This window comes from Talpa occidentalis, unplaced genomic scaffold (assembly GCF_014898055.3).
Source record: "Talpa occidentalis isolate TD23 unplaced genomic scaffold, MPIMG_talOcc4v2.1 talOcc4.13, whole genome shotgun sequence".
NCBI classification, from domain to species: Eukaryota; Metazoa; Chordata; class Mammalia; order Eulipotyphla; family Talpidae; genus Talpa; species Talpa occidentalis.
Window position 1 is genome coordinate 45,159,869 of NW_023601322.1, and position 72,089 is coordinate 45,231,957.

General features: G+C 40.3%; 1 protein-coding gene across 1 annotated transcript; it reads right to left on the reverse strand.

Moving 5' to 3' along the window:
- Positions 1-9,118: 9,118 nt before the first annotated feature.
- AKAIN1 (A-kinase anchor inhibitor 1) lies at positions 9,119-48,981 on the reverse strand. The gene is made up of 2 exons (XM_054693962.1): positions 48,906-48,981; positions 9,119-9,328 (listed from the first exon to the last, which is right to left on the reverse strand). Exons 1-2 carry the CDS (start codon positions 48,979-48,981, stop codon positions 9,135-9,137), a joined length of 270 nt encoding a protein of 89 aa, XP_054549937.1. The 3' UTR covers positions 9,119-9,134.
- Positions 48,982-72,089: the final 23,108 nt, after the last annotated feature.

A 72,089-nucleotide genomic window follows, 5' to 3' on the forward strand; every position in this document is an offset into this window, starting at 1 on the left:
CCAATCACAAATAGACTGGTGGAGCTTTAGAATAATCAGGGAAAGAAAGTATATATTCCCTGAGACACAACTTCACTTTGGCTTCCTTGCCCCTCCCAGGCCTGGTTCCCTGGCCTGGGAGTCCCACTTTATTTCTGCTCTTTTTCTTCTCAATAAACTTTTTCTAAACAAACCTGCCCTGCCTCTTCTCGCTTGCTTGCCTGAGCCTCTGCTAAGCGGCTGGGGCTCAGCGCTACCCTGCAGCCTGAAATCCGATCCCGGCTGGGAGACTAGGCCTGACAATTCCGGCATCAAACACAAAACATATGAGACTTTAATGGGAAGGAACTTTAATACAACACAGGAAAGGCAAAGAATACAGTTTCTAAATCAAGCACCCAAAGTGACCCGTCCCCTCGTGGGTAAAACTCCATCCAAATAGGATTGGCCCAGATCAAGGCCCCAAAGCCTGCCACAAGTCTAAAGCATCTTCCAGTGGGGACCCACAGAAAAGGGTCAGAAACAACCAGACAAGCCCGGAAGGAAAAGAGCAAAATCAAAATCAAGATAAAAGCTGACATTGTCACCTCCCCACGGGTCTCACCCACATCTGTGTCACCAGTCCACGACCAAAAGGCAAGCGCAGTTTCTTCACATGTCTCTCCATTCCATGTGTCTCCTCCAAGTCTCCTCCTGGCTCTCCATCCTGCTTTCTTCCTTCCTCAGTGTCCTCTGCAGCTTCTTCTCTCCCTGCTCAGCTCCACCCTCCATTTGGGTGGGACAGGGAACCTGGAACCTCCCCCTTTCCTGGGGACCACCCTGTTACAGCAGGAACAAGTTTTTTTTGTTTTTTGTGGGACTCTCACCGGCGGCCAGGAAACGAACTGGCGCTGCAGAGGCTGTGGGCAGCCTCACAGCCCAACACTCAACCGCTGCGCCACCAGGGGAGGCCCAGGAACAAGTTTTTATTATGAGGCAGCAGGATATACACAGGTAGCAACAGAGGAAGTGACCAGCAGCCCCTGGACTCCAGCCGCAGCAGTGGCCCTGTTATAGGACAGGGAGAGGGGCAGCCCAAACCCCACAAACCTGCCTATTCTACATGGGTTCTGCCATCCGCCGCATCAACACAAAACACAGGAGACTTTAATGGGAAGGAACTTTAATAAAACTAGGAAACAATACAGGTAAGGCAAAGAGTCTAGTTTCTAAATGAAGCATCCAGAGTTACCCATCCCCTCGTGGGTAAAAGTCCATCCAAATGGGATTGGCCCAGAACAAGGCCCCAAAGCCTGCCACAAGTCCAAAGCATCTTCCAGTGGGGACCCACAGAAAAGGGTCACAAACAACCGGACAAGCCCAGAAGGAAAAGAGCAAAATCAACATCAAGATAAAAGCTGCCATTGTCACCTCCCCACGGGTCTCACTGACATCTGTGTCACCTAGTCCACGACCAAAAGACAAGCGCAGTTTCTTCACGTGTCTCTAGGCTCCATGCGCCTCCTCCAGGTCTCCTCCTGGCTCCATCCTGCTTCCTTCCTCAGTCTCTTCTTCTGCTTCTCCTCCTCCTGCCCAGCTCCACCCTCCCCTGGGTGGGGCAGGGAACCTCCCCCTTTCCCGGGGACCACCCTGCCACAGCCCCAGTCCCTTAAGAGGCCTTGAGAAGGCCCCCCACACCCCACCCCAGGAGCCCTATTAGCTTTTATGTGATTTATAGACAAAGGTAGCACAGGGCCAAGTTTAGGCCTAGATACAGAAGTATGTTTTGCTCATGTGAACTATACATCAAGTTACATTATTAGTTACTGTGGGTCTGGTACACTTAAGTGGCTGCTAGACCTAAGCGGCCTGCTCAGCCACCATTATGATTACCTGCAGTTCTGCATTCCTATACAAAGGTCAGAACTTTCCCGTCACAGTCATATGAGCCAACCTTGCAAGGTGCCTTTCATATCAATCAAGAGCAGAAAGCTTGATCACTCTGGGAAGGGTATGCATCAAGAGGTATGACCGGGAATGCCCGGGGGGCTGAGGATGGATGCATAAACTTACTCCTGACTCAGACATCATGAGGTACGACCAGGAACGCTCAGGGGTCCAAGGACCGATGTATAACAAGGGACCCCAGAAGTTGATCAGTGGAATGCCTTGATAAGATTAGGACCATGGCCAGGTGTCTGGGGTCTAGTTTCAATTACAAGGCCGGAAGGAAACTGAAAGAACTCAGGCTAGGGATGAAACTGTATAGGCTCATGGTTGAGGCCATATTTGAGTCAAAACACACCCACAAGGGCTGTACGCACAGGGAAAAAAACAGACTTTTCAGGACTAGAGACAAATATTATACTGCTAGTCCTGCGGAACTAGTGCGCTTATGGTGACCAACGCAAGGAATGTTACTTTGGGCTGGTCAACCGCGGGTGTAACTTGGAAACCACGCTGGGCGCCAAACTGTTGGAGAGCAACCCCGATACAAAACGGGGTGCCTGACTGTGGGTCCTCACCCGCGCGCTTAAAAGGACTTATCAATGCTCTACTGCAGGCACACGTGAAAGGTTAATAAAAGGTTTATTTACAACGGAAAGGGAAATGAGGAAATGTACAGCTCTGGGAGAAAAGTGGGAGACAAAGTTTTAAATGCGTCCTACCCGATCCGCCGATCAGGAATCCCAAAATGGCGCTCTGAGAGCTGGCCGCCAGCCAGGAGCGGTGAAGCCAGGAGGCGAGCGATCGCAAGCCAGAGAGCGAGCAAGGCCCACGTGTTTGGTTTTTATATCCAACCTGGCTGCCCAACTCCACCCTCAGGTCCCAGCCACCCTCCCCTTGGTGGTGATGGGATTTGTCTTTCCCAATGTCCTGATGGCTTTAGTCTGGAGTGGGGGTGGGGTCCACAAAGCCTGTATGAGATTATCTCAGGACATCCTTTCCCCCTAACAAACAGGCTCATGTCCCCCAAGCCCTAGATGACATTCCTGAGTTTCACCCATCCTTGTCTCCTTGTCCTGCTGTTATAGGGCAGCCCCGATATTGAACGGGTTGCCTGGCTGTGGGTCCTCACCCGCGCTTAAAAAGGACTTATTAATACTCCACTACAGGCACACACAAAAGGTTAATAAAAGGTTTATTTACAAGGGAAAAGGAAATAAGGAAAATGTACAACTCAGGGAGAAAATAGGGAAATAAAGTCTTTAATGCGTCCTACCCGATCCGACGATCTGGAAACCCAAAGGCACTCTCAGAGCTGGCCGGACGCTGTGAGCTGGTGGAGAGCCAAAATGGGGGACCCCTCCAAAACCCACGTGTCTGCCTTATATCAACCTGGCTGCTTAACCCCACCCTCAGGTCCCAGCCACCTTCCCTTTGGTGATGGGATTTGGAGTTCCCAGTGTCTTTGGTTTTGGCCTAGGGTGGGGGTGGAGTCCACAAAACCTGTATGGAATTAGCTTTAGGACATCCTTTTCCCCCTAACAATTCCCCCCTTTAGTTCCTTCCCATTAAAGTCTCATATGTTTTGTGTTGATGCAGCCGATGGCAGAACCCATTTAGAGTAGGCAGGTTTGCAGGGTTTGGGCTGCCCCTCTCCCTGCCCTATAACACTCCTAACGCACATAGCTGATGCTCTATGATTATTCTCTCAATAAAAACAGCCAGGATCTTGCTCTCAGCAGCATCCTGCCTTATGCAGCCTGCTCCACGACTCCAGTGTCTTTATCAGCGTGGTGTTGCATGACACAAGTTACTGCTCTCTGCACATGTGCACAACATCTCACGGCTACATATTATCTACTAGGCCTCCTGTGCTGGAAGATCACAGCAAAAACACTGTAAGAAACACTGAGAAAACTCCTATTTTCCCACAGGCCCTACAGAGGATCTCTTCTTTCACTAGAATATGATGAAACGATTTTTAAATTTTTCTTTCTTCCTTCTCTTTTCATTTCTGTAAAATGAAGATGTCACAACTGTCTGGGAAGAATCCTTTCTCCTGTTTTTTTTTTTTGTTTTGTTTTGTTTTAAAGATTTATTTATTTATTTACATAAGCACTGGGTACAGTCGGAAGCATGGGAGGGTGAGAGAATTCACCAGAGTCAGAGCGGGGAGCAGAACAGGCGGAGGACGCTGCTGAGGGGAGCAGCGGGGGTGGCAGGAGAGGTCTGTCGCACCATGTGGGACCTTTGCCGGAGGCCGGGGATCGAACCAGCGCTGCAGAGGTCGCAGCCCAGCGCTCAACCGCTGCGCCACTGGGGAGGCCCATTTCTCCTATTTTTCTCTATTCTCAGCAACCATTTCCACTACGCTATAGCCAGGAGTCAAATGACTCTCCAATATGCTCTCTCCACAGCTGGGTCAAGATTCTGTGGGCTTTTGTCACCATGGATTTTAAGGAATAAAGATAAGTGGACTTCTTGTGTAATTTTTTTGATTTTCTTCCTTCTGGAGTTTCCTGTTTCTTTCTCTACCTACCAGTTTTCCAGGATAATTAAACTTAGCTGGTCATCTGTATTTTCACTGGCTGTAGATATTTTTGTTACATTTCTTAGTCAGAAAGATCTTCTGTAAGGCAGTTTTAATTTTCCATCTTAACATATGAACCACATGGATGTGTATTCTTAAGCTCCCTAGCTAATTCACATCCTCACAAAGTTCCAGATCAATGATCTGTGTGTTCTTATGGCCAGCAGTACTCACATTCACCATCCTCGGATATTTTTAACCTCTCTGAGACTCGTGTGTCTATTTAAAAAGAAGAATAAAAATCTACCCAGCTTGCGTGAGGTAATGAGACAAATGAGTTTTTATGTAGTGCTATATTTCAGAAAATGTTCTCACAGCTGAGAAATAATTACAAGAGTGAGTTGGGGGCAATAAAGCCTGTCACCTAAGAGTGAGGTTCTTGACTACAGTATGGGAAGAATTGGTGCAGGAGTCAGAGTAGGCGACTTAATAGTGAAGCTTGCATTATAAGCAATAGGACACAAGCAAGAGAATACAGGCAGATGAGAATCACACCTTAGGTCTTGAGGCTGCTGATGTATGTATGTTTAATTTGAGAGGGCTTACAGATGGGGTTCTGAACTGGTTGTAACCTGTTTTTTTATTTAGCAAGACTGTTGACCCATAAACTGTCCCCAGAGGGTAACTAAGATAGACAGGTTTTAAACAAGTAGAGTTTAGGTCATCTTGCCCCAGAATTTTGCACAGATGTTTTGTCAGGCACAGGCTGGATGAGGGGGGAGAATTGAAATTTACCACACTCCCCCCCTCAGAGATTTTGACTCCTTCAATACATATTTAACAACTTATTTATCAGCCCAATGAGATCACCAAATTATGTCCTTGAGTCTTGTTTGGGAGGGGCTCGCCCCTTGTTGGTTGCTAATTTTGGATAACTATGCAGAATTTGAAAGGGACTGGAGATTCTACAATGGGCTCAATCTCCATATCTTTACCTTTGGATGAGCCCTGGATACCTACTTGGATGTTATGCTTTGTAACCTAGGTGTCCCCACCTAAGGATACTAGTCTGAGCCTAAGAATACTAGTTTCCACAACTGTGTTGTCGGCCTGTAAGGATCTTAGTTTGCATAACTGTGTCAATGGCTATGCTAATCTCTTCTACCCCCATCTCCTTTTGTGAGCCAGGTTTCTGGTCTTGTGGCCCACCTCCTTTTCAGTTTTTGTTTTTCTATTCTTGTCCTCCATCATTACTCTCCCAGAGAAAGTTTTCATCCTCTTTATTTTAAAAGGGGTAAAGGGACAGAGCCTCATCTTCATGGTTACTTCCTGGTGAACAGGGATGTAGCCACTACCTACAGGTGAGAGCAATGAAATTGTCTTAGCCTGAGAGACAGAGACAAGAGTCATCATTTTTACATGCAGTGGTTGAATGTTTGACACAAAGAGTTTGGACAAACAAGACTCCGCCTTAGATGGATAAGGGTAACTATTAGGCCCCTATGAGTTAGGAGAAACAAGATCATCTTTTTGTAAACCAGTACATGGACTTAACATCCCTTGAATTCTACAACCTTTTGGAGATAAAGGGGACTAATTAGGCAACTTGAAGAACAAGGGCCGGGCCTCTCCTGGTGGCTGCAGGTGGTTGAGCTCAATGCTGTAAAGCTGTCCACAGCCTCTGCAGCATGGGTTTGATACTGGCTGGCCAGCGAGATACCCACATGGTGCAGCAGACCTCTCCTGTCTCGCCCGCTGCTCCCCTCAGAAGTGCATTTCAGTCGATCCGCCTGTTCTGTCCCCTGCTCTGTCTCTGGTGAATCCTCTCATCCCCTGCACCTCCGGCTGGTACCCAGGTTCTTGTGTGCATAAATAAATCAATCTTTAAAAAAAAAAAAGCAAGGGCCAAGATCAAAAGAGGTAAACATATTCCATTAATCTAGCTGAACCAATTGGAAATGGCTTTGCTATAATAGGAGTCCAGGGCCAGGATGCAGTTTTATTCAGGGCACCCACCTCTCTGCTTCTTTCTCTGTTTTCCTTTTCAGCTGGCCTTAGAGCTCAGCCTGAGAGTGTTGCTATTACTGATCTGAAAATACAAGCCTCTTAGATTCCCCCCTCCTTTTGTGTCCTACCTATAAGGTCTGAGCGCAATTTAACTACTTATCCTCCATTACTACATTCCAATTTTTTCATGAACCAAAGAATGGTCTCAAGTATTCAGTCTTTACTGCTGTTGGAATAGGATAGTTGCTAAACTAGTTACCAGATGTTTCAGATATTCCATTTTCTGTCATATTTAGTAGAATAGCAGTTATGGAAGATAAATTTAAAATTTCCACTTTTTGTATGTTTTTTTCTATAGACTTTAAAATCTTGAATATAGCTTATCACTCACTCCTGGGTGGCATAAATGATTATTTTTTAATGGCTTCATTTATTTATAATCTGAGACCCTGCCATAAAGGAAGTTTAAGGAGTTTAAAAAGAGGAAAAAGAGGGCCTCCCTGGTGGCACAAGGGGTTAAGCACAGCACTGTGAAGCTATCAGCAGCCTTTGCAGCCCCTGCAGCCTGCACACCAGGGAGCTACCCACATGACACAGCAGACCTCTCCTCTCTCGCCCTCTGCTTCCCTCAGCAGTGTATTTCAGTAGATCCACTTGTTCTCCTCCCCACTCTGTCACTGGTGAATCTTCTCATCCCCCACCTCTGGCCTACACCCCAGTTCTTATATGCATAAATAAATAAATCTTAAAAAAATAAAATGAGTCAAATAATAGGGCATAGAAAACTTCACTTAAAATGATAATGTATTTCAAAGCTGGATATTTTATTTATAAATAACATTTAGATACAGTGGTTAAACAGATGCTCCCAAAGATCCTCAAAGTATTAGCACAGACACTACAGAGAGGCAATATAGCATGTATGTATGTTTCTGCCATTTGACAGCAAGATTCAAGACTGGTTGTATCCAAACATTTGAGACTCAGTGCCAGATCATTTGCCATACAAGCATTGGATTCATCTTATTTATCGATACTCAGTATAATTTCCCTTAATCCCATCATTCCCATCATCTATGTTATGCAATTATATCACATGAATTTTATAACTTCAGGCTAACTTAAACTCATTCTTCACTGTTATGAGTTCTGCTAAAAAGAATTTATGAAATAAGCCTTATTTAAATTCTAGCCCTCTCTGCTCCCTCCTGCAGTCATTCTCCCTGTGAATTTATTCCATGTGTTTATCATGTGAAATAATCTAACACAGCTGATAAGACATTGTTTTCATTCATTCACTTCATTCATTTTATTAATGTTATCAATAATATTCATTCTGGAAAGTGTAACATATTGGAATTTTAGAAGTACATTTTAATATGTCACACTGGATCTGCTGATACTTTGTTTTTTTAAAAGTTATCAAATACAGACATTGATATTCTGAAGCTAAAAGTTGTTAACAAAGGTCAAATTCTTCCTGTCCTAAATAGCACTAACTCAATGCCTGTTGTGAAGCCCAAGAAATGAGATTCTTAAGAACTCCAGAAAGACATTAATTATCCAGGTAAAAGTGGAGCAGAAGTGATACTGCCCCAATAAAGATGGTTTACACACACACACACACACACACACACACACACACACACACCCTCTGCGACTGAGCTCGCAACACTCATTTCATTGTTTCCACTGTATTTTCATGCATTAGTGTTCCCATTTTATGTGCTAGTATTCCTGATATGGATGATTTTATCATAAAAGCAATTACAATTTGTGAATTCTAATTTGTGTATAGAAAAGTTTCTATTAGTAATATAGTAGTGCAGATGCATAGTCTGATGGCAGTGCAGTATTTGCCTAAGAGCTAGAGCTCCTTCCAAGGATGCTGCACCCCCTAATCAGACCCTACTCTATGCAGGACAGGATCTATAATCCTAGTTGCTCTTCATGGGACTGCTGAAGAACTGAGTCATTGGCAACTCTTAGATATAGATGGACTTGTCCTATTTTAGTCTTGAGATGGGAAAAGAAATCCATAAAATCTCCAAAGAATTTCTGCACATGGAGTAAATACCAAATATCAAACAATTCAGAGACTTGAGATGAAAAGACTGAGTTCTTGAAAAACTAAATTCCTCCTTTAAAAAGTTATATAAATCTAAGCCACAGTAAGATCCCGAGGGACTTGGTTTTAGAATTTGCCTTTGCTTAATTTGATTTTTTCACCTGAACCCACTTTACAAAAGCCTTCAATTCCATATTTGAAGGTGACTGAAACTCCACTCTTTCACCATGCCTTTCAAAAATATTATAAAGACTGTAATAGTGCACTCAGTAGTTCAGCAAAAAATGACTGCTGGTTATATCCACAAAAAGAATGCATAAAAGGCAAAAGTAAATAAACAAGACAGAACCTTCAAAAAAAAACTTTAAAAATAAACTGTGCTACAAAACTACAGTTGCAGTGACAGTGTCTTATTTGGCCCCGCCAGGTTTCAGAGGCACTGCATTAATACAAACAGAATCATCTAATGCACTTTTTCAAAATAGTGCTTCTCAGCCAAGGGTTAGTGCAAATTCATTCTACTGCTAGGTGCCAATGACACTTTGGTTTTCTTTATTGGCAACGCATCCTATACTAAGAGGAAGGCTGGAAACCAAGCAAAGGACAAGAGCCAAATCCACTGTGTTACTTCTTTTCATGCTTCTTGGTTAACTCCCCCACTCCCAACTGGAAGCTGCCCCTGTGGTCTCCTGTTCTGTCTTTCCTCTGTCGACTCTCCTGGGAGACTTGCTGCACGGCTTGCAGGATGGCATTTTGCACAATCTGCTTACTGGCGTTCTGCAGCTTCACCTCTTCAGGCTCATTCTTAGGCTGCTCACCTAGACAAAGGGAGGTGAAATGAACAAAATTAATTTCAGTAACCAGGATAGAAGAGAAAGGCAGGAAAGGGGCGGGGGGGGGGGGGGGAGGTAAGACTATCAGATGCCCTAGAACAGCCAGTGTAGAGCCCTCTATTGCACTGACAACTATTGTCTCATACTTTATCAACAGACTCTCTTGTTTATTTGCCCTAAATTATATTATATTCTAAATTATATTCTCATCATCTCACAATCCTCTCCTGCAATTTCCATTTAAAGAATTGCCACAGAAACTGCAAGCCTCACTGTATTTGCATTCTAATGGAGTAAACTGAGTCACATGGCCACACACAGCCTCAGGGGGTTGGTTAACATAGTAGCAAGCTGGGCACCCATATGTACTACCAAAACTCAGGGAGATTCAAATGCTAATAAAAGAAGTAATTAAGGATATTTAAATTTTGTTCCACACAATTGAAAGTAGGCAGTATTTACTTTCATTAGGTCAAATCTGATGTTCAGGGAGCTCTGTGTCTACCATCATACCGTGTAAGAGTGTGGACAAATAAAAAAATGCTCAAAAGTTCCATGCTTGCTCCTGGAAAGAGCCAAACTGGGTGTGTTAACTCTGAAATGCCCCTGTAAATGCAGCTACTTTTCTGTCTTTGGATGGGAAAAGGAAGAATCTAGAAAATTAATTCTAAGGAGTTAAGCACTAACTCCTCAACAATACAAAGAAAAAAGAAAATCTATTTTAAATTTAGCATGGCCTGACATCTGAGCTAAACTATCATGCCCTCAGCCATCCTTTACAAAGATAAATTGATCACAAATTCAAATAGTATGTGCAAGGCAGTATCTGGGGGAGTCTTTGGTGACTGGAAAGGGTAGTTTAACCCTCACCGTCATTACCACTTTATTCTGGTTCATAAATATGTGCTGTGGAGGCCATGGGGCAGAAACAGTGGTGACTGGCCAGAAGAGAGAAAGAGGAATAGAGTGGGGAAAGCTACCTGGACCATTTCACAGACAATAGAAGCAAAACAAATTTATGCAAACCACAGGTACACACTTGTGTGTTGGGTTCTTTGGCAATCAAAGAAAGAGACTCTCTTCCCTTTAACTTACATGGAGAAGGAAGCAGTTACTATGGGAATACGTGTGTCATAGACAGACATCATGGAAATATTCAGTTGAGCCTCACATTGCAATTCATAAAGTGGAAGGATTCAATATAGTTCCTGAAACTGGATTATCCAGAATATGCTCTGCCATTGGAGAGACTCAACACTCCATCTGCTGCTACCAACTAACAACCCTCCCTTTCTTCCAGAAAGGCACACACTTACTCTTATTTCTGTTTATTTATGACTTAAAATGTTTCGTGATGATTGAACACATTCTCTCCTCTCTGAAAGCATTTCAGCTAAGGTTCTGCTTGCCTGACTCTTGGCATATCATCATTCAAAATTCTTGAGAGGAAACATGAAAGATTTAGCATACACTTGGAAAAAAGAAAGCACTTTCTTGCCAGGCCACCTCTTAGGCCAGTCATTGAGTATTCCTGGCTCATTCTGGACCAAACAACTGTGACCAGAGAAATTGGGTAAAGAGCTGAGAATTCAGGCCTCCCTGGTGGCCTAGGGGTTAAGTCTCAGTGCTATCACCCCTTCCGCCTGAGTTCGGGAACTAGCCCACATAGGGGCAGAAGACCTCTCCTGTCTCCTCCACTGCTCCCCTCAGCAATGTATTTCAGAAATTCTGCCTGTTCTGCTCCCCACTCTGCCTCTGGTGAATCATCTCACGCTCCCCCAATCTCTGGCCTACACCCCAGTTCTTCTATGCAAAAATACATAAATAAAGAGCTGAGAATTCATCTTGTTTGGAGGAAGGAACCACCAGGGCCCCTTGCATTGGTAAGCATGTGGGCAGAGCAGGCATTCACAAGATTAGCTTCATCCAGTTTCATAACCTACTGATGCCCCGACAGCATTCACTTGAAAGGGTATTTGAGAACAACTTAGTGGAGACTCTTAATATAAGCACAGTGTTTACAGTGCATTACAACCCAACAGAAGAAAGAGTCAGTCACAGAAATCCTCAGTGTCACCACTTACTTGTGTATTTTAACTTTATTTGAAATTATGAATCACCTGCGTGTTGTAGGTGGCCAATTGCCTAGTTTTAAATGATGCAAATGTCTCTAGTCTATTTAGCATTTACAAAATCATTCCGGTATTTCACAAATGATGATGAACTGATTTAATTAACTTTAAACTTTAAACTCTAAATGCCCAACATAAATATATTGACATCTAATGTATTTGTCCTCAGTGTCTTTCCTCCTAAAATCATTACCTGCTTTGAAAACACACACACACACACACACACACACACATACACACACTCAGACATCCCCATGCTCATGCTTCCCTGTGGCACACAGTCCATGGCTAGGGTCAGCCCTCCATAGACCACTCTCTGCTCTGCACCCCCTGCCCCATGCCACCTTTACCTGCCCCAGTGGGCTGTGTCTGAGGAACTCAACTGCAATATGGTTATCAATCTTAATTTCTTATTAATAGTCATTAAAAGCATGTTTCTAGTGACCATAGGAACATCCCCCAATAAGCTAAATGTCATTTAGCTCTACTATGTTCCAGAGAGATGGATTTTAGGAAAAATTCCCATTTTGAGGCAGAATCCGATTATTTATTTCCCCTTGATCCAGAGAGGGTGGAAGAGGTTGTATTATAAACTGTGTCTCTCTCTCCCCAGTGGGTCACTATGAATACACACATTATAGAAATCCTGATCAGGACAGGATAGGGCTCCGCCACCACTATCAGCACACACTCTCCAGTGTACAGAGCTGCAGATGGAAACCACAGCATATTTTTTTCTCTTCCTCTCTGAGTACTTGAGACTATAAAGTCTGTTATCATTAATCAATGACTAGCATATGAAACACAGAGAACAAGAACTAATTCTGGGCCCTTTATTAATGGAATGATATACTATTTCATAACTCTGTAACTACAGAAATTTTCCATGAAGGACCAGCTATTAGACTTTGCTCCTTTCTACAACAACTGAAGCTATCCTGACTCCCTTACTTTTCTCTCAAGCAAGTTAAAACTATGTGACTTCCTAGGGATGGAAATGCACAGCTTCTGATTGTCCAGCTCGCTGCTAACCCCACCAAGCTATGGGGTTTCCTGGTACATTACCAAATCAGAAGCAGCATTTTAGGGTTTTCAAACGCAGAAGGCAAGACAGGTATTAGCAGGTGTACGACACTTGTCAGTCATATTTGAGAGATGCCCTTATATTACCACCACCACCACTATAAGATAAAGCACAGGGCATGAAGAATCACCCTTGACTCTTTCTGCAATTGCAATGACTAGGCATGTCAATTTATAATGTGGCAAGTTACTCTCATAAGCTATGTAGAGTTCTTTATCAAAATTCCCAATACAACAAGGTAAGACATATCAGATAGCTACTGAGCACCTATATGAATGGTACCATGGAGAGTACCACAGGCCACTATACCAAAATGTTTCATTCATGTACACATTCCTTCACAAAAGAATTATGGAAACGGGAGCATCTCTGGTGGCACAAGGGGTTAAGACGCAACCTATGAAGCAGTACACAGCCTCTGCAACACGAGTTCGATCCCCAGCCTTGCCAGGGAGCTACCCACATGGTGCAGTACACCTCTCCTGACTAGCCCACTGCTCCCCTCAGCAGTGTATTTCGGTCAATCTGCCTGCTCTGTTCCCCACTCTGTCTCTGGGAAATCCTCTCACCACCCCCACCCAAGCTCTTGTATGCATAAATAAATAAATCTTTTAAAAAAAAAACTACGGAAACTATCTAAATGCTAGGGTAGGTATTAGAATTAAAATGTTGAACAAAACACACGTGGGTGCTGCCTTATTGGAATTTAGAATCTAATGGAAGAGTTAGGTGCTGCTCTAGTAATCAAACAAGTTTATAATTTTGAGCTGTGACATATGCCACTGAAGAGGCCAGGCAGCATATAATAAGGGGAGCTGATCTAGTCTGGGGGTTAGGGAAGGAGGCCTGCACTGGGGACTTACAGGTTAACAAGGCATTTACCAATCATGGGAAGATGAAGAAGCAGGAGGTCAAACTTAGTGGAAGTCCCCGTGTAGGATCAGGGCCCTGCTGGGATCTGAAGGCAGCCGAAGTGGCTGGGTGCCCAAAGTGGGAGGGGCAACCTGGAGATGATGTGCAGAAAGTAGGCCACCCAGATGGTGCAGGTCCTGGGAGGTTGGGAGGCACTTGGGTCTTTTTCTGAGAGTAAAGCTACAGTGTGTCTTCAAATCTGTGCTGCACATGGCAGCTGGAGGTGACTGACAAGAGTTAGTCATTGAGGTGGGAATATGCAGGACTTGGAGCAGACCTTGAAATTTGGAAAGGCCAATGAGAAAAGACAGAATTCTTTCTCTGGCTTCAGAAGGCAGGAGAGACATGTAACTTACTGACTCACAGTGTCAAAACTAGCTTTTACCTTGAAGAACTATTCCATTACTTTAGAAGATATTGATAATTTAACTTACACCATATCCCTAGGTTGCAGTGTGTGTGTGTGTGTGTGTGTGTGTGTGTGTATGTGTGTGTTTTAGGAAAGCCATGGGAAGTATGCCAGTAAAACTTGAAAAGGAAAAGACAATTTTAATCTAAAAATCAAATTTGAGAATTTTGGTCAAGAAAAGCAAAGACAATTTTGGAAAACAAGAACAAAAGGGAGGCCCTAATTTACCAGCTATCACTGCCAGTTATAAATTGCAGTGATTAAGAAAGAATAAGATTGATACAGAGATGGAAAACAATGAACAACAAAATAGAATAGTCCAAAAAGAAAAAATAGAATGAGTGCAGAACAGGCTCTCTACTTATGAGGTCACTTAATTTATGAAAACATGACACTGCAGAGTGGTGGGGGAAAGATTATTTTCAAGCAACTGGGCTGGGCCAACAAGTTCTTCATCCATACAGGAAAATAAGGAAATCTGACTACCTTACACTATACATAAAGTCAGTTCTGCAGAGATTTCACATATTTGTATATTTGAAAAGTACAACATTCTGGAACACACAGCACTTTCAGGACAGTAAAAATATATATGATATGGAGGACACGTTATCCATTTTTCCGAACGAGTAAAGTCTACAACTTTAAAAGTAAACTATAGACTTTGTGTGATCATGATGTGTCAATGTTTGTTCATCAATGTACCACTCTGGTAGGGGGTGTTAGTTATGGTGGAGGCCATGCATGTGTGAGGGCCAGAGATATATGAGAAATCTCTGTACTTTCCCCCCAATTTTGCTGTGAACCTAAAATTTCTCTAAAGAAACTACTCAAGGGCCTCCCCTGGTGGCGCAGCGGTTGAGCTTTGGGCTGCGAAGCTGCCCGCAACCTCTTAAGCGCAGGTTTGATCCCCGGCTGCAGACAAGGGTCCCACATGGTGCGCATTCCTCTCCTGGTGCCCACTGCTACCCTCAGCAGTGTACTTCGTCAGTCTGCCTGCTCTGCTCCCCGCTCTCGCTCTGGTGAATTCTCTCACCCTCCGCGCTTCTGACTGTACCCAGAGCTTGTATAAATAAATAAATAAATCTTAAAAAAAAAAAAAGAAACTATTCAAAAAAAAGGAAAACTATCAAGTTTTTAGAGGAATGCATAGAAGAGCATTTTATTATCTTGAGAGTAGACAAATATTTCTTAAACAGGACACAAAAAACAACATAAAGAGAAAAAATTGATAAATCAAGCACTCTTAAGTGAGTTTTGCCATCAGAAACACACACATGGAAAAGGTTTTTCACTTGAGGACAAAGGTTTTTCACTTGAGTACGTTGAAGTAGGGGGGAAAATATCATCATTAATTTTCTGAACATTTGGGGCCTCCCCGGTGGCGCAGCGGTTGAGCACTGGGTTGCGAAGCTGCCCGCGGCCTCTGCGGCGCCGGTTCGATCCCCGGCTGCTCCTCGGCCACCAGAGGAGGGTCCCACATGGCGAGCAGACCTCTCCTGCCGCCCGCTGCTCCCCTCAGCAGTGTACTTCAGTCCTTCTGCCTGCTCTGCTCCCCACTCTGGCTCTGGTGAATTCTCTCACCCTCCCACGCTTCTGACTGTACCCAGTGCATGTATAAACAAAAACAAACAAACAAACAAATAAAATAAATAAATAAATAAAACATGCCTCTATTAAAAAAAAAAAAAAAATTTTCTGAACATTTGGAAAACAAACAACTCCATCAAGTCTGGGTTATGAAGTCAGAGAGACCTAAGAAGTTGTATTAACCACTACAAAAATTGCTGCATTTATCTGGATTTTCCTCTTTTCACCTCAAAAGACAAATCAAACTTTCCCCAAGTTCCCAGTTTATGTCATCAGTAGTGGGACTTAGGAAAAAGGTTGTCCAGAGAAAAGGGGACACCAAGAATTTGTCTGGAATTTGACACAAGACTGGTAAAATAGCCAATTTCCCTCTCAAAGAACAGGGTGCGGACTGGAGACGGGGTCAAGCCACTCTGTGACAGACATTGCCTAGTTTCTCACCCTCTTTATCAGCTCACTTCTCCAGAGTGACCCGTGGCACCGGTATCCATCCCAGTCCCTTCCCAGAGCCATCAAACAAACTCAGTTGGCCCAAACGCCTGTGTTCCTGTAACAGGGTCGTCCCCAGGAAAGGGGGAGGTTCCAGGTTTCCTGCCCCACCCAAGGGAAGGTAGAGCTGAGCAGGGAGAGAAGAAGCTGCAGAGGACACTGAGGAAGGAAGGAAGCAGGATGGAGCCAGAAGGAGACCTGGAGGAGGCACATGGAGCCGAGAGACGTGTGAAGAAACTGCGCTTACCTTTTGGTCATGGACTGGGTGACACAGATGTGGGTGAGACCCGTGGGGAGGTGACCATGGCAGCTTTTATCTTGATGTTGATTTTGCTCTTTTCCTTCCGGGCTTGTCTGGTTGTTTCTGACCCTTTTCTATGGGTCCCCACTGGAAGATGCTTTAGACTTGTGGCAGGCTTTGGGGCCTTGCTCTGGGCCAATCCTGCTTGGGTGGACTTTTACCCATGAGGGGATGCGTAACTTTGGGTGCTTGATTTAGAATCTAGATTCTTTGCCTTTCCTGTATTGTTTCCCAATTGTATTAAAGTTCCTTCCCATTAAAGTCTCATATATTTTGTGTTGATGCGGTGGATGGCAGAACCCATTTAGAGTAGGCAGGTTTGCGGGGTCTGGTTGAAGAGGGAGGTCGCGGGGTCCCTCTCCCTGTCCTGTAACATTCCTACCCTAGACACATTCCAGGAAGGGAAAGTTCTTGGGGGCACACAGCCCAGACAGCCACTCTGAAAATATGGGAGTCAGGTATTTTTAAAAGTAGGTACCATTTGAGCCTGTATATTAAAAGTGACAATACTAGACCCAAATAGAAAACCTTCATGCAGGGTCAACAGCCACCTCCCAGCTCCAACACTGCCCTCCCGGACTGCAGCCTCTGCTGCCCCTTGGTGGCAGCTTCTAGAGTTGCAGCCACCTGACGGTGGGGGCAGGGGACTGTCCATCCACAAGGATTCAAGGAAATCTTGTGTGTTTATGAGAAAGACAGAGTGACAGAGAGGGAAGGAGGGAGGGAGGGGGAGAGAGAGAGTGTTAGAGGATGTGTGAGTCTGTGTGTGTGTTTGTGTGTGTGTGTGTGTTGGTACACAAAATCCTGGGCTCATGAGCCAAGGGTGTGTTTTATTTTATTTTATTTTAAAGATTTATTTATTTATGCATACAAGAGCTGGGGTACAGGCCAGAGACGTGGGGGGTGGGAGGATCCACCAGAGACAGAGTGGGGAACAGGACAGATTGACCAAAATACACTGCTAAGGGCAGCAGCGGGCGAGTCAGGAGAGGTCTGCTGTGCCATGTGGGTTCTTCTCTATCTGGCCTGGGATCGAACTCATGCTGCAGAGGCTGCAGATTGCTTCAGAGTGCGGTGCTTAACCCCTTGCGCCACCAGGGAGGCCTGTGTTTTATTTTACTAAACACACTTAGGATAATAGCATACTCATGGTGCTTTTCGACAACAAAAACTCTTGCAAGGCCATTTATAAATTCATCCTCCCAAGAGTTATGAAATGGCTGGAAAGAGAGTCCAGAGGTTTCCTGTCCTCATTCAGATGAAATATACTTGACCAAATTGCCACATCTCTTAAATATTTAATGAAAGATTCCAAGTTCCTGGGCAAAGCTACCCACATGCTCTCCCTTCCTATCCATCATGGGAAGGGAGGGAGGGAGGGAGCATGAAGGAGGGAAAATAAGAAGGCAGGCGGGAAGCAGGTAGGAAGGAAGGAAGGAAGGGATGGAGGGAGGAAAGAACTGGTATTAGCTCTATGAGTCATTTTAAAGGAAACCTTAAAAAACAAATAAAATACCTCTCATAATGTTCTTAATAAAATGAACATCACAATCCTCAAAATCCCGATTTCTCTGTTGAAGAAGAAATCAAATCCCTAGCTGTGACAAGTCATCAGAGAGCGCAAGTCTAGAATCTAACTAGATAAACTCTCAACAGTAATGTTTCATCCCAATCTCCGGGGGCTTAATCAGAGGAAGGAGCAGCTTCCAGCCTTTTGAAGACGATTCCTCTGCAATGACAAAATATTTCAAATATCTCTCATGATACAATGTCAAAGAGAGGCCGTGAGTTTAGTAATGCTTTAGATGACTCACCGCAGCTTCCGTATGTGTTTGAAAAGTTGCAGGAGTTATGAGACTATATTCCAACTACAGAAAGTATGTGGTGCAAATACGGCATCGGTTTCCCTTAGGACATAGACAGATGTGAACTAATTCCTAATGACAGAATAGGGGTAGGGGCCAGGGCAGGGTGTAGAATCAGAAGCCTTCCACCATCTATCCTCATATTCAACCCTCCTAAATTACTACTTATGAAACACTTATTAAGTGTCCAAATACGATGTTTGCTCAGACAGGCCAAGTTTTTAACTTCAAAAAGGACGTGATAGGGCCTCCCCGGTGGCGCAGTGGTTGAGTGCTGGGTTGCGAAGCTGCCCGCAGCCTCTGCAGCACCGGTTCGATCCCCAACTGCTCCCTGGCCACTGGAGGAGGGTCCCACATGGCGCGCAGACCTCTCCTGCCGCCCGCTGCGCCCCTCAGCAGTGTACTTCGGTCCTTCTGCCTGCTCTGCTCCCGCTCTGGCTCTGGTGAATTCTCTCACCCTCCCGCACTTCTGGCTGTACCCAGTGCTTGTATAAATAAATAAATAAATCTTTTTAAAAAAGGACGTGATATGTAAGATTTTTCATCGTTTTAAGCACTGTAAAATATTGTAAGACAAAAATTGCAAGAGCTATGAGCTAAAGAAGCAGTTCTCTCAACTTTTTAAAGTGAAAGATGGTCACCCCAAAACTGTGTGGAGTCATTCACTTGCTCTCGGTTGGACTCCTTTCCAGGACCTCTTCCTGCTGATGCCTCATTTTCTCTTTTTTTTTTTTTTTTTTTTTTTTGTGGGACCCTCGCTGGCGGCCGGGAAACTAACCGGTGCTGCAGAGGCTGCGGGCAGCCTCGCAGCCCAGTGCTCAACCACTGCGCCACCAGGGGAGACCCTGATGCTTCATCTGAAAAGCAAGAACTTTGTAATTAGTCATAAAGCCCAAAGACTATTTCCTTTTCTGCACAAAATGGAAAACACAAACATATACTCTCACTTGTTACCTGGATTTTTTCCCATATCAAACATTGCTTACTATAGTGGATCTTCTATTGCCCCTCCCACTGCTCCCCTGACCCAGACAGCAACCAGAATAACCTTCACAATTCATTATGTCGTTTACCTGCTCAAAACCTTCCTTGGCTCCCGCTACAGCTGGAAGGAAAGCTTCACCTCTCATTATCACTTCAGGGCACATAATTCTAGGGGCTGGAATTCCAAGATCAAGGCATAAGCAGACAGGCTTCCCATTGTGTCTTCATGTGACAGAGACTCTAGAGAGTTCTCTGGGGTCTCTTTGATAAGTCACTAACTCAATTCACCAGTATTTCACCCTCAGGAGCTTATCAAGTTTCAAAAGCCCCACCCCAAACATTAGCAGCCTGGGGGGTTAAGATTTAACATAATGAATTTTTGAAGAACAAGAACATTCAGTCCATAACACTATGAAACTTGGGCAAGTCAGTTTCCTCACCTATAAAATGAATAAAAAACAGCACCTCCCTCATAAGGTTAAGAAGATCAAATGAGTTAATATTTGTAAAGTGTTTGGACATGTGACTTAAAGTGAGCTGTACTATGTGTCTGTTTAACAACAAAATTAAAAAGTTTGAATTTTAATGCATTTCGGCCTATCTTTGTCTAAAACTTAAGACCTTGATACTGAGCATTAGACCACTTGCAACAATACATTTAGCATTCTAACGTTAATCCTGAGAAGAAAAAATTTATATCGATATGCAGCTCCTCTTTAAAAATGGGAATGGAGCTGTCAGAGGGAACCTAACACATCCCATCTGCTGATCAAAGTACAGTTCATTGTCCATCTCTCCTCGCTAGAGCACTAGCTCCTGAAGGCCCCTGTCTGCTTAACTCTACTCTGTCCCCAGGACCCAACTCACAGTGAACATTCAGTAATTGGTCAACAAATGATTGTGACCCTGGTTTTCTAGTTTCCGTTTTCCAATCACTTCTTTCTCTACCCACCCCACCCCCTTCCCCTTGCCCTCTCTCTGCTCCCATTAATTTCCTGTTCTTGGCCTCCTGTACCACGTTTTTGCTGCTTTGCTGCAATTAGAGAGTTCAAGCATAGGAGGAAACAGCTGAAGAGACATTCTTTTGGCACCAGCACAAGTCCTTCGCAGAAAGCACACTGGAGTAAGAATATCAGAAAGGGTGCTCCAATTTTCAGGCCACATATAACTAGGTCAATTACCATTTTTGAAATTTTATACCAATATGTCTTACATTTTCTTTCTTCCTGGTTTTCCCCATTCTCTCTTCCCTTTGTGTCCCCATAAGCCTAAGGATTCGCAACTCTATTTGGTTTCAAATTCTTTTCCCAAGGTCATGTAAAAACAAACTCCCTTCAGTTGGGTCCAGTGATACTATCAGGGATTTTGTTCTTATTGGGGAACCTTTTGACAGAAAAACCCTCTGCATGTGTTTAAAATTCCCTGAACCCTGGATAGTTAAGTATACATAGTCATGCACTGCTTAATGGCAGGCTTATATTCTGAGAAATGTGTCGTTCTGGGATTCATCCTAGACTATAGGATGCGAATATCTTAGAATATACTTATGCAAGGCCTCCCTGGTGGTGCAAGTTAAGATACAATCTATGAAACTATCCACAGCCACTGCAGCACAAGTTTGATCCCCAGCCAGGGAGCTACACACATGGTGCGGCAGACCTCTCCTGACTCGCCCATGGCTCCCCTCAGCCGTATATTTCAGTCAGTCTGCTTGTTCTATTTCCACTCTGTCTCTGGTGAATCTTCTTACCCCCTGCACCTCTGGCCTGTACCCCAGTTCTTGTATGCATAAATAAATAAATCTTTAAAAAAAAAAGAATATACTGGGCCTCCCCTGGTGGCGCAGTGGTTGAGCGTTAGGCTGCGAAGCTGCCCACAGCCTCTGCAGCACCGGTTCAATCCCTGGCCGCCAGCAAGGGTCCCACAAGGCGCGACAGACCTCTCCTGCCATGCCCACTGCTCCCCTCAGCAGCAGTGTATTTCGTCAGTCTGCCTGTTCTGTTCCCCGCTCTGGCTCTGGTGAATTCTCTCACCCTCCCGCACTTCTGACTGTACCCAGTGCTTGTATAAATAAATAAAAGTAAATCTTTTTAAAAAAAGAATATATTTATGCAAACCTAGGCGGTTCACTTATTACACACCCAGGTCATGTATAGGGACTGCTGTAGTATATGCAATTCATCTTTGATTAAAATGTTCTCATGTATGATTGTGATCATACATGTAAGCTCTCCACAGCTCCGTGGTCACAGCCAGTGCTGTGAGAAAACTGTCCTGGAAGCACTGAGTGTGAATCCCCTCTCCATGCCATCCTCAGTTCAACTGAACATGCCTCAGCTTTCTCATATTTAAATTACACAATACACATAAAATCATTTAGTTTCTTGAAGCAAAGAAGTAAGAAGACAAGTCACTATTACTTCATCTATAATTGGCCAAAAGATACAAAACTCCTTCAACCATAAATTTCACCTGGGCAAAATTCTAGTATGTGTGGTTTTTCTTTTATTATACCTTTTTACATAATCATGAGAATCTTGGCTCATTTTACTGTGTTGGGGTTAATTAGAAAAAGAGAACAGGTGGCTGGAAATAGAAAAGGAAGTGAAGAACAAGATCAGATGTTTTATGTTTTTTTTTTCCTTAGTGATATTTCAGAAAGAAAAAGAAATGAAGGAAAATAAACTAAGACTTTGAAAACACTGGTTAGATCTGTGAAATATTGTTACAATGGGTTACCTGACTGTGGGTCCTTACCCCCACACCTAAAAGGGGCTTATAATAAGACTCAACTGCAGGTACACACAAAAAGGTTAATAAGGGGTTTATTTACAAAAGAGGGGGAAATGAGGAGTGGAATAACTCAGGGAGAAAAAGAGAGCGAGAGAGAAACTGATGAATGCATCCTACCAGTTCTGCTGAGCTGGAACCTCAGTCCACACTGAAAGCTGGCGCAAAACCAAACACCACCAAGGCCCACACGTCTGGTTATATACCAAACCTGGCTGCTTTACTCTGCCCTCAGTTCCCGGCAATCCTCCCTTTGCGGTGATGACATTATGGGATTTGTAGTCCTTGGTGTCTTGGATCTCTTTGGCCTGGGGTGAGAGTAGGGTTCATAAAACCTATTTGTGGAGTCTGTTCAGGACATCCTTTCCCTACAACCACAGGAGGCTAATTTCATGTATCTTACCCTGTATCTCAGGGAGCTTTAACTGGCAGAATCAAAAACTCTAGTCAGCTCTCCACTGAGCATGCAATTGAATTGAAGAGAGAACCTCTCCTGGGTAACTGAATAGTCACATGTAAAAGGATAAAACGGGGGCCCCCCTGGTGGTGCAAGGGGTTAAGCAAAACACTATGAAGCTATCCGCAGCCACTGCAGCACAAGTGTGATCCCTGGCTGACCAGGGAGCAACCCACATGGAGCAGCAGACCTCTCCTGTCTCGCCCACTGCTCCCGTCGGCAGTGTACTTCAGTCAATCCATTTGTTCTGCTCCCCGCTCTGTCCCTGGTGAATCCTCTCACCCCCCACACATCTGGCCTGTACCCCAGTTCTTGTTTGCATAAATAAATAAATCTTTTTAAAAAATGTATAAAACTGGACCCCTATCTTACATCACTCACAAAAAATTAACTGGAAATGGATTAAAGACTTAAATGCAAGACCAAAAGTATGAAACCCATGGAAGAAAATAGAGGAATAAAGACATACGTCTTGGTAATGAATATTTGAACATGACACATAAATAAAAGCAACAAAATGAAAAACGAACAAGCAGACTACAACAAACTGAAAATCTTCTGCACAAAGAAGGAAACCATCAACAAAGTGAACCTATGTTAATAGGTTAAAAGTATTTTCAAACCATGTTTGCTAAAGCATTAATATCCAAAATGTCAAATATTCAAAATATCCAGATGTCGCATATGCTTGTTAGAATGGCTATCATGGGCCTCCCCGGTGGCGCAGTGGTTGAGCGCTGGGTTGCGAAGCTGCCCGCAGCCTCTGAGGCGCCGGTTCGATCCCCGGCTGCTCCCCGGCCACCAGAGGAGGGTCCCACATGGCGCGCAGACCTCTCCTGCCGCCCGCTGCTCCCCTCAGCAGTGCACTTCGGTCCTTCTACCTGCTCTGCTCCCCGCTCTGGCTCTGGTGAATTCTCTCACCCTCCCGCGCTTCTGACTGTACCCAGTGCGTGTATAAACAAAAACAACAACAACAAAAAAAAGAATAAATAAATAAAAACACATGCCTCTTTATAAAAAAAAAAAAATTAAAAAAAATTAGAATGGCTATCATTAAAAAGGCAAGGGGTACAAATGTCGGCAAGGATATGAAGAAACCCTTGGGCACTGCTGAGGAGACTGTAAACTGTTACAGCCACTATGGATAACAATACAGAGATTCCTCAAGAAATTAAGATTAAAACTACAATATGATTCACCAACTTCACTTCTGGGAATACATCCAGAGGAAATGAAAATACTAACTCAAAAAGATATCTGATTCCATGTCATGGATTGGAAGAATAAGCACGGTTAAATGGCTATCTTACCTAAAGCAATTTTGAATTAGCACAATACCTGTCAACATCCCAGTGATTTTTTTAAGGAAACAAACAATTCTAAAATTTATACAAAACCACGTAAGACCTGGAATTGCCAAAGAATATGAGAAAGAAGAAAAATGGCTATGCTCAAACAACACTACAAAGCAATAGAATTAAAACAATGTGGAACAACGTATTGGAACAAAAACAGATATACAGACCAATGATATAGAATTGGGAGCCTAGATATAAGCCCTCACATATATCACAGTTAATTTATGACAAAGCAGCCAAGACCATCCAGTGGAAAAAGGAAATCCATTTCAACAAATAGTGCTGGGGAAATTGGACAGCTGCATGCAAAGAGAAATGAAATTATATCATTATTTAACACCATACACCAAAATTAACTTAAAATGAATTAAAGACTTAAAATGAATTACTTGAAATGAATTAAAGACCTGAAACAATAAAGTACATATAAGAAAACAGGTTAAGTACTCCCTAACATTGTCTTACAGATTCTTTGGAACTTCACTCCATAGCCAAAGTAAACAAAAGTAAAATAAACAAATGTGACTGCCTCAAATTAAAAAATTTTTGTTAAGCAAAGGAAACCACCACAGAAATAGGCAGCCTAGGGGCCTCCCTGGTGGCACAGGGGTTAAAGTCTCAGCACTATCAAGCTATCACCAGCCACTTCAGCATGAGTTCAATCCCAGATTCTAGCCAGGGTGCTAACCCACATGGCACAGCAGACCTCTACTGCTGCTCCCCTCAGCAGTGTATTTCAGTAGATCTGACTGTTCTACTCCCCACTCTGTCTCTGGTGAATCATCTCCTTTCACCGCCCCCCCACCTCTGGCCTACATCCCATTTATTTATTTATGCATAATAAAATAAAATAAATCTTAAAAAAAAAAAAAGAAACAGGCAGCCTGAGGTATGGGAGAAGATATTTGTACATCAAAAGTCCACAGGGCGGTCTCCTTGGTGGCACTGGGGATAAAGACAGCGTTATCAAGCTCTCTCCAGCCACTGCAACACTAGTTCCATCCTTGGCCAGAGAGCTGACCCGCCCACTGCTCCCCTCAGCAGTGTATTTCAGTAGAGCTGTCTGTTCTGCTCTCCACTCTCTCTGGTGAATCCTCTCACCCACCACACCTCTGGTTTACATCCCAGTTCTTGTATGCATAAATAAATAAATCTTTGAAAAAAAAGTCCACAGTGGGTTAATATCCAAAACATATAAATAACTCATACAACTCAACAGCAACAACAACAACAAAAAAAAAAATTGAGCAGAATATCTGTATAGACATTTTTCTCCAAAGAAGACATACAGAGTCATTAGGTACATGAAAAAAATGTTCAAAATGTTCAACATCGTTCATTACTAGGGAATTGCAAGTCAAAGCATAATGAGATACCACCTCAGATCCATGAGAACGGCCCATATCTAAAAGGCTGCAAACAAATGTGGTCAGGTTATGAAGAAAAAGGAACTTTGCTATACTGCTGGTGATTGTGAAACCTCTGTAGAAAATGGTATGCACATTAAAAAATAGAAATACTAACAATAAAAGTAGAAATATCATCCCTAGGTACTTATCTGAAAAAACATGAAAACACAAATTGGAGAAGATACACGCAAGCCTATATGTATAGCAGCATTATTCACAATAATCCAGACATGGAAACAACTTAAATGTCCATTGAGTGATGACTAGATGGAGAAATTGTGGCTTATATACTCAGTGGGATACCAATCAGCTATTTATTTATTTATTTATTTATTAACCTTTTAATTTAATTTAATTTAATTTTTTTATTTAAATTTTATTTTTATATTCCCCATACAATTACAATCCCCTTATTTTGATCCCAATCCCTCCTTTCCCCATCCCCCAAACCCCATAGAGTGTCTCTGTTTCATAGTTGTTTGTTGATTTTGATACTTTCTTTCTTATAGTTATTCTTTTTCCTGGTCCCTTATTTAAGTTTTCTAGATTCCTGCTATGAGTGAGACCATCCGGTGTTTTTCTTTTTCTTTCTGGTTTATTTCGCTGAGCATGATCCCTTCCAGCGCCATCCATGTTGCTGCAAATTGCATGTGTTTATCTTTGAATGCTGAGTAATATTCCATGGTGTATATGTACCACATCTTCTTGATCCAGTCATCTATTTTTGGGCATTTGGATTGTTTCCAAAGTTTAGCTATTGTAAACAGTGCTGCTATAAACATAGGGGTGCAGGTGCTCTTTGGAATTGATGTTTCTGCGTCCTTTGGGTAAATTCCTAGGAGTGGAATTGCTGGCTCATATGGAAGCTCTATGTTTAGTAGGTCCAGAAATCTCCACACAGCTCTCCATAGTGGTTGGACCAGTTTGCACTCCCACCAACAGTGCAGAAGAGTTCCTTTTGGGAGAACATTTTTGTACACAACACTAATGAAAAAGGACTGATCACAAAAATCTACAAAGAGCTGATGAGACTCAACAACAACAAAGAAAATAATCCAGTCAAAAAATGGGCAGAAGAACTAAAAAGAAACTTCTCTGAAGAGGAAATGCAAATGGCCAACAGGCATATGAAAAAATGTTCAACACCACTCAGCTATTTAAAAAGATGAAACAAAATCTTACCCTTGTGGGCCTCCCCAGTGGCGCAGCGGTTGAGCACTGGGTTTGCGAAGCTGCCCGCAGCCTCTGCAGTGCTGGTTCCATCCCCAGCTGCTGCCCGGCCACCAGAGTAGGGTCCCGCATGGCGCGCAGACCTCTCCTGCCGCCCGCTGCTCCCCTCAGCAGTGTACTTCGGTCCTTCTGCCTGCTCTGCTTCCTGCTCTGGCTCTGGTGAATTCTCTCACCCTCCCGCGCTTCTGACTGTACCCAGTGCTTATATAAATAAGTAAATAAATAAATCTTAAAAATAAATAAATAAATAGATAAATAAGTAAATAAAACATTCTACTTTCCTTTAAAAAAAAAAAAAACCTGGTATTCAAAAAAAAAAAAAAACCCAAATCTTACCCTTGTAATGAAATGGATGGAATGTGAGGTGATTAAGCTAAGCAGAATAAGCCACAAAGTGAAAAACAATTAGTTGATGGTTTCACTCATACATGCAATATAAATAAAGCAAACACCAAAAAATATATCAAAATAACTCTTAGTCTCTGTGAACAATATAGTGTTACCAGAGATGACCGATAAAGTAAGCGGGAGGAATGGGTTGAGGAATCAACTTAACAGTGTGAACAGTACTAGAACTTTGGGGGTGAGTGTGGTGTGGGGTATGCACATTATGAAGGTGTGACACTACATTCCTGAAATTTATACAGTATTGTAAACCAATGGTCAGTCGGTAAAATTTTATTTAAAAAAAATTTAAATTTGTACTTTTATCAATGCATTTCTTCATTACATGGAGAAAAGAGAAAATGAAATCTGTACTCCCATGTTCATTGCAGCACTATATAGAACAGCCAAGATATGGAAATAAGCTAAGGGTCCATCAGTAGATGAATGGATACTGACACTCTGGCACAACAGTGAAACGAGGAAATTCTACCATCTGCAACATGGATGGGTCTTGAAGACATTATGCTAAGTTAAATAAAGCAAGCCATAAATAAGACAAATATAGCATGATCTCACGTGTGGAATCTTAAAAAAAATCTTATAGAAAAAGAAATCAGATTTGTGGTTACAGAGGTGGAGGATAGGGGATGGGGAATTGGAGAAAGGTGGTGAAAAGCTACAAACCTCCAGTTATAAAATAAATATTAAGGGGCCTCCCCTGGTGGCGGAGCGGCTGAGCGCTGGGCTGCGAAGCTGCCCACAGCCTCTGCAGCACCGGTTCCATCCCCCGCCGGCAGGAGAGGGTCCCACATGGCGCGCAGACCTCTCCTGCCACCTGTCTCTGGTGAATTCTCTCACCCTCCCGCACTTCTGACTGTACCCAGTGCTTGTATAAGTAAATAAATAAATAAATAAATAAATAAATAAATAAATAAATGTTTTAAATAAATAAATAAATATTACAGATGCAATGTGCACAAAATGGCTGTAGCTATATAGAGAGTAAAGCTATGTAGAGAGTAAATCCTAAAAATTCTCTTCACAATGAGAAAATTTTCTTACATTCTTCCTTTTTTTCCTTTTGTTTCTATATAAGAAGGTGGATTTTAGCTGAACCTACTGTGGTAATTCTTTCATAACACATGAAATCAAGCCATTATGTTCTAAGTCTTAAGTATATACATGATGTATGTCAGTTATTTTTCAGTAAACTGAAGGGAAAACATCAATAATCTTTCAAGTCAGCATAGCAAGTGCGCTGAGCATTTGGTCCAAAAATCAAATATGGAAAAGAAGTAAGGGAGGGAAAGAGAGATGGAGGCAGGGAAGGGGGAAAATTAGTTAATGAGACAATTAGTTATTCCAAAATAAAATTAAATTATCTGCATCTATAATAATTATAATCATAGATACACCCTAAAAAGTTTCTAGCCGGCAAACTATAGCAAATGGAAATTAATTCTATAAAACACATCATAATTAAAGATGCAAAAGTTTACATTGAGATACACTTTAAAATGCTGTAATTTTTTCCTATATTTTTTGAAAATAATATTTTGCACATTTTTACACAGTATATTTATGGCCTATAATTACATTCATCATTTTTTTAAAAGATTTATTTATTTCTTTATACAAGCACTGGGCACAGTCAGAAGCACAGGAGGGTGAGAGAATTCACCAGAGTCAGAACAGGGAACAGAACAGGCAGACTGAACCTTTATCATTTTTTAATGAAATCTCAAGTTCCTCAGGAACAAATTCTTCAACCACAATTTGTTAGTTTATTTAACCATCACTCCACATAAGTAGACATTGCCAGGGCCTAGTGTTCCCCTCCAATCACACCCTTTCTTCCCTGCCAAAAGTAAACAATCTACTGAATTTGTTCATACTCATTCCTTTACTCATTCTATACTCATGCTTAATTTTTAATAAAACATATATACTTATGGTGTTGCCTATACCTTAAATTTGGTCATTTTCACTGCTATATACCAGTGAAACTGGTATAGTTTAGTTAGTTTGATTCATTCAAAATGTTTAATCCATTCAACTAACAGTATTTAGTTTGAATCCATTATTAGCTATTATGAATGATCCACCACAAATATTGACCTTGCCTACTAATACACATGTGCAATAGATTCCAAGATCTTAAAGGAGTAACAAATAAGTATGCCCAGCTCACTGATACTGAAAAATGTTTATCCAGATGAGTCATATTTCAATATTTCCAACTATATCTCACAGATTTAATTTGCATTTCCCAGATTACTAATGAGGTAGAGCATCTTTTCACAATTATGATTTTCCCCTTATGAAGCCCATTTAAATTATTTGACTATTTTCCTATTAAGTTGTTTTCATTTTCCTTATTTTTTTTTAAAGTATTCTACACACAATCCCTTTGTCAACTATATTTGCAGCAAATATCTTCTTTGTGGCTTTTTACCCATTAACTTATTATTCTCTTAATAAGCAGAAGTTGTTCACTTTACTGTAGTCAGAGCTATCACTTTCTTTTTCATTTATGGTTAGTGATTTGAACTCTTACTCCTGAGCTCATGAGGTTGTTCTCCACAATTGTCTTCTGAAATCCTTACAATGTTGCTTTTACATTTTGCACTTTAATCAGACTCTAAGCTCTGTGGAATTGATTTTTGTTCATAGTGATTTTTGTAAGATAGGGATATGATTTCTACTTGGACAGTAAATTGCCACAGAATTTGGTTTTAAAAAGTCTATCTTTTCCCTACTAACTTGCCAGGACACATTCATCGAAAGTCAAGTGACCACCTTATGTGGAGATCTGTCTTTTAGTTATTCTTTCCCATTATACTATTTGGCTTACACTAACTTCTCTGCCTTAAATAGCACTGCTTTATAAACCTTAATATCTTGAACAATTTGAAAAATGAGGAAAATAGAAAAGACTGAAATGAAGAGCAAAAATAATACAGAAAAAAATCTATTCCAATTTCTCATTCTTTGAGAATGTTAAAGTTCAAATAAGGCAATTATTTGTCCAAAGTGACAAGCTTGTGCTGTGACAAGAATTTCTATCTCCACATTTTCAGACCAATATCCTTAACTTCAAAGTAAAATTGGAGCATTTAGGCATTTTGAGAATAAGATGAGTGCGATTTGGGGCAGGGGACAGCCATCTTGAGAGGAACCAAGGGAAACATGAATGAGAAATAGAATTTTTAAAAAACGTAATTTATTTCATTAGCAAAAAGAAGGCAAAAACATTTCATTTCATGGTTGCTGTTGAGTGGAATGCACTAACCAGAGCGGGTGCTAGAATGCAGGGTAAAGGGCAGGCGTCAGAAGTAACTGGGAGAACAAACTGTGCCGCTCAGCCCAACCTAGAAAACTAAGCCGATTTGCGAGATTCAGACAGAACCGTGGCAGTGGCTGATATCATTTTAACCATGAAAGTGATAATAGGGCCTCCTTCACAGCCTAGGAATTAATAAGTCCCAGCACTACCCCTATGATAGTGATAGTGATGGCCTGCTTTTCATCCCCAGCCAGGGAGCTGACCCACATGGCATGGCAGAGCTCTCCTGTCTCCAGCCAGGGAGCTGATCCACATGGCATGGCAGACCTCTCCTGTCTCTCCCACTGCCCCCCGCAGCAGTGTATTTCAGTAGATCTGCCTGTTCTGCTCCCCACTCTGTCTCTGGTGAATCCTCTCACCACCACCCCCACCTGTGGCCTGTACACTAGTTCAATAAATAAATAAATAAATAAATAAATAAATAAATAAAATCAATCTTAAAAACTGATAGTAGACAGAAACCAAAAATGAACCTCACAAAGCAAACTAGACACCCAGAGCAGACTTCACTCATAACACCATGGCTGCCCTGGTAAAGACCTGAGTAATAGCGACCAATTGAGAATGAAGTAAAGATATGCAAGTGAATATCCAGATGAGTGTGATCTCACAACCAGTAAAAAAAAATTTATACATAAAAACTTGAATCTACATACTCTAAAAGATTCTAGAGATCAGAATAAAATAACAAATTATGTCGTTTCATGGTCTCATTGTCCCACTTGATCTATTTACAGCCATCATCTCTTAGAAAGGAATCCCAGAAATCAGGAACTGAGAGCTGGGACAGGTAGATCTCACCTCCTGGTCCCCTGTATAAGGATTCAGAGTAATCAAGGCAACCTCTCTCCTGATTTCCCTCTCTGTCTTTACCCGGTGGGCTGGGCCTGACAGAGGAAAGAAATGATACATGAAGATGCTCAAACATTTATTGAACATCTGCTATGTCCGGGCAATATGCTAGGCACTGAGGATATTGAGAGAATCCACATTTCCTATTTCTTAAGACAGTTACAGTAAACCTAGGATAAAATCTGGGTCAGTGAGCAAGCCTCTTAACCCTCTCACCTATATTAACTCATCTTCCAAAACATAATAGAAATGGTATATTTTATAGGATAAATATGAGGATAAAAAGTATAATGTGTAAGTACTATAAAAAATCATAACTATAGCAAGTAAGACTGATGGTCATCTTTCAAATTCTGCTATGAGTTCAAAATTCACATTTTCTACCAATTTCTCTTTATAAAGACCTAAAATGAGCACCACTAGGGACGTAAAGAGGAAAAGGCTCATCCAATTATGGTACAGTGTGTGGAAGCTGAGAACAAAGGGAAAAATAAGAAAGGATGATTTGTTACAGGAAAGATCAAATCTAAGTGACAGGCTTCAAGTAGATAATTGATTTTTCTGATTGGTTTGTGGTTCTCAAAATCTGGCATCCTAAGAATCAGTTAGGATGAATAGTTACAGTGAATATTATAGAGGATGCAGCACAGGAATTTACAAATATAATTGTAACTAAGTAATTTTGATGCAGGTTTCAGGGGGGCCACCCTGGTATTTAGTACTGCCCTTCTGTCTACACCCACAAACATAAGGAAATCAGTGCAAAAAAGGACCACTTTACAATTTATTTATTTAATGGGGACAAACAAGCAGATGATTTAAGTCCCGAAGTTCAAGGTGTGTGCCTTTCCCATCTACAGAATTAGCTAACTGGGGCCTCCCTGGTGGCACTAGGGGTTAAGACGCAACCTATGAAGCAATCCGCAGCCCAGCCGCCGCACACAAGTTCAATCCCCGGCCAGGGAGCTACCCACATGGCACAGCAGACCTCTCCTGACTCGCTTGCTGCTCCCCTCAGCACTGTATTTCAGTCAATCAGTCTGTTCTGTTCCCCTCCCTGTCTGTGGTGAATCTTCTCACCCCCCACACCTCTGGCCTGTACCCCAGTTCTTGTATGCATAAATAAATAAATCTTTTTAAAAAAAGAATTAGCTAACTGTCAAATCTGCACTATACTTTGGGAAACCCTAATTTGATCATTAGCCTTCAAGAAATTTCTAATCATTAATTTTAAAATTCTGACTATTAACAGCATCTACCATCACTGCAGGTCTCAACAAAGGTTATGGAAATTTGATACCAATTCCAGGTTTTCCTTTCTAATTATAGTCAAATTTGCCAAGTAACTAAGGTTTGAGGGTAATATAAGACAGAATCTTTTGTTTAGGGAAAATGGAACTGCTTCTATGATAATTTTTGAATCATTGAAAGGTAAAAAGACAAATCAAGTGGAAAATATTAAAGATTCTACTTTGTAGTAAGGCCAAGATATTATTGGCGAGAAATACCCTCAAATTAGAAGTTCTTTTCTATGGAAAAGTTGATGTTTTCAGTTTAAGTTTTCAGCTATATGATTTAAATTCTTTTTGTGTTAAATTAAAATCATGTTGTCTTTTGGCAGCCTTCAAACTAATTATTCCAATAATTGATTAAAGTTACTAAGTATAAATTAAAATGGCTTCCAAGAAGTAAGAAATACAGAAGATACATCCAAATCTCATGAAGCATTAACAGGTGAACAATATAGAGCATTTGCAAATGGTGAAAAAGAAATGCTGGCAGATAATGTTATCAATATGTGTGCTCAGAGGCTGAACAATATGACTCAATATCTTTTGGATCCATCTGGTATACTTACGAGAATCACATAATGTACTGGCCAGTTTATTTTAAAAATCCAATAATACAACAATTATGTCTTTTTATAAAACTGAGGAGGAGGGGTTGTAATTCTATTAAATGAACAAAAAAGATCATTTGAATACATATCATAGGCAGATATATAGGAAATATTCTGTGTGTAGAAAATCTAGAGCATGAAGAAAAACCAACTATATTTAAATTAAAAATGCACATGGAAATTATTTTATATGATATCATGTTATTCCAGGGGAGGGATAAATTAATTAATATTAGATTATGATAAAGGATGAAAAACATCTCTATTAGAGTCTACTCTTAAAACAAAGCCATTTGCCTTTAAAAGGCTGGAATTCAGTGAAGTAGAGAAGTAAACAATTCACTGCTTGTCATCTGGGGTAGTATTAATACAATTTTGAGCCACTGGAGGGTTGCAGATGTATGACAATATTTATTTATTTTACCAAATGAAATTTTCATTCACTGAAAAAACAATTATCCCTGAAAAAGCAAGTAAAAGCCATGTATCTAATTTCTACTTCATTACTCCTAGTCCAATTAACTCAACTGTTTTGTATAGAGTTGAGAAGACCAAACTCATTCCTACAGTCTAGGATGAACCTGAGGCCTTAGTCCCTTCCAGGAATACAGATCTCTTGTGTGAGTTTTCCTCAACACCTTCCTAGTGGTCATGAGGGAAAAGTGGTTGAAGCTGAGTAGCTTAACAAAATTTCATCATATCTGAAAATATTTGCAGAACTTGCCTTACAAGTAATGCATAGTTATATTTTGTCATCCTGTATTCAAAAAGACAGCTCACAATATTGACATCACTCGCATATAACATAAAAATAAGTTGGTGCAGGGCCTCCCCGGTGGCGCAGCGGTTGAGCCCTGGGTTGCGAAGCTGCCCACAGCCTTTGCAGCACCGGTTCGATCCCCAGCTGCCTTGCGAGGGTCCCACATGGCGCACAGACCTCTCCTGCCGCCCACTGCTCCCCGTCAGTCTGCCTGCTCTTCTCCCTGCTCTGGCTCTGGTGAATTCTCTCACCCTCCCGTGCTTCTGACTGTACCCAGTGCTTGTATAAATAAATAAATAAATAATCTAAAAAAAAAATAAGTTGGTGCAATAATGCATTTCAGGTGGTGATATGTGTAGGGGAAAATGGCCATATCACTATTATTTTTGAATGGATATTAAAAAGTTGGAATTAAGGGCCTCCCCGGTGGCGCAGCGGTTGAGCGCTGGGTTGCGAAGCTGCCCACAGCCTCTGCGGTGCCGGTTCGATCCCTGGCTGCTCCCCTCAGCAGTGTATTTCGTCAGTCTGCCTGCTCTGCTCTCCCCTCTGGCTCTGGTGAATTCTCTCACCCTCCCGTGCTTCTGACTGTGCTCAGTGCTTGTATAAATAAATAAAAAATAAATCTTAAAAAAAAAAATTAAAAAAAAAAGTTGGAATTAAAAGGCACTGATTTTTATTCCATTATGTCAAAAGATAACAAAATTTATAAATAACAGTGTCCTCAATGATTTGAATTAATTTTATTTTTCTAGTCCATTAATTGAATAGTTTTCAACTCATTGTTTCACTTTTCTGTTGTATACCATGTCTTTTATGCTTATGCCAATCTGCCAGTTAAATAAGTTGCAGAGCATGAAAACTATCTGGGGAAGTATGGATCAGTATAAGGCTCATTAAGATAGAAAGATGAGGGTCTCCCTAGTGGCTCAAGGGATTAAGATGCAAACTATGAAGCTATCCGCAGCCACTGCAGCACCAGTTCAATCCCCGGCCAGGGAGATACCCACATAGCGCAGCAGACCTCTACTAACTCGCCCACTTCTCCCCTCAGCAGTGTATTTCAGTCAGTCTGCCTGTTCTGTTCCCCAATCTGTCTCTGGTGAATCCTCTCACCCCCACCTCTGGCCTCTACCTCAGTTCTTATATTCATAAATAAATAAGTCTTAAAAAGAAAAGATAGAAAGATGAACCCAACAAAATATCCTGTTGAAATATTTCCAACTCTGTTTTTATAAATATTTCTGCTCTTAAGTCACCTCTTGCATGCTTTCACTATTTGAAAAATGTAACATGTTTGACTATCTTAGGTGACTGTGACTAGTAATTTCCTATACTAACATATATAGATATTCTCATTATTAAAGAGTAGTGCTCCTTCCTATCATATTAATATAGAAGAGAATAATTAAATGATGCTTTAATGACCCTTCATGTGATTTTTCACTCTTGCATACTTAAAGATTTTTTAAGTTGTATAATAATTAAAGCATTGCAGTCCTAGCACCAAAATATCCAGATTGGTAAGTGGAAAAGAAGAAAAATTCTGGTACCTTCAATTTGGTAAAGATGGCAGTTTAAATGAGCAGAGGGAAGTACTGAGAAAACTGGATAAATGTTTTTTAATATTATTTAAATCTACAATTCCAGATAGAGAAAGAATGGTAAAATTTTTTGAATTGAGACATACATACTAGATATATTACAGTTGATGTATATGGTTGGAGAAGTGAAATTAAGAGAAATGGCACTGAGGAGAGAGGATGATAGAACGAAAAAGAATAAAATACATGGGCTTTACATGGAGTGCTGATGTTGTGCCATGAAGTAAGGAGTGTGATCATTTAAATTCAACATATTTAAAGTCAAAATGAAAGGAAGGCAAAGTAAAAAATATGTAGTGAGTATGTATCTGATCTTGGGGAGAAAAAGTTCTTATAAAGAAAAACAAAGAAAAATAAATAGGCACTAAAAGACAAAAAAAAAAAAAAAGAAGGAAAGAAAGAAACCATAAGGATTGATAAATTTTACTACACTAAAACAAAATCTTATTAAGTCAAGAAAAATAGGGCTTCCCTGGTGGCGCAAGGGGTTAAGCACTGCACTATGAAGCAATGCACAGCCTCTGCAGCATGAGTTTGATCCCCAGCCGGCCAGGAAGCAACATGGCGCAGCAGACCTCTCCTGACTCGCCCGCTGCTCCCCTCAGCAATGTACTTCAGTCAATCTGCCTGTTCTGGTCCCCACTCTGTCCCTGGTGAATCCTCTCACCCTCCACATCTCTGGCCTGTACCCCAGCTCTTGTATGCATAAATAAATAAATCTTTAAAAAAAAAAAGAAAAAAGAAAGAAAAGTAATAATTTTAATGGTCATTAAATTAGGAAAAATACTACATATATGCATATATATATAAAAGTTGTCTTAATATGTAAATAGGATTTGTGAATTGATAATAGCCCCATAAATATGGGTAATTTACAAAAATACAATTATAATGATAAAGTAGATACTAACTTTAGCCTGCACACTTTACAATGCATAAAAATACAAGAAGAAATAAACCCACAACCAAGAAAAGAGACAAAATGGAACATTAGGCACCAGTGAAGAGCAATGTCTACAAATTTCTGGAAGAAGGAAAGCAGGAGAGATTGAGTAGACATAGGAAAGTTGGGGAAAGCCACAGCTTAGACTATACCACAAGAAAAGTGCCAAGAAAGTGTATTCAAGTCAACCAAAGAAAGAGGGAAAATCTGGACTCATAATCCACATTATTATGGTATTAGAAGTCAGACATGGCATTCAACAGGCAGAATGTTTGAAGGCAACAGTATTATGCATTTGTCCTCCCTATTCAGCCCTGTCATCATCCAGAAAAAAACTAAGACAGTAGAATTTTCTCCCTAGGCAAAAGTGAGCCATTAATAATAATAAAATGATAGTTGTGCCCTCCCTCATGTCCACAGGATGTTTGCAGTAGATCTAAGCATCACATCCTCATAACGCAAAATACACAGCAGACACCTACCTATCTGAAACACTAACTCAAAGTGATACCTGCACTCCTGTATTTATTTTAGCACTATTTACAATAGCCAGGTTATGGAAACTATATATTTAGGTGCCCGATGACTACTGTGACAGGAACTTTGTTGCCGCTCTGTGGCCAGAATGTGATGAGGGACATAACGGTCATGGAGCAAGTTTGCAAGGCAAGTCTCTGCCTCTTGACCAGAAGTTCTTATGCCATTTATTGAAAGCATACAGGCTAGTAAAAGCTGATCATGTGACAATGGTATGATGAATAAAGTCTGGAGGCAGAGATTGAAATGGGGGACAAAGTTTTACGAGGAACAGAGGAGGGGACATCTTGACCATATGTCAAGAGACATTTTCGTGTGTGCTGATGTTATCACAGGCAGAGTTATCCTGAGACCACCATGGAGACAGTCTCATAATCAGGTCAGCAGTGGTCTTGGTGTCCCAGGGTCTGCCTCGTGATATGAGCTATACTCCATAGGTAGTCAAGAAATGTTCTGCTGTGATGCAGATAACAAATAGGTCACAGTTGACCATGAGTGGCCAGCTAGTAGCCAGCTCATAGGAACCCACAATTGAGACAAGTGAGTGGATTAAGAAGATATGGCACATACACAAATTGTAACATTACTCAGCTATTTAAAATAAAAATGAAAGCTTGCCATTTGCAACAGCATGGATGGAACTAGAGAGGATTATCCCAGGCAAAATAAGTCAGAAGGACAAAGACAAATGCTGGATGATTTCACTCATAAATGGAATATTAAAAAAAAATCTAAAGAAGCAGACAAAAACAAAACAAAACAAACTCTTGAAACTTGAGGGCAGAACTGAGCCTATTAGAAGGTGGACTATAGAGGATTATTGGGGTTTTGGTGGTGGAAATGGTGTGATAATAGACATTTGTAGATGTGTGAACCTGTATCCGAAAAGCATCAGACATGTTGTCATGTAATGTTACCTCAATAAATGTAATTTTAAAAATAAATAAGAGGGGAAATAAAGTGTATTCCTTCCTTGTAATTGTAAGAGGTAGGAATTTTTAATAAGATGTTGTCCACTCCCCATCCCTTTCCACACTCATTTTAAACAGCAGACTTCCTTTCTTAACTCTCTCCCTTTCTTAGTCCCTGAACCAATCACTGGCAAGAGAAATGGAACTATCATTTTAACCACGACTAGTCAGCATGTTCTGAGTCACATGCATCAAGAGAAACAGGACAAAATCGGGACTCTTCTACACAGATGAGGGAAGAGTTGCCATTTTTTAGGCTGTCATCAGTGTCTACCACATCCAAGTTATCAACTTGGTAGAAATAGCAGGCAGCAACATCCCACTCAAGTGTTTTTAACAATTGAGTCCACAACAGATGTGACTTTTTTTTTAATGGGGCAGATACTCATAAACCATTGTAAGAGAGTGATAAAAATAACCATGAAACAGTGTTTTAAGTTTTATGACATTGTCCTGGCTCTATCTTAAGTATTTTATTTTATTATTATTTTTTAAGATTTATTTATTTATTTATACAAGCACTGGGTACAGTCAGAAGCGCAGGAGGGTGAGAAAATTCACCAGAGCCAGAGCAGGCAGCAGAACAGGCAGACCGTCGAAGTACACTGCTGAGGGGAGCAGCAGGCGGCAGGAGAGGTCTACACGCTATGTGGGACCCTCGCCAGGCGACTGGGGATCCGACTGGTGCTGCAGAGGCTGAGGGCAGCTTCGCAACCCAGCGCTCAACTGCTGCGCCACTGGGGAGGCCCTTAAGTATTTTATTTTTTACTAATCCCCATGCAGACTTTCCTGCAGGCAAGTTGATGCCAGAATACCCACATTTATTTTTACTACATTTCTTTCTACTTTATTTTTTTTTAGATTTATTTATTGGGCCTCCCTGGTGGCGCAAGGGGTTAAGACACAACCTATGAAGCTATCCACAGCCACTGCAACACGAGTTCGAACTCTGGCCAGGGAACTACCCACATGTCACAGCAGACCTCTCCTATCTCACCCACTGCTCCCCTCAGCAGTGTATTTCATCGTTCTGCCTGTTCTGTTCCCTGCTCTGTCTCTGGTGAATCCTCTCACCCCCCAACACACATACCTCTGGCCTGCACCCCAGTTCTAGTATGCATAAAATAAATAAATCTTTAAAAAAATTATCAGAACAGAAGGTCAAAAAAGAAAAACATAACCCACCTCTTTACTTTGTCATTGTCCTAACTCAGTTTTTCTGAGTTACACAAGTAGGTCAAATTAGCTACCACTTATTGAGCACTCGTGTTATCTACTACCCACCAAAAGGTGGGATCATTTCCCTTTTTCTACAGATGAGAAAAGTTGGATCTTGGAAAAGTGAAGTATATCGCTAAAAGTAATACAGCTAATAATTGCACATCACAGTTCCAAGCCAAGTTGCCCAATTCCAAAACTCATGCCCATTCCACTTCATCACCATACTCTCTCCATATATTTAAAATATTACTTTATTTTTAAACCTTTTACCATTTGTGTGTGTCTTTATGTTAATGTTAACCTTCCTCTATGATTCCTGCCTCCAAATCTAGACTCCCTAAAAATGTAGCATTTGGATGGCAGATATTAAACAGGTGCTCATCTTTTCCTATAAGGCAATTCTTTAATAAAAGGGGTACATGTCAGTGAAATAAGCCAGAAAGAAAAACAAAAATATTGGATGGTCTCACTTATAGGAGGAATGTAGAGGATCCAAATAAGGGATCAGGAAAAAAATGTAATTATAATAAAGTAAAATTCAAAATCAACATGCAACTATAAATCGGAGACATTCTGCAGAGGGGGAGAAGGGCATTGAGTCAAAACAGGGGTGGGAAGAGCACAAGGGACTATGGTGACGGTGCACAGGTGAATTGTAGAGGGAATTCCACAGGGACTATACCCAAGATGATAAAGCACACATTGTATAAAAATGAAGACTGATGTAAAAAAATACATAAAATAGTAATAAGAATAATAAGTCAAATATAAATAAATAAATAGATAAATAAATAAAAGGGGTGCATGGAAGGATTAAATAAGAGACCTAGGGTAGATTATATTACTCAGGGTTCTCCAGATAAATATAATCAGTAGGATAAATAGAAAGATACAAAGATAGATAATAGATTAGATAGACCAATTGACTGATTGACAGACAAATGCATGTATGCATACATACATACATATATACATCCATACATATGCAGGCAGACAGATAAGGGCAGGGATGGAGGTGGAGATAGAGATATAGATTTAGAGATAGGGATATGGATATAAGTAGAGAAAGGGATGGGGAGAGAAGGGGAGAGGAGAGAGAGAAAGAGAGGTTTTATGGAACTGACACACACCATTAGCCCATAAAATCTGCAAGGAAGAGTTGATAGTGCAGCCTCCAGTCCAAGGCAGTCTTGAGGAAGAATCCTTCTTCCTCAGGGAACCTCAGTCTTTTCCCTTACCTTACTGATTGGATGAGGCCCCCTTACATTTTGAGGGCTACATGCTGTACTTAAAGTCTACTAATTTAAATGTTAATCACATCCAAAGAATACCTTTCCCAGTAACATCTAGGTTGGTGTTTATCAAAACCTGGGTACCATCACATAATCAAGTTAACACAGAGAATTGACCACTACAGGAGAGTTAGGGGGGAAATTTATAGCAGAAACAAGAAATATACAGCCTATCTATGCAGCCACCACCTGAGACCTGACAGACCATAACAGACACCACTCATCAGCCAAGACCTTCCCCAGTCAGTAAGTTCCGCATAGCAGGAAACCAGGCTAATTTGAACGTAAAATGAAATTCACTTGTCATACATGGCCTGCAAAGTAGTGGAGCTAACTTAGTAGCTCCAGTCTCCTCTACTAGGTCTCTAGAACATCTAATGGACAGATTTAGAAGATGCGGGTAAGTACAAACAAGAGAAGCAATTTCTTTCAATGAACATATTTCTGAGTAAAATGATACAGTTTTATAATAAACTTTATACATAATTATCTAGGAAATAAATCAGTATTCTCTCATTAAGATCTGTTTATATTCACTCTCTACTATAGGAGTTAATGTCCAGCAACTTTTTACCAGTAGCATCTATGTCCTGTGTTGGCCTAAAGTATTCATGAATACAACCATGTGAAATTTTACATTGGGTACAATTATATCTGTATGTAAAACTGGAATGCCTTTTGTATCTTTTGTATTACTGGTTCATACATTTGGGATACTCAAAGATAGTCTGAATTTCAACAATTATATATTATCTGGCAAAAAATGTGGTACTAGCAATTTTGGCAACATTTTGGCAAAAATTCATCTGACTCTATCATGACAAAATACTTTTTTGTTTGCAAAGCTAACTTTGCAAGTCAACAGAAATACACTGCAAGTTAGAAAAAAATCTTAATCTTTTTATAATCAAGTCTATCTTCTAAAAAGATTCCAAGGATCCTTAGAGACATGACATTCATTACTCATCTTAATTAATGAAGTAGAGGTCTATTTCTATGATTGCCAGCTCTGTAACCTTCCATACTGCATGGCCTGACATTAAAGCATAAGCACTCACAACTTTGGCCTTATAGTTGCAGTTCTTTTCCTGGATGGCTGAGCAAGTCTACCTTTCCTTATTTTAAGTTAGTGAGTCACCGTTTACCAAGAATTTGTAGAGTACCCTAGAATACTTTTTATGTTCAAGAATAACAATAGCATATTTATATTTACTGCTTAATATGTGCTAAACATATCATGTATAAATTGACTTAGAGTCTCATGAAGACCATATTAAGTAAGTAGAAGATTCGTGTTTTCAAAAAATAACCAAAGCAATATCTCTGGTCTCCCATGTTCTTGAGAATCTTGCCATCATTCAAGAGATGGAGCCTATTTCTTCTCCCTTGAACTTTTGTAGGCACTTGTGATTGCATCAAGTAGCAGAATATGGTAGAAGGACTATGACATGACTTCCAAGGATAGTTGATACATCTTTCACCTGGATTTTCCTACTTGGGGTGCTCACCATGGAACCCAGCCAACATGCTGTAAGGAGACACAGGCCACATGGAGAGGTCACATATACATGTGGCCTTCCAACCAACAGCACTCAACAAAGATCTAAGTTGGCAGCCAGCATCAACCATCAGCCATGGTAGATGATGCACCGTCAGATGATTCCAGTCCCCAGCACTGGAGTCATCCCAGCAATGCCAAGTGGTACAGAGACTAATTAGCCCTGCCAAGCACCCCTCCCCCAAGCTGAAGATTCATGACCAAAATGAATGGTGCCATTTTGTTAAGCCACTAAGCTTTGTGGTGCACTGTCATGAATTAATAAATAACTAGAAACAGGCTGGGAGTAGTTTATCCTCATTTTACACTCGAGAAAACTGAAGTAGAGACAGACAATATAAATTGCCCAATGACCAACAGCCTGCAAGTAGAATCTGAGCCCAGGCAATATGACCACTAGGGAATAGAAGACTGTGATTATCAAGGTTCTGCTAATGAAGAGCTGTCATGGAAGAAAACAAGAGTGGTATCTAAATTACACACTTTTTTTGTTTTAAAATTTATAGGATGGGGTCTCCCTGGTGGCGCAAGGGGTTAAGACACAGCACTGTGAAGCTGTCCACAGCAGTGCAGCACAAGTTCAATCCTCAGCCTGGGAGGTGACCCACATGGCACAGCAGACCTCTCCTGACCTGCCTGCTGTTCCCCTCAGCAGTGTATTTCAGTCAATCTGCCTGTTCTGTTTCCCACTCTGTCTCTGGTGAATCTTCTTACTCCCCCACACCTCTGGGCTGTACCCCAGTTCTTGTATACATAAAGAAATAAATATTTTTTGAAATAAAATAAAATTTATAGTGGGCCTCCCCTGGTGGCGCAGCGGTTGAGCATTGGGCTGCGAGGCTGCCCGCAGCCTCTGCAGCGCTGGTTCATTCCCCGGCCACTGGCGAGGGTCCCATAAATAAATAAATAAATAAATAAATAAATAAATAAATAAGTAAATAAAATCTATAATATAATTAGATATTTTGAAGGAAGCTAAATGATTTGGTGAAAAGTCTTATTTAAACATAGTCTGAGTCATACTACGTGAAAGATGTTCAATTTCATAATGGTTAAAAATAACTTAATCATTGAAACCCCACAAGTTGATGCTGTAGTGTACAAAATAAAGAGCTCAATAAATGATTCTAATTATTACTAACCATGAAAATCTCAGATCCTCTCTCAGAGAACTGGCTTTTCTGACCATAACACTGCTACATAATACATGTGAATTTTCTTAGGACTAGATAAAGATAATTGCTGAAAGTCTTTTGTGGGATAAAAGAAATTTTTAAATATCAAATCAGAGGACATTGTAGGTGTTTTAGTGAGTGTTGTGTTATAGCTTGAAGCTTTCCAAGTTTCTGCATATTTTTTGCTTTCCAAATCATTGATTCAAGATACTGACATTCTCCCCATGTCCAAAAAGAAGAACAGTCATCAGTGACATGAAAGCCCAACAAAGGCAGCTGGCAACTCCATTGTGAGCCAAAGCAGAAATAAGGGGTTGGCTTTTGTTGTAGTCTACTTGGAATAAAGTGATAGATTTTCTTTTGGAAGGAAAAACATAGTCAAGTCAATTGGCAGTTATTTTTCTACTCTCTGTGCCTAAACATACTAAGCCCCCTTAGGGGTCATGTCTATTTAGCACTGGTCGGGTCTGGCATAGAATTTTTCCCTTAAAAAAATAATCAATTAATATGAACTAAGCTTTGTTACAGATGCGAGGAACTTGGAGATATGATTCAAAGAATTATCCTGATCTCTAGCAAAACAAGTTTAATGAGGTTGGTGATGATGAAACATTTGACTACATGGGCGGTGGTGTGGAGCAGCAGCCAGTTCCTGAGAGCACCTGTCCTGCCTTGGCCTCTTTGGCGCGGCCCCCTTTCTGCCATCTGCCGTGCATGGTTAGAGAGCTAGAAATGGAATTACAGCCAGAGGAAGGGGGTGAGAAATGACAGAATCCAAGCTAATAATTTGAAGTTTTAATTTTTTCTTGATTTGGGGAAACATTAAATAAATAGCAAATTGAAAACATTACAGAGACAGAAACAGAGGAATGAAGGAGGAGGTGAAGGAGTAGGAGAGAGAGATAGGAGAGGAGAAGGATGGGCGAGAGCCAAATCTTTATACAAATATAAGTCCTCCTGCTAATAAATGTTTATCGTCCTGGTTGTATTGATGGAGGATAAGAATAGAATGTTGGAGAGGGGGCATCAAAAGGTCAGAACCTGAAGTTGGGGTCAAAATAATTACCATATTCATTAAACAAGCTATCTAGAAGTAAAGTATTCTGAGGCGCAGACTGAAGACAGGGATATGGAGATTGAGGACCATTGTAAAAGAACCCAGGTCCTTCCCAAATGAGCTAGTCAAAGCAAACAGTGAAAAGAATCCCTAAGCACTAACCCTAGAAATAAATGATTTAACAGCTATTAACAATCCCACAAAGGAATGAGCCCCTCCCAAAGAAAAGAAGACAATAGCAGTGCAATTTGTGCGCTGGCAGGTGCTGGCCAACTCTCTCCCCGCAGGACAGCAGCCTCCTGCCTGCCCGCAACCTGCAACGTGCCAGTGCTTCTCATCACTTACCTCCCACGGCAGAGGCAGCTCTCCTCAAGGCTGCCCGCCTGTGACTTTATAGGCCTCTCTTTTAGCAAACCTGTCCCCTTTGGGAGCAGCTCTTTCTGCCCGCTTGTGTGGTTACAGGGCAACCCTAATGTGAAATGGGCTGCCTAACTGTGGATCCTCACCGCGTGCTAAAAGGGACTTACAATAAGACTCAACTGCAGGCACACACAAAAAGGGTTTATTTACAAAAAGGAGAAATGAAGAAAAGAATAACTCAGGGCGAAAGAGAGATAAATGGGTGACTGGATCCTACCAGTTCTGCTGAGCTGGAACCCCAATACTATGCTGAAAGCCAATAAAAACCAAGGACCCCCGAGGCCCACATGTCTAGTTATGTACCAAACCTGGCTGCTTAACTCCACCCTCAGTTCCCAGCAATCCTCTCTGGGATTTGCGGTCCTTGGTGTCTTAGATTTCTGGTCTGGGGTCCATAAAACCTGTTTGTGGAGTTTGTTCTGGACATCCTCTCCCCCAACAGTGTCTGCAAGCGATGCAGTGAAACAGGACAGATCTCTCTTCCTGCCCTATCAGATAAGCACTCCTATCTGTTGCATTTAACAAGTTTGTCTTCTTGCATTCTAAGGAAAAGGAAGGACATCCCTAAGAGGATAATAAGGAAGATAAATATCTCAGGCAGTTAAACATCAAGTGTTAACAAAGCAAGTTGGTGCCCACCCTGAATCAAAAGGACATGCCTACCTTTGCCCCTCTCCCTTTTGTTTTACACCTTTGTGTAAATAACCCGGCCCTCTGCCAAAGGGCAGGACCTTGGCCTTTAAGAAGAGTCTGCTGCTCTCTTCAGTTTGTTGACAAATTAAACTACTTTCCTTCTTGCTTCCTTTTATTGGCTGAGGGAAACTGAGACTGGCATTCGTCTCGGTATCACAAGTGTCTTTTTCCTTCTCTCCCTGTTCATAATAAACCTGCCCTTTTGGATAACTAACCTCTCTGAGTCATGGAGAAACTCACCCAACATCTCCAAAAGTGACGTCATTGTGACTGCTATGATGATGAGATGATTGAGATCTCACCACAAACAAGTGAGAGAAGACCACACCCAGTATATAAGGCGACAAGCCCACAGTCCTGCCAGTGAGCAGAAGAGGTGCCACTGTGGAAAGACCCTGTGTGGGCAGCAGAGTTAGAATTACCTCTTGAATTCCACTTTAAATGGGATGATTATAAGGTTAAAAAAAAAAAAGATGAAGAGCACCTGAATGTACATCTTCCGAGAAGAGTGTAAAGAATCAGGGGAGCTGCCAGACTATGGAGTTTCCCTTTGAAGTTACATCAGTGGTTCTCAGTCCAAATGCACAATCAACTACCTGGAGAGATTTTAACATGTGCTTCTGCTTAGGGCATGCCACTAGCCACTAGATTTTTATATTACCAACCTGGGTTGGACCCAAAGCATTGATACATTTTAGAATATTCCCAGGTGCCAACACAAAGAACCCCTGAGCTACAGCATAAACTATTATACAGTAGACTGAAACAGGGACCAAGAAGTCAAACATTTATGACCAAATCACAATTCTGACTCTTTTGATGTATTGTATTATATGCTAATTTCCTTTGGGTTTCCCCTTAGTGTTTAACAAAAACCCTACTTAGCAATGCTTAGAAAAATAGGAAAAAGACAGATCAACCCAAGCTTGAGGTAACTCTTTAATAGCACACCTTCATTCTGTCCAGGAGGTAGCAGTGATCCTTAAAAGGGAGATGACCTCAGGCAAAAGATAAACTTCAGGGGTCAGTCTGCCCAGATCAAATACAACTTCTTCCCCTAGAGAGTCTCTCTTCAGGCCTTTAATATGCTCCTAAGGTCAGCATATCTTTACTGTGTTGTTAGGGCAACTGAGATCATTTCTCTATAAGGTATATACATATATCTATATATATTTTAAAGATTTATTTTTTTATTTATATAATAGCTGGGGTAAGGGCCAGAGGCACGGGAGGGTGAGAGGATTCACCAGAGAAACAGAGTGGGGAGCAGAACAGGCAGACAGACCAAAAGCATTGCTGAGGGGAGCAGCAGGTTCTATGGGAGAGGTCTGCCCACGCCATGTGGGAATCTCCCTGGCCAGCCGGGAATCAAACCCAAGCTGCAGAAGCTGTGGACAGCCTCACAGCACTATGCTCAACCCGCTGCGCCACTGGGGAGGCCCTATACATACATATTTTCCTGCTGCCCTCTATAAGACGTATTTATATACATAAGAGGACAAAAGAGACTGTTTCTCTTTCTCCCCCCAGTAGCCCCTGCCTTCCCCCATCTCACACTACAGCACTCACAAACAGGACCCTCATGCTTGACTCAACAACACCAAGAATGGTCAATAGAAAAGATAAACTCATGCTATTTGCAGCAACATGGGTGGAGCTGGAAGGGATTATGCTCAGTAAAATAAGTCAGGAGGAAAAAGAAAAATATCAGATGGTTTCACTTATAGGAGGAATATAGAGGAAACAAACAAGAAATCAGGAAAAAAAAAGACAAAGCTAGCAAACAAACTATAAATCATAAATCAGAGACATTCTGCAGGGGAGGGGGAGGGAGAGAGATCGAAACAGGGGTTAGGAAGAGCACAAGCAACTATAGTGAAGGTTCACCCAGTGACTTGGTGGTGGCAATTTTATGGGGACTATACTTGAAAGGAGAAATCAAGCATTGTACAAAAGTTAACAATGATGTAAATAAATACACAGCACAGATATATTAATTACATTAAAATTTTTAGAAAGAGAGGGGGAAAAAAAGAAAAGGGTTTTGCTACAAGGCAAAGGCTTTAGCCATTCCCCAAGCCAGATTTTCCAAGAAAAGTCAGATGCAGGCAAGGCAGTTAATTTCTCACCAACAGAAGGGACCCACCCTTCCCTTTTGATCCCCCTTTACTCTCTGTCCTCACTCTCAGAATTCTACCTTTACTGTAGAATTCTGTACTCTTTACTGTACTCTTTTACATTAAAGTCCTAGTGTTAATAGGTAGGCTGAGGGGTATCCTGGGACATGCTCTAAATAGGTTCTGTCATCTGCCACATCAAGTGTATCTTCAATAGAAAGGAACTTTAATACAACTAATGTGCAATAAAGAGAAGAGAAGAGAAAGAGTGTAGTTTAAAATAATTTTCAATGAAACACCCAAAGTTACCCATCCCCTCATGGGTAAATGCCCAGCCAAATATGGTTGGCCCAAAGCGGGGCCACTGAGGCCCAAAAGCTTGCCACAAGTCTAAGGCACCTTCTGGTTGGGGACCATTGAAAAGGGGCTGAAGGAGCCGGGCAAATCTGGGATGAAAGGAGCAAAATCAAAACTCAAGTCAAGGTAAAGGCTGCCATTGTCATCCTCCCCACAGGTCTCTCACCATGTCTCTGTCTTTTTCAATTGTCTCCTTCCATATCCCCCAAGTCCAAGGCCAAGAGGCAAGCACAATTTCTTCACAATGTCTCTACCGCATGTGCCTTCTCCAGGCCTTCTTGATCCCTTCCTTCTTTCTCCCAATCTTCTCTAGCTTTTTTTCCTCCCAGCTCAGCTCTGCCCTTCCTTGGGTGGGGCAGGGAACCTGGAGCCTCCCCTTACCCTGGGGATTACTCTATTACTAATGCCTACTACCTCATAGAGCACCTGGCTCAGAGAACATAGGCAGTTTTTTTTTTTTGAAAAATAAATGAAAAAATAAATTATCTAATGTGTTTATAACCCACTCAACTCACCTATTTAAGGTCTTTCTGGATATTTCCCAGTTCCATTCCCCCAAAGACTGCTACTGCCTTATTTCCTGGTCCAAATTGCACATTACCTTCACTATGAGCTATGTTCTGGTCTAAGGTATTGAGTGGAGGATACACCATTAACTCTTTGCTGAGTCTCATTCTAATGGCCAACAGCTCTACTCAACTGATGTGGCTTGTAGCCACAACAAAGAATGGCAATACAAAAACTTTAAAGTTTGTCCTTCTTGACAATTCTTTTTATTTTTTTTTGTTTTGTGTTTTTTTTTAATTTTATTTTTATATTCCCCATACAATTGCAACCCCCTTATTTTGACCCCAACCCCTCCTTTCCCCGCCCTTGACAATTCTTTTTAGACTGAAACAATCATTATTTATCAAATTGTATAGCAAGACCTGATCATGTGGTGAAACAATCTACTCTGAAGCATGAGTCAGATTGTAATTAAGGCTATAGGGAACTTAATTCTAAATCCCCTGGTTATAAATGATCAAAATCTCATCTACTGTACTATAATAAATACATAATTTTATTTTTTATTCCCACAGAAATGTCAAATGAAAATGAGAAGCAGAAATAGGCAATTCCACAGAGATAAAAATTAGCAACTCCTGACAATATAAGATGTGGATTCCATGGAGGCCTCCTACCTAAATATCAAGAAACCCATGATACGTGGCTCATGAGGGGTATCCAGGCAGATATTACATTCATTATTCGAGTGTATTTCTTGATTATCACAAGCATTATTTATGTCATTTTGTTACTGATTATATCTCCTATTATATCATAGTGCAGTGAACAAGTGCCACTTTTCCGAGCCCCACTTACATACGGTCACCGGATTATCATTTCTAGCATGCCATGCCTGGCTGGGGGCAGCTGGGAAGGAGAGAGGTGTGTACATATTTGTGAGGTGCAACAAAGGAGGGAGGGGAAATGTGGAGAGAGACATGTGGGTAGGAGACACACTTAGAAGAGACATGTGGGTAAGAGACATATTGGGAAGCTGTTCCTGGTCCTTGGCAGAGACAATGGTAGCTGTTATCTTTACTTCATGGTAGTTTATATGTTACATTTTGAATTCTGGGTCTTTCTTCTTTTCCAGCTCTCTGGGACCTGACTACTCCCTTCCTTGTGGTTTCCCCACCAGCACTTGCCTTAGATTTGTGGAAAGCTTTGGACACTCAGTTATTCTGCTCTGGGCTGAGCTTATTTGGCAAGGTATTTTGTCCATGAGAGAATGAGTAATTTTTGGAGCATTATTAGGAATGTCCTTGTTGCCTATTCATTCTCTCTCTCCCTTTCTCTTTCTCTCTCTCTGCACATCAAAACTATCAAAGATCTCTCAGACTAAGAGTCTGTTTTCTTTTACTTTGTGCATGTAGATGGTAGGGACCCCCTTTGGAGAATGCACCTCTTAATAGTTTGTGGTCCCTGGGTACCTCTGAGTCACACACAATTTTAAAGAAAAAACAAATTTTAAAGAAAGTGGAAAAGGCATTTCATTTTTGTCTACTAGTTTCAGCATATAAGTCAATTCAAACATTGTGACTGTGACTATTTCAAACATTAAATAGCATTCTAGCGACAAATTATTAAAAAAAAACAGTTCTCACTTGGGATTTACTTTATAAAGTTGCTTCTTACTTAAATAAAATTCACATTATATAGCTAATACACAGTAGGTCTTCTACAAATGTAGCTCCTTACCTTTTCTTATAATCATCCCCTCTGCCCAATAAGCATTTGTCCTGAGAACTAAAATACTAGAGCTCTAAGAGGCTGAATATGACTAGAAAATAACTGTGAATGGCAAAGAGAGCAGATTAACCCAAAGTCACATGTAAGTCAGGAAAGATTTTGGATTTTGTTTTTGAGAACTGGGGTACAGGGCCTCCCTGGTGGTGCAAGGGGTTAAGACGCAATCCATGAAGTTGTCCGTAGTCTCTGCACCACAAATTCGATCCCCTGGCCAGCCAAGGAGCAACCCACATGGTGCAGCATATCTCTCCTGACTCACCGGCTGCTCCCCTCAGCAGTGTACTTCGGTCAATCTGTCTGTTCTGTTTCCCACTCTGTCTCTGGTGAATCCTCTCACCCCCCACACCTCTGGCCTGTGCCCCAGTTCTTGCCTGCATAAATAAATAAATCTTTAAAAAAAACAACTGGGGCACAGGCCAGAGGTGTGGGGGGTGAGAGGATTCACCAGAGACAGAGCAGGGAACAGAACAGGCAGATAGACTGACATACACTGCTGAGGGGAGCAGAGGGCAATACGGAGAGGTCTGCTGCACCATTTGGGTAGCTCCCTGGCCAGCTAGGGATCAAACTCAGCTTCAGAGGCTGCGGGCAGCTTCCCAGTGCTGCACTCCATCCCGTGCGCCACCAGGGAGGCCCAAGTCAGGAAAGCTTTTGAAGGAAAACTCCAACCTTTCTCCTAACATCAAGTTAATGACTGTGTGGTTATTTCACCAACAAAATTTCTTTGTAATAAGAAGGGGAAAAAGGCTTTGTCCCCATGAATTTTCATGTAGGACCAAAGATAATGTTCAAAGAATACTATCTAAGAAAGTGAGTATGTATGGTCATGACACAAGATCACAGAATGTGAATTTAAATTTCAAAAAGAAAAAGGCATAAAGAATGTGAGGCAACATCTCAAATCTCAAAATACAAAATTATTCTGAGTAAATAGTTAAATATTAAAAACATAATACATTATACCCTCATCAGAAAATGATTATTGAGCTTTTAAATTTAGACAAGATCAAAATTATTCAGATCAGCAAGATGGCCATCTGCTTTCAAGTATGCAGCTGCTAGCCTTTAAACAGCAACTTTCCATGATTCATAACTTATTCATCCCAGGATGCACTCAGACATCTGCTTTATCATGAATTCATCTTGTCATAGAATTTTTCTTTAAAGTTTCATAACCTCTACCCAGGTAACATAATGAACCAATAAGTCAGTCTTTTCCATTGAAAGAATCCACTGTATAACTCTCCAAGATTAATGGTCCTATTTTGAAATCATATATATTCATCTGTGTATAAAAAAACATTGTAAATCATTCCCTTTTAAAACAATTAGAACATTAGAAAGGGCTACCATTTAGCCTACTGTGATCCAGGTACTGCATCTTTATCTTCATTGCCACTCGGGAAATTAGATATTATGATCATTTTACAAATGATCAGATCAGCAAGACTAACTAACTTACCCTGTGCCACTGAGAGATGAACTGTTTAATTCCAGGCCTATCTGTTTCCAAACCCAAACTTCTAGAGCATCCCACAATGACTCATATTTAAAACGTTATGGAATAACTGAAATAGTCTCATCAGTTACATAGAGAAGAGACTTTAGTTTAATTCTATTTATTCTCAACTGAAGAAATATGTTGCACATGGCACTTAATATAGGTGCTTTGAAAAGTAAAAATAACTATGTCAATTTTTGCATCTTCTTATCCTTGTGGTCAACTTTGATAATCCTAGAGGTCAATTCTTTCACTTTCCATCACTGAGAGCAGCAGCCTGGAGAAGGAAGAAAGAACAGAAACCATTTCTATGTGGCTCAAGGAAGAACACCATGTACACTTTAACTTGGGAAAAGAAGTGCTCAATACACAGCAGATTTTTTCCAAAGCAGATTAGACTTTTTCTCTCTCTCGAATTCTAGTGTGCAAATTGTTGCTTATTATTTATTTAAATTCTACGTTGTATATAACAAATAAGTGGCTCTGATGTCAAATCTTTGTTCAGCAACTCAAAATTCATTAGGCATTCTGAGACTTATTTTTATAAGTCCATGATTCATAACTGTAAGAATGGGGAAAATGCCATCTTTTGTTCTATGTTTTTTTTTTTTAAATGATATGTAGAAGATAACTGAATGGCATGAAATGATGGCAATACATTGAACAATCATTTCAAAAAATAGGAATGTCAAAATAATCTTTTTTATTTAAAAAAAGGGAGATACGTTCACAGAGACAGGGTCTGAGAAGTTATATATAAAATATTTATGTCAGCCAATGATGGTTGCACCCAGACAATTTGAGCAAAGGGTGCTGTGAACCCCAGTATGGCTGAGAAAAACCAGAACAGGTTCCAACTATTGGGAAAAATAGAAGAAAATCTAGGAAAACTCAAGATAGGAAATCATGAACCAGATGAATTGTGAGACATAATGGGGTGGATTTGTTGTCTTTGTTCTAAGTCATCTGTGTCCCAGACCTTTTTTTTGGGTATTCCTGTGAATTGTGGCCTCTAAACCAAAGATAACTCATCACTGATACAAGAGAAAGGAAACATCTTAAGTTCCTGAGTTAGAATATCTAAGCTTGCCTTCAGAAAAACGTTATTTCCCATTTTGTTCCAGACTCTGTTTGCAGCATATTTTGAATCGAGACAATATAAACTATTTATAAAGGCTCTTCAGTTACCAGAACTGGGCCTAGAAATTCAATGATTGTTAAGCAAATGTGTACATGAAAATAAAAATGTAAAATTAATAAAATAAAAAAATAAGATATGAACAATGGTTTCTATTGGATAATGTCATTTTTATTTTCTTTATATGAGTACATATGCTTACTAAAATTTCTAAAACATTAGAGATTTTGAAATAATAAATTATTTAATTCTCAATGGTAATGAGAAATTACAAAAGAAGTAATTGTAGAAGTTATTTAGTCATCCAATAGTAATATTAACCACCTTTAAAATACTAAGCATTTCATTAAAAAGCAAGACTCAGAGTTCAAATTGCTACAATAAAGAACCCAAAAGACTAAAGAAAAACTCAAAAAAGCATTTCAAAACAATATAAGAGAAATCAGAAAAGCTAATCAAAGAAATAGAAGAAAATCTAGAAAAACAAATGAATGAGCTTAGAAATAAAATCAGTAAACAGAAAGTATAAACTGAAGTTTTAAATAATAAAGTTACAGAAATTCTGGAGGTAGAGTACAATAAATTATACATAGAGAGAACTAGTCATATATAGAGAGAACTATGGATGTCGCATAGACCAATTAGAGACCAAATCAGTGACCTTGTAGATAGTAATGCACTAAGGACTCAGACAGAAGAAGAGAGACATGTAAAAAAAAAAAAGAAAAGAAAAGGCAATTCAAAAACTATGCAACACCATTAAGAAATTTACCATAAGAATAATGGGTATCCCAGAAGAGGAAGAGAGCAATGGCAACAGAAGACTTATTCAAAGTAATTATAGAGTAAAATTTCCCACATCTGGGAAATAAATTAAATGAATAAGTTAATGAAGCTAGAAGAACACCTGGTTACCTAAATGCAATGAGAACTACACCAAGATAATTTAAAAAATGAAACTACTAAGAATTCAAGACAAAGACTACTGAAGGCAGTTGGGGGAAGGGTAGCAGATAACTTACAAACTACTCTCACTAGGCTTACATCAGACTTCTTAGAAGATCTGTAAGGAAGGAGAGAATGGAATGATATATTTGAAATACTCAAAAATAAATATGGCCAGAGGAGGGGGCGGAGCAACATGGCGGCGAGGAGACGCTGCTAGTAAGATCTCCCATTAAAAAAAGTGAATAGGGAGGAAAAGCGGCAGGTCCCAGTGAGAACCGGGACACGGAAGATAAACGGGTGACGCCAGCAAACTGCCCGAAGAAGAAAGTGGCCATAAAAGAGGACCAGAAGGGAGGGAAGCGCAGAACCCTGCTCCCCTCCCCCGCCCACAGAGGCGGCACTCTCTGACCGGCAGAGAGGAGGAAAACAACAAACCAAAACGGCCCACAAGAACAAAGGACGCAGCAAGCGGGACTGTGAGTGGAAAGGAACTATTGCAGCCACCACACCCCGCGAACGGGAGCTGTGGAGAACCCCCGCAGGATCCGCCGCGGAGGTGAGCTCCGGGCGCCATTGAAGAGAGCCCCGCCCAGGAGGAGACCAGCCCCAGCACACAGTCCCGGGCGCCCGGTAAGCCTGCGCGGAAAGCGGCGCGCCGGAAAAACAGACGCGGAGCGGGATTGCGCGGGGAAAGCGGCGCGGATTGCGCGGATCGGATCGCAGCTGCCCAGGTCCCCGTGCCTGCGACCTAGGCTTGCGGGGAGACGACCTAGGCTTGCGGGGAGACGCGCGGAGGCCCTCCCGGAGTGAGCAGGAACCAGGCGCCCAGGCAGGGGAGCGGGATTCAAAAGGCGCCATTCCCGCGCCACTGATCTGGGCTACAGCCCGCGTCCTGAACTGAGGGCTTTGGAACTGAGACCCGGGGCACGAAATTAGGGGCGTGGGTTCCCCACGACGGTGGGGCACAAGGCAGACACAGCACCCCAAAGCCGTTGAGGTGTACCCTACCATCCCTGCTCTGCTCCCTGTCCCACTGGGTGGAAAATCAGCTCCCCAAGGGCTCTAGGAGAGATCTCTGGCGCCACCTAGCGACTTGAAGCCAGCACAGGCTCCTGAAGGAGCTAGTGGCCAGCTGGGGAGTTAGCCCACGCCGGGCCCCTCCCGAACAAGTAGTCTGAGCCCACAGGGAGAGCGAGCACCCACAGCCGGGGCAGACCAAGCGCGCAGAAGAGTGTGCCTGAGACCGGACGCGCAGGGAGTGTGTCCCACATCACCATTATAGAATAGGGACATTTCTTCAGTAAAGACTACCTGCAGAAGGCTTCCTCAGGAGCCAGAGGTGAGCGGGGGAAGTTCGCCCACGCCAGACCCCCTCTGGCCTGCAGTCCAAGCCCAGAGGGGGAGCAGGAACCCACCGCCGGGGCAGACCAGGCGCACAGGGGAGTGTGTCCCCACATCGGCATTTTAGAACAGGGACCTTTCTCCAGTAAAGACTGCTTGAAACTGACAGATGACTCCTGGAGGAACCAGGGGGGAGCAGAGAAGCCCACCCAAGATGCCGGCCAGTCCCAACTACACAGTGTCCCAACGCATACGGCAAATTAGAAAACAGACAGTAGGGAGGAGAAGAACCACACGCAACCTAGCAACTCTCCAGAGAAAAAGCACACCACAAAAAGAAAACCAGCCCCCAGATGGCAACGACAGTAACTTGGAAGAACTTCTGAGCCTTCCAGAAAGAGAATTTAAAATTGCCGTGATTAAAAAACTGACAAAAGTCATAAAGGAAAACAATGATAAGGGAAAAATAATCAACGATCAGAAGAATGAAATTGAGTCCCTAAAGAGGGAAGTAAAAGAAATGCAGGAGATCAAAGAATGAATGGAAGAACTAAAGAATTCTGGGAAAAGCAATGAAAGCAGAATTGATGAAATGGAAGAACGAATAAGTACTCTTGAAGACACAGAAATAAAAAGAACCAAAACAGAAAAGGAAAGAGAAGTACGAAGGAAAAAGAATGAAGAAAGACTTCGGGAACTATCTGACTCCATGAGGAAAGGAAATATAAGAGTTATAGGAATACCAGAAGGAGAGGAGAGAGAAGTAGGAACAGAGAAAATATTCAAAGAGATAATTGAAGAGAACTTCCCAAATGTGAAGGAGGAGCTGAAATTTGATATACAAGAAGCAAGAAGAACACCAAACTTCCACGACGAAAGGAAAAATACAGCAAGACACATAATAGTAAAGCTCCCAAGAATCCAGGACAAGGAAAAAATAATGGAGCTGGCAAGAGGGAAGAAACAGATAACATTCAAAGGAAAGCCAATCAGGCTGACATCAGACTTCTCCGAAGAAACACTACGGGCAAGGAGAGAGTGGAGGGACATAGTCAACAGACTCCAGAAAACAGATGCCAACCAAGAATACTCTATCCCGCAAAGCTTTCCTTCCTCTTTGAAGAAAGAATATGGACTTTCCCAGACAAACAGAAACTCCGGAATTTCATTGCAACTAAACCCCCACTCCAAAAAATACTACAAGGAGTCCTAAAGCCAGAACCTCAGAGGGACGAATAACAATGAAAGAAGGCCAAAAAAAAAAAAAAAGTTATTAAAAGAATAAATAAATAAAATCAAAGGAAAGACAAACACAATGGCAAATACAGATGTTAACATATCAATATTAACTCTAAATGTAAATGGACTAAACTCTTCAATAAAAAGACACAGAGTTGCAGCCTGGATTAAGAAACAAAACCCAACCTTTTGCTGTCTCCAGGAAACACATTTAGCTACAAAAGATAAAAATAGGCTCAAAGTTAAAGGATGGAAAACAATCCTACAAGCAAATGGACCAAAAAAGAAAGCAGGAACAGCTATACTTATATCAGATAAAACAGATTTCAAACTCAAAAAGATAAAAAGAGACCCCAATGGTCACTACATTATGATCAAGGGGACAATACTTCAAGAAGAAATAACACTCATTAACATATACTCACCAAACGAAGGAGCACCAAAATATATCAGACAACTGTTGTCCTCTCTGAAAACAGACATCAGAGAAAACACATACGTAGTGGGAGACTTCAACACACCACTATCAACAATGGATAGATCAACAAGACAAAAATAAGTAAAGAAACCAAAGCTCTAAATAAGGACCTAGAGCAATTGGGCTTAACAGACATCTATAGAACACTAAACCCCAAAAAAACGGAGTACACATTTTTCTCAAGCGCACACGGATCATTCTCCAGGATCGATCACATACTGGGGCACAAGACAAACATCAACAGATACACCAAGATTGAAATCATATCAACCATCTTTTCTGACCATGAAGGCATCAAACTAGAAATAAACCATAAAAAGAAGGCAAGGAACTTTCCTACCTCATGGAGATTAAAAACCACACTACTGGAAGACCACTGGACTAATGAGGAGATCAAAGAAGAAATTAAAAAATTCTTTGAATTGAACGACAAGGAGGACACCAATATCCTAAATGTATGGGATGCAGCAAAAGCAGTAATAAGAGGAAAATATATAGCAATAGAAGCTCACATCAAGAAACAAGAAAGAACTCAAAGAAACAACCTAATCTCGAAGCTCAAAGATCTAGAAAAAGAACAACAAAAAAACCCCAAAACCAGTAGAAGAAAAGAAATAATAAAAACCAAAGCAGAAATAAATGAAATTGAAACTAAAAAAACAATCCAAAAGATCAATGAAACCAAGAGCTGGTTCTTTGAAAAAATCAATAAAATAGACAAACCCCTAGCCAGGCTCACAAAGGAAAAAAGGGAGAAAGCACAAATAAACAGGATCATCAATGAAAGAGGAGAAATCACAACGGACACAGCAGAAATCAAAACAATAATCAGTAACTACTATGAACAGTTATATGGAAACAAGTTTAACAATCTAGAGGAGATGGACAAATTCCTACAACTCTACAATCACCCAAAGCTAGATAAAGAAGAAATAGAACACCTAAACAGACCAATTACAATTAGCGAAATTGAAATGGTAATCAAAAACCTCCCCAAAAACAAAAGCCAGGACCTGATGGATTTACAAATGAATTCTACCAAACATTCAGAGACGAATTAGTGCCTATCCTTCACAAACTCTTCCAAAAAATTGAGAAGGAAGGGACAATACCAAACACGTTCTATGAAGCCAACATTACACTAATACCAAAACCGAACAAGGACAACACAAAAAAGGAAAACTACAGGCCAATCTCCCTAATGAACACTGATGCAAAAATCCTCAATAAAATTTTAGCCATCAGAATCCAACAATGTATCCATAAGATAATTCACCATGACCAAGTAGGATTCATTCCAGGGACACAAGGATGGTTTAACATCCGAAAATCAATCAACGTTATCCAACACATCAACAAAAAGAAATATAAAACCATATGATAATATCAATAGATGCTGAGAAAGCTTTCGACAAAGTACACACCCATTCATGATAAAAGCCCTTGAAATTCTGGGATACAAGGAACATACCTTAACATCATAAAGGCCATCTATGACAAGCCAACAGCCAGTATCATTCTCAATGGTGAAAAGCTGGAAGCAATTCCATTAAGATCTGGAACAAGACAAGGATGTCCACTCTCACCACTGCTTTTCAATATAATACTGGAAGTCCTAGCCAGGGCAATAAGACAAGAGAAAGACATCCAAGGAATCCAAATAGGAAAAGAAGAAGTCAAACTATCACTATTTGCAGACGATATGATATTATACATAGAGAACCCCAAAAACTCCACAGAAAAGCTAATTCAACTCATCAATCAGTTCAGTAAAGTGGCAGGATACAAAATCAACACGCAAAAGTCAGTAGCCTTCCTATACACAAACAATAAATCTGAAGAAGAAGAAATCAAAAAAACCATCCCTTTCGTTATTAAAACAAAAAAAATCAAATATTTGGGAATAAATCTAACAAAAGAGGTAAAGGACCTATACAAAGAAAACTATAAAACACTGTTAAAAGAAATAGAAGAAGACACAAAGAAATGGAGAGATATCCCCTGCTCATGGATTGGAAGAATAAACATTATTAAAATGGCCATCCTTCCAAAAGCAATATACAGATTCAATGCTATTCCAATCAAAATTTCAATGTCATTCTTCAAAGAAATAGAACAATTATTGATGAAATTCATATGGAATCACAAAAACCCCGAATAGCCAAAGCTCTCCTGAAAAAAAAAGAAGGGAATGGAGGCATCACACTCCCAGACTTCAAACTATACTACAAAGCCATAATCATCAAAACTGCATGGTATTGGAACAAGAACAGACATACAGACCAATGGAATCGAATAGAAAATCCAGAAATAAACCCACAGATTTATGGTCAACTAATCTTTGACAAAGGAGCAAAGACTTTGCATTGGAGGAAAGAAAGTTTGTTCAATAAATGGTGCTGGGAAAACTGGGTCGCTACATGCAAAAGAATGAAGCTTGACCACTACCTCACACCATACACAAAAATCAACTCAAAATGGATTAAAGAATTAGACATAAGACCTGAAACCATAAAATATATAGAAGGAAATATAGGCGAAACACTACGTGATTTGCACATCAAAGACATCTTTACAGACACATCACCCAAAGCAGTGATAGTGAAGGTGAAGATAAACAGCTGGGACTACATCAAATTAAAGAGCTTCTGCACAGCAAAAGAGACAATAACAAAAACAAAGAGAAACCCCACCAACTGGGAGAACATTTTTGCACCCAACACTAATGATAAAGGACTGATCACAAAAATCTGCAAAGAGCTGATGAGACTCAACAACAACAAAGAAAATAATCCAGTCAAAAAATGGGCAGAAGAGCTAAAAAGAAACTTCTCTGAAGAGGAAATGCAAATGGCCAACAGGCATATGAAAAAATGTTCAACATCACTTGTCATCAGGGAAATGCAAATCAAAACTACCATGAGATACCATCTTACACCAGTGAGAATGGCACATATTAAAAAACTAGCAACAACAAATGTTGGCGAGGGTGTGGAGAAAAAGGAACTCTTCTGCACTGTTGGTGGGAGTGCAAACTGGTCCAACCACTGTGGAAAGCTGTGTGGAGATTTCTGGACCTACTAAACATAGAGCTTCCATATGATCCAGCAATTCCACTCCTAGGTATTTACCCAAAGGACACAGAAACATCAATTCCAAAGAACACCTGCACCCCTATGTTTATAGCAGCACTATTTACAATAGCTAAGCTTTGGAAACAACCCAAATGCCCAAAAATAGATGACTGGATCAAGAAGATGTGGTACATATATACCATGGAATATTACTCAGCATTCAAAAAAGATAAACACATGCAATTTGCAGCAACATGGATGGCACTGGAAGGGATCATGCTCAGCGAAATAAGCCAAAAAGAAAAAGAAAAATACCGGATGGTCTCACTCATAGCAGGAATCTAGAAAACTTAAATAAGGGACCAGGAAAATGAATAACTATAAGAAAGTGAAAATCAAAATCAACAAAAAACTATGAACCAGAGACACTTTTAGGGGGGTAGGGGCGGGAGGGGAGGGATTGGGGTCAGAATGGGGTGCTGCAATTGTATGGGGAATATAACAATAAAATTTATTATCTAATAAAAAAAATAAATAAATAAATATGGCCAGAGAAGAACACGATATCTTCTAAGACTATCTTTTAGATATAATAGGTAAAGGCCTTCCCATACAAATAAAAGATGACGGAGTCTGCCTACATTAGATCTACCTAACAAGAAATGTTGAAAAAAGAAATGTTCCAATATAAATGAAAGACAAGAAAATTCATACCAAAAAATAACTAAAAAAATAGAACCATAAAACTAAAGAGAAAATGGCAGTAGAAAATTCTCAAAGGTCAATAATCACACAAAATATAAATGAACTGAACTCACCAATCAAAAGCTTGGACCAGACAATGAAACCCAACTTTCTGGTGGTTCCAGGAGACACAGCTGATCTCCAAAGATAAAAATAGACTCAAAGTAAATGAATGGAAAACATTTTACCGATGAATGGGACCGAAAAAATAAAAGGCAAGAAAGTCATATTTATACCCGTAAAACATACTTTCAGATAAAAAAAAGTTAACAAGAGCAGGGAAGAACATTATATAATTATTAAGGAACAATATATGAGGAAGATAATACATATCACTATTTATGTACCAAACTAAGAAGCATCAAAATATATAGGCAACTATTTATTAACAAATCTAAAAACAGACATTGGCAGCAACACAATAATAAGGGATGTCAATACTCCACCTTCATCAGGAAATATAGGCGAAACACTACGTGATTTGCACATCAAAGACATCTTTACAGATACATCACCCAAAGCAGTGATAGTGAAGGCAAAGATAAACAGCTGGGACTACATCAAATTAAAGAGCTTCTGCACAGCAAAAGAGACAATAACAAACAAAGAGAAACCCAGACTGACTGGGGAGAACATTTTTGCACCCAACACTAATGATAAAGGACTGATCACAAAAATCTGCAAAGAGCTGATGAGACTCAACAACAACAAAGAAAATAACTCAGTCAAAAAATGGACAGAAGAGCTAAAAAGAAACTTCTCTGAAGAGGAAATGCAAATGGCCAACAGGCATATGAAAAAATGTTCAACATCACTTGTAATCAGGGAAATGCAAATCAAAACTACCATGAGGTACCATCTTACACCAGTGAGAATGGCACATATTAAAAAAACTAGCAACAACAAATGTTGGCAAGGTTGTAGAGAAAAAGGAACTCTCCTGCACTGTTGGTGGGAGTGCAAACTGGTCCAACCACTATGGAGAGCTGTGTGGAGATTTCTGGACCTACTAAACATAGAGCTTCCATATGATCCAGCAATTCCACTCCTAGGTATTTACCCAAAGGACACAGAAACATCAATTCCAAAGAACACCTGCACCCCTATGTTTATAGCAGCACTGTTTACAATAGCTAAGCTTTGGAAACAGCCCAAATGCCCAAAAATAGATGACTGGATCAAGAAGATGTGGTACATATATACCATGGAATATTACTCAGCATTCAAAAAAGATAAACACATGCAATTTGCAGCAACATGGATGGCACTGGAAGGGATCATGCTCAGTGAAATAAGCCAAAAAGAAAAAGAAAAATACCGGATGGTCTCACTCATAGCAGGAATCTAGAAAACTTAAATAAGGGACCAGGAAAATGAATAACTATAAGAAAGTGAAAATCAAAATCAACAAAAAACTATGAACCAGAGACACTTTTTGGGGGTGGGGGGCGGGAGGGGAGGGATTGGGGTCAGAATGGGGGGGTTGCAATTGTATGGGGAATATAAAAATAAAAATTTATTATAAAAAAAAAATACTCCACCTTCATCAATGGACTGATCAACCAGAGCGAAAATCAAAAAGGAAACAAGCTTAAATGAAGAATTACACCATATTCCTACTAATTATTTATAGGGCTCTACACACACACATAAATATATATATTCTTCACAAGTGTACTTGGAACATTCTTGAGGACAGACCACAGGTAAGGTCACAAAACAAGTGTCAATAAATTGATAAAGATTGAAATTATATCAAGTATCTTCTTGGATTACAGTGGCAACAAAATAGAAATCAACCACAAAAAGAAAGTGGGAAAACCTCTAATATGTGAAGATTTAACAATATACTACTGGAATTATTATTGAGTTAACAAGGAAATCACAGAGGAGAAATTTATAAATGCCTGGAGACAAACAAAAATAAAGATATGAAACTGCCACAACCTAGGGGACACACAAAAGCAGTACTAAGAGGGGAGTATATAGTAATACAGCCCTACATCAAGCAAAAGAAAGCACTCAAGTAAATCATCTAATATTACACTTCAAGAAACTAGAAAAAGAAGAAGAAATGAAACCAAAAACCAGCAGAAAGAAGGAATGTTAAAGATTAGATAAGAAATAAACAATATAAAAATCAAGATGTTCAAAGAACCAAAATCTGGGTCTTTGAAAAATTAAAAGATAAACCTCTAACTAGACTGACTAAGAATAAAAGGCAGAAGACCCTAAAAAATAGAATGAGAAAATGAAAGAGAAAAAGTTATAACAGACATCTCAGAAATACAGAGGATCATTAAAGACTACTATGAACAGTGGAAAAAATGAACAAATTTTTAGCAGCATAAAACCTTATTCAGAAGGAACAGAAAACAGATCAATTACTAGCAAGGAAATTGAAAAAGCCATCTAACATCTCCTAAAAAGCAAAAGTCTAGGCTGAGGTAGTTTCATAAGAGACTTCCACCAACCTTCAAAGATGAATTCATACCTATTCTTCTCAAAGTCTTCCAAAAACCTGAAGAGAAAGGAATGCTTCCAAATATATGTTGAGAGGTCTGATACCAAAAAACACAAGGATATCATGAAGGAGAAAGAGGACAAGGAGAAGAAGAGATGACTACAGATCAATATCACTGATGAACATAGATGCAAAAATCCTCAACAAAATCTTAGCAAACTGAATTCAATGATGCATCAAAAGGATCATACATCATGACCAGGTTGGATTTATTATAGGGATTCAAGAAGCGTCAACATCTGCAAATTGATCAATGTAATTCACTTTATACTGTGTAACTCACAATATAAAGATTATTGGGGCTCTGATGTGAAAACATACATTTGTGGAGGCTTGAACCTATAACCCCCAAACAAATACAACAATGGAAACCAACTTATCTCAATAAAAACAAAATTAGATGCTCTATCAAGAGATGCAGAGAAGGCATGTGACAAGATTCAGAATCCACATATGATAAAAACTCCCAGTAAAAGAGAAAGAACATACTTCAACATAAAAAGACCATATATGACAAAACCTCAGTTAACATCATATTCAATCATGAAAAAATGAAAGTATTCCCTTTATGATCAGGTACACAAGAAAGATGTCCACTTTTACCATTACTCTTCAACATAGTAGTAGAAGTTCTAGCTAGAGCAGTTAGGTAGGAGAAAGATATAAAAGAAATCCAAATTGGGAAAGAAGAAGTAAAATGATCACTATTTGCTAATAAATGATGATATTCATAGAAAGCACTAATTGGGCCTCCCTGGTGGCGCAGGCGGTTGAGCACAGCACTGTGAAGCTGTCCACAGCCTCTGCAGCACAGGTTTGATCCCGGCCAGCCGGTGAGAGTCCCACATGGCGCGGCAGACCTTGCCTGTCTTGCCCGCTGCTCCCCTCAGCAGTGTACTTCGTCAGTCTGCCTGTTCTGTTCCCCCCTCTATCTCTGGTGAATCTTCTCACCCTCCTGCGCATCTGGCCTGTACCCTGGTTCCTGTATAAATAAATAAATCTTTAAAAAAAAATAAAGCCCTAAAGACTCCACTAAAAGACTAATTGAAGCAATAAATCAGTACAGTAAAATAGCAGGTTACAAAATCAATATAGAAAAGTCTTGTGTGTTTCTATATGTGAATAGTGTACTTGATGAGAAAGAAATGAAGAAAATAATCCCACCTACAAAAGCATCAAAAAGTATTAAATAACTAGGAATAAACCTAACAATGGAAGTGAAATTGTTAGAATCAATAAAAACTATAAGACATTGGTAAAAGAAATAGAAAAAGAAACACAGAAATGGAAATATTCCTTGGTTATGAATTGGAAGAATTAGCATTGTGAAAATGTCACCCAAATACTACCCCAAGCAAAATACAGATTCAAAGCAATTCCTATCAACGTTTCAATGTCATTCTTCAAAGTAATAGAGCAAATATTATTGAAATTTATACAGAACCAGAAAAGGCCCTGAACAGCCAAAGCAACCTTGACAAAAAAAAAAAAAAAAAAAAAAAAAAAATGGAGATATCATACTCCCAGATTTCAAACTACACAACAAGGCTATCATTATCAAAATATTCTAACAAATAATTGAACCTGAGCAGGGAACCTTTAGGAGACAACAGGATATAGATGAAGTGATGAAGGTAGGTATCTGATCCCATCATCAAATCTAAATGTATAATTATAAAACTTTCAGGTGAAACTTTAGGAGAAAATCTTCCAAACAGTGGATTATGCAAAAACTCCTTAAATGACTTTAAAAGTGAAATCTATTTAAGGAAAACTGATTAATTAGACGGCTTCAAAATGTAAAACTTTGCTCTGAAAAAAAAAGTCATCCTAAAAGAATGAGAAGTCAAGTGACAAAACAGAAGAGAATATTTTCAAATCACATATTCAACAACAGATTTGTTACCAGAATATATAAAGAACTCTCAAAACTCAACAATAAGAAAACACATATCCCTCAAAAAATAGGAAAAGGGTTTGAATAAAAATTTACCAAGGAAAATATACATGTGATAAATAAATCATTAGTCATTAGGGAAATGCAAATTAAAATGATAATGAATACCATTAAAAATCAATCAGAAGGACAAGGATGCAGAGGAACTGGATTGTTGGAGGTAATACAAAATGGTACAGCACTTCTGGAGAACAGTGAACCAAATACTTAAAATGAGACATAGTAGTCCCAAGCTTGGGATTTAGCCTAGACAAAGAAAAACCTATGTTCACATATACATGTACAGTAATTTTTATCATAACTTACAAATAATAAACAAAATTGAAAGCAATCTAAATATCTTCCCATGGAGAAAGGGATAAACAGATGTGGGTACATCTGTAACAGTGTGATAGGCATAGAAAGGGGAGGTTCCATGTTCCCTGGCTCATCCAAGAAAGGGTGGAGCTGGGCAGGGAGGTGAAGCTGGAAGGACTGAATAAGGAGGAAGACGCCGAGAGAAATAGAGAAGAGGGCCTCCCCGGTGGCGCAGCGGTTGAGCGCTGGGTTGCGAAGCTGCCCGCGGCCTCTGCGGCGCCGGTTCGATCCCAGCTGCTTCCCGGCCAAAGGAGGGTCCCACATGGCGCGCAGAACTCTCCTGCGCCGCTGCTCCCCTCAGCAGTGTACTTCGGTCCTTCTGCCTGCTCTGCTCCCCGCTCTGGCTCTGGTGAATTCTCTCACCCTCCCGCGCTTCTGACTGTACCCATGCATGTATAAACAAACAAACAAATAAAGAAAGAAAGAAAAAAAAAATGCCTCTATTAAAAAAAAAAAAAAAAAAAAAGAAGAATGTTACATGTTGAAATCAAACAGTATGTACCTTTTAAAAAAAAAAAAAAAAAAAAAAAAGAAATAGAGAAAGAAGACCTTGAAGAGACACATGGAGGAGAGACATGTGAAGAAGAAAGTGTGCTTACTTCTCAGCCTTGGACTTATACCAGGGACGTGGGGGACATGAAAGGAGACACTTGAAGGAGATAGAGACATGGGTGAGAGACCCTAGGGGAGGCTGACAAAGGCAATCTTTATCTTTTTTTTTTTTTTAAAGATTTATTTATTTATTTATACAAGCACTGGGTACAGTCAGAAGCACGGGAGGGTGAGAGAATTCACCAGAGCCAGAGTGGGGAGCAGAACGGACAGAAGGACCGAAGTACCCTGCTGAGGGGAGCAATGCGCGGCAAGAGAGATTTGCGCGCCATGTGGGACCCTCACCCTGAGGCCCTGCGGATGGAACCAGCACTGCAGAGGCTGCGGGTAGCTTCGCAGCCCAGCGCTCAACTGCTGCGCCACCAGGGGAGGCCCAGGCAGACTTTATCTTGATTTTGATTTTGCTCTTTTTCTTCCAGACATGCCTGGTCTTTTCTACCCCTTTCCTATGGGTCCCATCAGAAGGGGCCTTCGATTTGTGGCAAGCTTTCAGGCTTCATTGGCCCTGCTTTGGGGTAGCCCTGTTTCGCTGGGCATTTACCCACAAGGGGATGAGTGCTTGTGGGTAAAGCACTCATGGGTGCTTCATGAGGAAACTTTTTAACCATATTCTCTCTCCTCTCCTCTTTTTTGCACACTAATTGGTATTAAAGTTTTTTTTTCTATTAAGGTCTTTCGCACTAGAATATGTTTTGTCTTTATGCAGCAGATGGCAGAACCCATTTAGAGAGTGAAGGTTGGGGGTTCCCAGGGTGCCCTTTACCCTGGAAAGTATAGTATTGCATAGTATTCCATTTTGTGGGAATACTATGCAACAATAAAAAGGAATGAATTCTTGATAAACACAATGACATGGAAGAATCTCAATGGTTTGCTGAATGAAAGAAGCCACTTTCAAAAAATTACAAACTGATTTCGTTCATATGACTATCTGGAAAAGGCAAAAATATAACTGAAAAAATCAATGATCACCAGCGTTTAGGGGTCAAGGAAAGTGTCGGATTACAAATTGAGGCAGAATATTTTCTGGTACAATGGAAATTTTCTATAGTCACTACACAAATCCATATGTATTAATACTCACAGAATTGCACACCAAAAAGTTAACTTAATTGTATGTAATTTTTAAATAATAAATTAATAAAAGTAAAAAAAATCTCTACATCAACAGAAGAAAGTATATTGTGTTGCAGGTTTAAAAAAATTTAAGATAGTTTGCTACATAAGTGATTTACTCATTGATCTCTCAGGAATTGGTAAGAGGTTTACATATTGAAAAAATGTTCAACATCACTTGTAATCAGGGAAATGCAAATCAAAACTACCATGAGGTACCATCTTACACCAGTGAGAATGGCACATATTAAAAAAACTAGCAACAACAAATGTTGGCGAGGGTGTGGAGAAAAAGGAACTCTTCTGCACTGTTGGTGGGAGTGCAAACTGGTCCAACCACTATGGAGAGCTGTGTGGAGATTTCTGGACCTACTAAACATAGAGCTTCCATATGATCCAGCAATTCCACTCCTAGATATTTACCCAAAGGACACAGAAACATCAATTCCAAAGAACACCTGCATCCCTATGTTTATAGCAGCACTGTTTACAATAGCTAAGCTTTGGAAACAACCCAAATGCCCAAAAATAGATGACTGGATCAAGAAGATGTGGTACATATACACCATGGAATATTACTCAGCATTCAAAAAAGATAAGCACATGCAATTTGCAGCAACATAGATGGCACTGGAAGGGATCATGCTCAGCGAAATAAGCCAAAAAGAAAAAGAAAAATACCGGATGGTCTCACTCATAGCAGGAATCTAGAAAACTTAAATAAGGGACCAGGAAAATGAATAACTATAAGAAAGTGAAAATCAGAATCAACAAAAAACTATGAAACAGAGACACTTTTGGGGGGTGGGGGGCGGGAGGAGAGGGATTGGGATCAGAAAGGGGGGGTTGCAACTGTATGGGGAATATAAAAATAAAATTTATTATTAAAAAAAAAATGACATGAGCTATGCCTCCCAATGAAACTACTTTTGAACTTGTAAGGAATTCTACTTTTGACCCTCAAAAGAAATATTAAAAGAGAATTCCCGAAAACAATAATGAATTCTCTTAAAGAAACAATCATATTTAGATATTCTTGTTTGGTGCTATCCAAGCTTTAGGACCTCTGGTCAAAGAGAATTCTAGGCCTGGTTGCCTGATCAAAACTGAAATCATTGTAAAAAGATTTGTGAGATATTATGGTCAAGTCTCTTGAATATTTCAGTGACAAAAAATCAAAACCTTTGAGACAAAGGTTATTTCCACTTTAAGAGACCTTACTAGAATTGTTTTCCAAATCAGTAAATAAAGGTTTTTCTTTCTGTAAAAAAAAAAAAAGAGGTTTACATAAATTAATAAAAACTATCTTGCAATAACTAAATTTTTCTTAATATTTTTAATACTTCTACTTACTATTGTTAAACCATTATTATTAGTAATTGCTTTTCAGGCTAATCTTGGAAGTCAAAGGGTAGTTATCTAATTGCTTACAATTATACCATTTAATAATCCTCCATAAAATCCTTGTTATCATGCCTTAACTAATTCATGTGCAAAAATCTTTTTGATGACAATACATATTATTTAAAGACAATCCAAACCAATCAAGTGCTTATTGGGTCAATTTACAAAGAGGTTCATTAATCCCTAAAGTATATAAGAATCATTAAGAGAATAAGGAAATGACCGAGGACCTAGAAAACTTGTGTTCTCACCTTACATCCATTATCAGCTATTCCTCAATGGAGGAGGAGTTGCTAATCTGATTGCTCAGGATCTGGAATTCTTTGGGTGAAAACATGACATTGAAAAGACATCTGAATGTGTGAGCATGTCCTCTTTCTCTTCCTGGAATTAGATCAAGAAATATACTGACATTCTCATGTTCTTTTTCACTTTCAACATCAATCTCCAGCAGGTCTTTCTTCTTTGAAGGAAGAAAAGTGGTCTTTCCACTTTGACTTTTCCACAGTTTGGTAAGAATGCCTTCATATTCCCCCATACAACCAACAGCACCATACTCAAAATCAAGATATCTCCAAAGACTTTTTTCCTTCCTAAATAGAAATTTTTTTTCTTCAGTGTACATGATCTTTTTACTGGTATTTATATTTCTTTTTTTTAATGTTTTACATCATCGTTCATTTTTAAACAATGTTTGCTGCTTCCCCTATACCCCCTCAGGTATAGTTCCAGTAGAATTTCCTTCACCAATGCAGGGCAGGGCCAAAACAGAGACACCCGATCAATATGAAAAAAATATTTTGGCTCCTGTGCATAATACTAAACTGACCCAGATTACTTATTCTGTTGTTATAGCAAAAGTTTCCTTGTTTATAAGTGATGTTGAACATTTTTTTCATATATTTCAAACTGGATTGTTTGCTTTGTTTTTGTTGAGTAGTGTACAATCCAATCAAAAGATGGGCAGAAGAGCTAAAAGGAGGAAATGCAAATGGCCAATTAGGAAATGCAAATGGCTAACAAATATATGATAAAATGCTCAACATCACTTATATAAATCAGGAAATACATGGAAACTTGCTATAACAACACACTAAGTAATCTGGGTCAGTTTAGTATTATGCACAGGAGCCAAAATATTTTTTCCATATTGATTGTGTGACTCTGTTTGGCCTTGGTGTTATGCCTTTAAGTCTTCTCAATTTGCTTTAGATATAATAACTCCAATTTTAGTTTGGGGAGAAGGAGGGAGGGAGAAAAAGAGGAGAATTAGGAAAAGAGAGAATGGGGCCTTATTTTGGCTATTAGTCTCAGCCATGTGCCCCATTTAGGAATCTGATATTTACATAGAAATTAATATAGTTAGACTTTATTCTTCATTTATTGTTATTAATTTTGTGTAATTCCTTAGAGGGAAGAAAAAGTGAGTGACAGGCTTCAGATAACTGAATCCTTAGACAATTAGAAGTCATATCCCTTACCTTTAAGAAGCTTAAAAGGAGCATGCGCAAAACTGAAATCCTTCTAAATTATAAAATTTGTAATGAGGATAAGTCCATTACATTGTCTGCCCAATGTAAACTAAAAAAACAACATCCAAAGACCCTGCCTAACTTAAGCCCTGCTACTTATAATCTATAAAGCAACAAACAAAGGATATTTTATACCACATGATAAGAGTAAATCATAATTTAGGTAATACAAGGTCACATTCTATTCTTCCTTTTTCCATTTTACTTTCAGACTCAAACGTGCTTTATGAATCTCTATCACTATTCACTTTTGCCTTTAAAGTAAGCAAACAGGCAGTAGAATAACTCAAAGGCAGAGTTCTTTGCTTCCCTTTGTAAAAATCCAAAAAGCTCTAACAGATTTTTAAGTGCAGAGTATTCACTGACCCAATTATATGAACAGCTCGTTAATTCATTGTGATATTCACCTGGGATTACCTAAGACTTTATTAATTTGGTATAATCATAGCACATTCCTCTGTTCCCTCCCTTCCTGAGAGTTCGATTCACTTAGAAAAATGGGTGGGTAACTACTTTCCTTAACTAGCACAGAACATCTCAATCCTTAGATTATAGAGATTTTGAAGAGCATCAGTCCTAGAAATAAGGCTATCATACTGAAAATATGGCAGACTGCAAAAGCAATTCATTCTTATGATTTTCTTTCAAAATAACACAATGTAGATTAAAAGATATAAGATCAGTATATGAGAAGGTAGGGTGACATATATTTTTAATTCCCCGTTCGTAGTGACCCAAAATGCTTATGATTTTGAAGAGAATCTCAAGCTTGAAGAAATAAACCCAGAAGTGTTTCCCCAAAGATTTGGTATGTAGCCTATCCAAATCAATTTATGCCATTTCTGACAGTTATGAATAACTTCTACTTTCCCCAGAGAGAAAAAGCTAATGCAAAATTTAACTGAAAGCAAAATGGAAAAGTATAACAATGTCAAAATATAGACTGCTTAAGCCTAGTGAGTCCAGTCCAGAAATTCCTCATTGCTCTTTATACAATCTTTCACTCATAATCATGCTTTTAGGAAATGTCTAGTCAACATTACCCACATCTCTAACTCTGGGCATCCTCCACCTCAGAAGTGGAAGAACAATCCCCTCTGGCTACATCTGACCTTGGACTAAAAAACATTCTCCCTTAAGCCCTCCCTCCCCTCACCCCCAAAAACTGGTAAGGAATTTTGTCAGGAAGAAGGAATTTTGTCAGGGCTCTGAAGTATAGGAAAAAAAAAGTGACAGAATGATAGAATCTGAGGTCAGAAAATTCCAACTGAGGCTGGCAAGACTATCTGGAATCAGCTTCCCTGGGGGTGGTAATACAGGAATGATATTGTTTACCTCATGGGGTAGCTCGAAGATCAAATGAGATAATTGGGTGAAAGTGCAGTAAAAAGTGTTAAGTGGTTTATAAATGCAACAAAGAGCTGTTGTTTTCCAATTTCAAATATCCTGTGTTGATGAGTGTGTCCTTTACTGTACCTAACAAATACTCCCTTAGAGTTATTTGGGATGGGCACAAGAAAGGCTCCTGGACTTCACTCTAAGGTGTTGCTCTGAGTCACTGCATATGGTGAGTGTCAGAACTGATGGAAAGTCATAAGTCATTCCTGCCTCCCCAGCTAGGATCCTAATGGGGGGGGTGGAGGAGAGATTTCCTTGTCTCAATTTTTTGAAGCCTGATTTCAATTCTGTTCTTTCAAATATGCATTCAATCTTTCCTCCCCATCAACTTAAGGTCCATTGTCACTGCAAATGAAAACCAACCTTTCAAGTTACAGAACCTTAACAAAGAACTCTAGGTCTATCCACTCTTTTCTTTGTTCTTTTCCGTCAGCAGTATTTAATGAAAACAGAAACTTGAATTTAAGAAGAAAACAATTCTAGCGACAACTTCTTGCTTTAGCAATGACCATGCTTTCCCACTGCTCCCTAACTCCCCTGTGACTTGACTGAAACACATACGTGGGTCCTTGCTGAGAGGGGGAGGCGGGGAAATTCACTCAAATGCACGCACGCACACACTAGTAGCCAGTCAATCACAGACACATCTGAGTCTTTGCCAACTTGCATTCACGTTAACAGAAAAGGGACCAAAAGCCTTCACCGCCAGCTCCAAAAAGACACTGCAACCGCCAGTGGCGCTGCAGTAGCTGCCTCTGAGCTATAGCCTCCAGTCGGAGTTTCAGATCTAATTCTTTAATGAGTGCTACTAATCTGTTTTTTCGACTACTCCTCTAGGCTTCGCCCATTTCTTTCCTTGGGAGATCCGGAGAAATCAGGTCACTTTGC

What these genes read in the sequence shown, in the direction of transcription:
- AKAIN1 (XM_054693962.1), bottom strand. Translation starts at nt 48,981, where the DNA reads ATGTACACACCTCTCTCCTTCCCAGCTGCCCCCAGCCAGGCATGGCAT. An exon ending in TGATAATCCGGTGACCGTAT is followed by an intron (nt 9,329 to 48,905) that starts GTAAGTGGGGCT and finishes CCCTTTGTCTAG; the next exon opens with GTGAGCAGCCTAAGAATGAG.